This window comes from Cibotium barometz, chromosome 7 (genome assembly GCF_041138505.1).
Source record: "Cibotium barometz isolate CiBa-2024 chromosome 7, ASM4113850v1, whole genome shotgun sequence".
Classification (NCBI taxonomy): Eukaryota; Viridiplantae; Streptophyta; class Polypodiopsida; order Cyatheales; family Cibotiaceae; genus Cibotium; species Cibotium barometz.
Genome location: NC_141052.1, coordinates 40,926,222 through 40,998,310, shown reverse-complemented (window position 1 = coordinate 40,998,310; position 72,089 = coordinate 40,926,222). Strand labels below are relative to the sequence as shown.

Genomic DNA, 72,089 nt, shown 5'->3' with positions numbered 1-72,089 from the left:
AGCGATATCTCCAATGACTAAGCTCCTCTCAATTAGACAAAAGATCACGTGCTAGCTAGCCACCTGCTACTTTACGGTCATAAGAAGCCTCTACCAAATGTTGTGGTAGGGAAAAATCACCGCCTACCTCTGCAATGTTCAAGACCCGACTACAAGTCTATGCCCCCACTCAATCATCATAGAAGGTCTCGTATATAGCCTAGATCATCACAATCAAACAATGTGTAAGATGCCCTGTGTGGCAGGATGTATCAACATCTCATCATCATGGGAGGAGTATGAGCTATCATGATGACTAGGGCCCACTAGGGCTTGTGACTATGTGATGCAACCTACATGTTAAACAAGTAATATGAGTAAAACATACCGTAACTTTTTTTATCAACGTGAGGTGAAGAGTAAGCAAGTGTATAAATTCATCTGATTGAGGCCGAAGGTGTGAGCTGGAGTGCCCACACAAAAGCATCTCTTGAATTTGTGCTGAGTACAAACGTGGCCCATGGGCTAAACAAGACCCTTGCTGTCCACACCTTCGTTGGAATGTCCGCTGATCATCATCGAAGTTAGAAGAAGATGAAGGCTCGCTAGGAGGTGGTGCGAGGTATAATGGTACTCATTACAATCTATTTATATACATATCTCTCACACAAACTATAAACACAAATACAAAGTTTCGGTTAACCGAAATATTGAAATACAAAGTTTTTCACATCAATCCTTCTTAATCTTGCATGTTAGTTTTTTTGTCGCATTATTCAAAGTTTTTTTGTCGCATTATTCAAAGTTTTTTTATTTAATTGTATTACTTATTTTGTTTTAAAGTTCACTTAACTCTCACAGCTTGATCTTTTCATTGTTGAAAAATGTAGGAGGGAGGCTCGAAAGAAGAGAAGGACACATCCACTTGACTTAAGTGGTGATACATGGACACATGGGAAAGATGAGGTCAAGACAAAGAAGAGATGGATGCATCAATAGAGAGCATCAGATGACAGGATGAGGAGAGGTGTTGTCACCACCCGCCTCGGCAAGGGTGGTAAAACATGCCTCTCTCTCTCTCTCTCTCTCTCTCTCTCTCTCTCTCTATAGATATATATATACTTAGTACTAGAATAAGGGCATACTTATAAAATTAAAAAGTGTATTGTTAAAAAAAAATGTAGACTAAATATTATGCTCATGCTCCAACTCCAAATTGTATAAAATTGTTTATATTCTTTGATGTTTGTAATGTGGTATTTAATTACATAGTAACAAGTATTTCATTTGTATATCCTGATTTATTTTATAGGAGGCTAGACCATCACCTTCCCCCCAAGCATGACATGGATAGCAAGGCACCGGAGGTGATGATGAAAGGGAGGATCATAGGCGCTAGTGTAGCTTGGACAAGAAGGAGTAGCAGTTTTTTTATTACTAGCTTATTTTGGTTATATTTCCCCATCTAGAGGGTTCTGTATATAGTTAGTTGCTTCTGAGGATGATGTATCCATCCATGCAGTTTATAGGACTTGCATAAATATATTTTTTGTTTTGGTCACTCAATCATTGATGGATACTTTATACTTTATTATCATTTTTATATACACGGTCAGTGTGATCTTTGGTTTATATCCTTTTATTAATTCCTTTGTTAAAGCTATATATTCTATTATTTGTATCAATAAACTCAAATCAAAGAAATAAGTATATTCATATATGTGATTGATCTTATAAATACTAAGTAAATGCATGACAATATTATTAAGAAAAATAAGATAACCTCTTATTTGTATTAATAAACTCAGATCAAAGAAATAAGTATATTCATATATATGATTGATCTTATAAATACTAAGTAAATGCATGACAATATTATTAATATATGTGATTGATCTTATAAATACTAAGTAAATGCATGACAATATTATTAAGAAACATAAGATAACCTCCATGGAGAGAAATCTGAGAGCCGAGTACGTGAGAGCCAAGGAGGAGGTGTGTGAGTGTGTGTGAGAGATAGATGTGTGTGTGTGTGTGTTTTAAAATCAAGGAGTAAGAGGAGTCAGTGTGAAATATGAAGAGTATATTCCACTTGAGCTCTTGTATGTACGCAAGCAATGGAGATGGAGGGACGTTGGAAGTGGTCGGCACACGGGAGGGCCACAATCGTGGCTTGTCTTTTTTCCTGACAAGGAAATGTGCGGATACATTTCACACTGTCCCACCATACGTTTAGACACAATACCACCTTTCCAATCCAATAATAACGTGCTAATTATATTCATTTAACCCCACCCTTTAACCCTTTCACACTAACGGACCATCCTTATCACTTCCCTTTTCACATTTTGATGATCACACCAATTACATTGCTTCTTCAATTTATTATATACTGCGTGCTCATGGTTGCCTTCTGATGAGCGTGATAGTCGCTTTTTTAGCATTTTGTCCCTAACACGCTTGCAAAATTTTAAAATGCCCGTAAAAAATCACACTAAAATACCAAAAAGAATCTTGCTACATTTCACCAAATCCATCAATTCTGAAGGGCAAGGGTGCCCGTCAACTTCGTATGCTGCCCGGCACTATCCCCACCTATACACAATCTATCCCTTTGTACATTACTGACATCTGACTCAAGGAAAAGAAAAAGAGATGAGGAGATGCTAGAGAGAGTGACGGGTACTTTTCCTTAACATAATAAATATATCTTTAGCTTCTTTAAATAAACCATTCAGGGCTGAAACTCAAGGCATGACCTTCATTGGGAAGGGAGTAAATTAGCTTGACCTTCACAAATTCACTACATATATATGTTTTTATCTCTGAACATTTAGAGAGATGTAATGTATATGTTTCTATCTCTAAACATTTAGAGAGATTTTAAAAAATAGTGGCCTTCTTTTCCAGACCTATTTTCGAAGAGGCCTTCTCTCAGAAAGGTTTGAAGGTCAAATTTCAATGTGAAATTATAGCTAAAAATGTCTAAATGAAAGCAATCCCAAATTTCAACCGAAAATACCAGTCAAAATAAAATTGATATGCAAATCTAGCCCAGATTTAGCTCTAAAGGTACAAAAAAGATGCGAGAATTATAATAAAAAATGTATAAAATTTGTCACTTGAAACAAAATAAATGTTACTAGTCCTCGACCTACGGGTTACTACGGTATGTAAAAGGGAGGCAAAGTGGCCCCAGCAATGAAACATCAACCAGCAACAATGAAGTGTTTGAATTTTTGTGGGGGGCTCATTGTAATTAGCCAGCCGATTGTTCCACGTTCCAAGATTTCTCTTTTCTCAACCTCTCGTTGTCCCAAAGTTGTCCGTGGCTAATATGTAATAGATGTTGAGGCACTTTTTCTAACAAAACAAAATAAATGATGAGGCACTTTTTCTAACCAAACAAAATAAATGTTTTACTGAAACATTTTCTCAAACCAATTGAAAAATAAAGGTAATGGTGAAACGGGGATTCACCTCCAAAAATTAAAGGAGTGCTAGGATTTGTAACTGAAATGTATAAATAATGGCAATCCCAAAATTCTTAAAATTGCAGCCAATAATAAAATATACTACAATTGCATTGCAGGTGAGTGATCATTTTCTGGAGTCCTATCATCAGCCTGATTTCTCTGACCTTGCAAGAGGCCTGTGGAATTGACATAAACCTGGTTTTTTTAAATTATAACTACAAGATTTTAGCCATTTTCCTACCAGGTGAAATTTAATTTTCCAAGCTGAAACTATCCTACATTATTGCATGAGGCAGATTGTAGGATAAAGGTTAAACTAACTTCTACTATGCATAATATAAGGTTAATTGTTAGGGTCCTGTAGAAGGATAAAGTATAATAGGGTCCTCTTGTTCTTGCTCAGCTGGGGTTCTAACTTCTGACTATACTTGTTCAAAGGTTATGGATATTGAGCTCCTGGCCTGTCATGTTGCATCCCAGCAACAAGAGTTCTCACCATGCATTAATCTGCCAGCTTTAGAGACCTTCAACTCCTGTGATTATAATCCAAGCCTTAGCCCTGCTACTGCAGATAACCTTGATATACCATCTAATATAAGCTCCTGTGAGCGCCTCCTGCAGTCTGCAAGCCTTATGAGGTTCCCATCTTTGCCACAAACTTTACAAATGGAGCAGCAGCAGCAGAAGAAGCAGAAAGATTGCATGAACGACCTCAGGGGGGGGGCAATAATTGCAGATCAATATGGTGGTGGCCCTGCGTGTGACCCTGCTCCTGTCAGACAGAAAAAAGCTTCAAGGAAAGATGCCTCGCGAGTAGAGTGCTTGCGGCGCAAGAAGATGTCTCAATGGTTCTCCAAGCTAGAGATTCTATTACCCCCAGATGACATCCCCAAGGTAATTAGCTGTACACTAATTAAAACTTGATGAGAGTAGCAAATTAATGTGCTTTAAGTTCTTTTCCATATGTTTCCTTCATGATTTTGGGAGTGATTTACTTAGATCAAGGATTGCAATGCAAACTTTTTGATTAACAGAGCTACAGAGTGCTTAAGCCTAACTGACAAGACAGCTTTGCTTTTGGAGGTGGTTTACTTAGATGATGAAGCAAAGCAATTATGCTATCTTTTTGGTTAACAGAGCTGTTAGATCTTTGAAACCTAACTGATAACAGCTAGGCTGCTGGTCCACCCCTAGGGCTTGATAGGTAGCAGATTAGTACACCCTTAGGGCTTGATAGGTAGCAGATTAGTACAGTAATTAAAGTAGCGAGGTTGAGTCACAAAGCAATTTAAGCACTTGAACTCCGTAGTAAAGAGGTTTACTACCTTAATTACTTTAAAAAGCAAAGCACAGACATTTGGTTGCTTCAATGAGGCAAGACGTAGAGCATTAGAGCATGATTTGTACCGGATTAGTACTAATCCTACTAAAGAATGAAAGGTTGATAAGGATGAAATTAGCAGAGTAGTTAATCCAGTTATCTTATGTATGGAGGTTAAACGAGACCCTTGGGTGATATGTATTGTTGCAGTTCGACAGGTGCAGCTTGATAGATGCTACCATACGCTACATACAATCTTTGCAGAAAACCATCTCGGAACAGGAGAGGAAGGAGCGAGGCCGGAGTGGTGATGATCGTAGTGTAGAGAGGATAGTCGGCAAGAAGCATGTTGATTCAACAGCAGCAGCAGGAGCAGCAGCAATTAGCACAGAAGCGTGTGCTAATAAGATACCTAATTGTGATGAGGAGGGGGTGATCTCGATTAGCGTGAGTGATTCCGATCATGCCTTCATCAACGCCATCACATCCCACACAGACCCCGTCCTGTTCTCCACCATGCTTTCTGTGCTTCACCAACACCATCTCCACGTCTTGAACGCCAACCTCACACGAAATGCCGATAAGGTCGTCTTTTCCTTCTATGCCAAGGTATACTCCAATTCCCTTCATTTAGTTTATGGTCCCAAATGATTCAAAATAATGATTAATGGAGTAGTATCTTGTGTTTGTCAATCCATTTTCCCTTTAAAATCCATCACTTTTATATAATTTAGTTTCTTTCCCTATATTAACAATGCATTTACCATTTTAATCATTATTTGACAAAGGGTAGTTTGAGACTTCAAAGAGTCTCACCCAAATCGATAATCATCTCAGTCACGTATCATCTCTAAAGTTGTATATGATTTGATTATGTCTTTCATATCAAATCATATTTCTTATGTTATGCCTAAGCATGTGAACTATTAATCGAGATAAGAAAGAAAATGCTACCAAGAGATAAAAGGCTTGTAATATCTATTCCACAATCATGGAACAATAGCATAACCTCTACCTTTACACCATTAACTTGCGAGTTACATTTGCAGGTACCAAATAGAAAGGATTACAACCATCAACGTTTGAAAGAGCATCTCACAAGTGTGTTCACATCATTGACCAAGGCATGACTACGTCAAATAGTGTGCTACATTGTCCACTTTAAACAATTGTACATTGGTTTGCTACATACAAATATACTAGCATGTGCAAATGATGTTTTATTGTGCTAGGGTTTGCCGATCCTATTCAAGCCAAGGTAAAAGGTCGGGCATTCCTCCTTTACTTACAATCTTGAAGCACATCTCACAACATATGTCATGCCTCTCCCACATATGGGTTCAATTAGTAGTGAATAGTGTGGAGTATTTTATTTCTAGGCTACAAGGTTTTGAAATACTTTAAATCTACACACTTGTTTTTGGATGTGTGAATTTACATATGTCGTGTCTTGTATATGTGGGTTTAATTAGTAGTGTATAGTGTGGAGTGTTTGATGTCCAGGCTACAAGGTTTTAAAATATTGTACAACGGATTTACATTATGTATTGAGTGTTTATTGAACAAGCTTTGTTGAGAAGTCTCATATTATCATGTTATGCTAAAAGTGCATTATTTAATCAAATATTCCCTACTAAAATCAGCATCCCATCGAACAACATTTCATATGCCTAGATGAGTAGTATTCAATATTTGTATTACGAGGGGATTTTATGTTCATGTGAAGGCTTCTCTACCTGACATGTTCACACAAGGGGCTTTTGTCTATTCTGTATATAGGAAAAAAAAGCATTCACTAGATAATTCCTTGGATGAACATATCTAGGAAAGGTGCAAACCACACCAAATGGGACACTTTCCTAGATAGGCTAGCTAGGAAATATAATGCATGGATTTCTTTGTATAGGTAAATTTACCTATACAGAGATATCCATGCATTGCATTTCCTAGTTACCCTATCTAGGGAAGTGTTCCATTTTCTATGGTTTTCATAAAATCTCTATCATGCCTTTCCCCACCATTTGAAAAATTTTTAGGTTGAACAGGTCATCGCTCGCATGTAAAAATGCGTGTATTTTCGCGTTTATAAATTTGATTATGTATGAGGATTGAGAAATCATAAAAAACCCTATCATAGATGTTTCAAACTCGCTGATCAGCCGACCAAACGTTCTAGTCTTTGACACTTGCAGACCTCAGATCAGAACTCGAATTGGACCTTCGGAGTTCAGAACTCATGCACGTTGCAGAGGATAGCACAGTGTTGGTGGTGCGCTATTGTTGTTGATGTAGCCCTCCACTCTTCACACTGTTTGGCCTCCAAAGGTCGTGACTTGAGAGGCTTTGTTGGGCTTTGTTAACAGAGCCGAGCAACCTTTGCAATGCCTAAGGCCACCTCGCACGCACGTGAAAGCTCCTGCAGCACAGCGCTGCATTCGTTAGATTCGAGGACTCTAACGAAAAAAAAGCCTCCATTTTTACGTTAGAACAAATCAACGTGTGGGTCTGCTCCTAATCAGCCATAAAGGCAAAAAAAACCAGAAGGATTGCCAAGTGTTTATAGGAAAAAGTACTCAATGGAAAACATGAGCACAAAGGGAAAATAGATTGCACGCCATTGCTGTATATTCATTGCATAATGATAGATAGTTAGTTACATTCGTGTGTGGGAGAGATAAAGAATTGTGTTCCAAACAAAAGGCACATATGAATGGGTGCCACCTCATCTAAGGTTAAATGACTATATAAATGCATAATCCACTAGCAGTATTTCATTTTTTCATCCTACATAGACAATGGCACTTTATCAATATGCGTAATGGGATGCGCAATATCGTCACCTATTTCTATATAACCTGGTTTTTCTATTTTTTACGTCTCTAAACCACTCACCACCATGACTGGTTAGAGGCGCCAAAATCCACATACCATATATCTTGAGATCCTGACACATCTCTTGTTGTGGAATTGAGCGTCTGCATCACAAATAGTTTCTCACTTCTATCACCACCACCATGTTTACTAGATAATGCATAGTTATCTTACTGTAATTTTTCACTTTTAATGTCATTCATTTTTTTTTATAGAAATCCTTTGCCATGTGCCATGGTTTGCCACAATAATAGCACTCTATGCTATTTGCACTCTGATTTATTACCAACCACCTCAGTCTCTTTGGCTCCCCCTGCCTCTAGACTGGCCTCTTCCACCTATGTATAATTACTGCTGCTGTGCTGCAAATCATTGGATTATTGTTGTGTCCAAAATTTTGGTTTCCTTGTTGACCACCACCTTGGCCTCAAACACCACGACCTCTACCTAGATTAGAGTAGAAGGCCTCTTCTCATGTGTTCTTACTTTTTGAAGAAGAGTCCTCTCACCACATAGATACTTTTCTTTTATGGTCAGCATAGACACCAAGTCCCGAAAGTTGGGAACATTCTCTCTGACTGCAATGGAGTTCTTGAATAGCTTATTCTCTTTTCCAAGCCCATTCAAACAGACACTCACACCAAATCATCATCTTCCATAGATACATTGATAGACCCAAGGGATTCAACAATGCCCTTGATTTTTAAAGAATACTCATTGATAGACATGTTTTTCTTTTTCACACTATGCAGCTCTTGTTTTTGCTCCAGTTTCCTTGCCTTTATATTGGTTTGGAACATCTACACTAGGTTCTTCCATGCAACTACTAGAGTTTTGGAATCCTATATGTGTCCTATCATTGTGTATGTGACACTGATCGAAAGCCAATACATAACTTTCATTGCACCCTGATTCCAATCCTTGAATGCCTTTATATTTGCTAGAGTGGCATTCGCTTCAGACAATTCTAGAGGCTCCTCATTGTCTCCTTCGACATAGTCCTAAAATCCTTTATCCATCAAAAAATTGGTTATTCTAAACTCCAAGCATAGAAGTTGTTCTTTTCTAGCTTCTCACTAACAATCTGATTGATTTCCTTAGACATGTTTACATGCAACAATCAGAAACATGCAAACATACAATTTCTATATGCAACCTGTAACACATCAGTATCTTCTGTGACTGTTGTGTAGTGGTACTTTAGCACAAATTGTATGTCACCAGATCTAACCAAAGTACATGTACATACACCCAATATCAATAAAACATGTGCAAACACTATCAGCACTCCCTGCACTGCCACACTATAAATAATAACTAGACTTTGACCAGAGACAATTCTTTACCAAAACTTCTCAACACTATCGAAAATACCTTGCAGTGTCCAAACCGAGACTAAAATATGCTTAAAACATGAATCTGGCCATCAAATTTTAGTATAAAGTACTGCATACCACATAGGCACTTCCAAGCCTACAAAGACAGCTCCTCAATCGGAGTTGTGTAGCTCTCGGGAGCTATCGAGGGGGTGTTGTACAAGTGTTGTACCTAAACAAGAAGGGGAAGAGATGATGATGCTCTTACCCATGTACCACTTCCTTGTTTGCTTGTTTTTGCCTCCTTAGCCATGCATCGCTTCCTTCCTTTCTTGTTCTTTCCTCTTACTTGCCTCCTTGTATCTCACATGAATTGGAGCTCTGAGACCATCACTAAAAGTGGCGGGGCCATTATCCATGCCTTTTTCGACGCTTTAGAACTAACCTCAAAAATCCCAAAACGCCGAAATACTCATAGAAATACACATTGAAATAAACATCGAAATACACATCGAAATACGAGTCGAAATACACATGTTTTTTCACTCTTATTTCGACGACGTTTTTGGGCACATATTTCGGTGATTATTTTGATGAATGAAGGAACATTTTGACGCTTATTTTGACGGATGCAGGAAACTTTCGACACTTATTATGATCGATGCAAGAAACTTTTGATGCTTATTTCGACGGATGCAGGAACATTTCGATGCTTATTTCGACGGATGCAAGAAAATTTCGACACTTATTTTGACCGATGCAGGAAACTTTCGACGCTTATTTCGACGAATGTAGGTATAAATTATTTTTTGGCATAATGGTGCATCCAGCTACAATCTTGTAGTTGGATGCACCATTATGGAAAACTTATAGAGTACCAAAGTCAACTGTACTCTGATGTGAAGAACGAAGCGAATTTGTTGAAAAATTAGAGTGCCATAACGTTTTTGACATTACAAAGTATGTACATTGTACACAAGTGCAAACAATGGTCAAATTATATTACAAGATGTGAAATTTATATATCAAAGACCATATTACAAGTTCTGATGAATGAGCCGACAAAAAGCCAAAATGGTTTTTATACTCAATGACCAAAATTGCATAAAGTAGTTGCATACAGGCTAGACAAGCTCAAACAAAGATGTGAGCTGACCAAAATATGTATGTACAAGAGGAAAGACATGGGCAAGGCCACTCTATGTGGAGCCCTACAAAAACCATACAAGACGCTTTTGTTTTGTATACAAAACAACGATCTAACATGCAATGGCAAAGCAAGTATACAAATCATAAGGTTAAGGCTTGCCACACTTACCATATCTGCAACATTCCCCCAATTGAGGTTGATGCCTTCTCGCTCAAGCTTCTCCAATAGAAAATACGTGTTATTGGCGGCAAGCAATGTCCTCCTCTTCTCCCATTGTTGCCGGCCGACCAACCACTTGATTCTAAAAGTACCATAACATAAAAACAAGAAACATAAAAAAATATCAAATGAAACATACAAGATAAGCGTTGATACTTACAAAGTAGACATGGAATGTGTCCCAAGTGCCACTTCCAAGGTGAGAGCTTCCCACACTCTCCATTTGGGCTTTTGCCACATCCTCTTGTTGCTTGTAGCATTGGGGATTTCTTGTACACTTTTGCTTCTCCTCATTCCGATCCTCGATGCTAATGTACCAAGGCTTCTCACCCCTTGCTTTCACTCTCCTAGTCACATCGCCCCGCCATTGTTTCAGTGTCAAAAACGGTGTCGAAATCAGCGTGGAAAAAAAGCATCAAAAAATAATAATGAGTTCACACTCGGAACATGGAAATAAGCATCGAAAAAAAAGGTTCCCATGTTGATTTTGGCGACGAACTTTTCGACGTTTTTGTTTCAATGACCTTTTTCAAGATTATTTCCACGACCTTTTCGACGATCGCTACTTTTCATTCAAATTCAAAATCTTTCTAGATCTTGCACACCCTCGACATTTTAAATTTCATATCACCGACTTCCACCCTCCATAAATACTTAAGAGAGGATCCTAAGTGATTTAGAGGAGAAGACACTTTGCCCATGTACTCACTGCGAATACCAAGTGGCTCGACGTCGACGAATTTGCAATGATCATATAAAAAAATGAAAAATATTTTCGGTGGAGCGATTGGAACATCTAATTAGTGACAATGCGTGCTTCAACAATGAGGAACCAGTGGATATCCAGCCTGAACGATGGAGACCAACAAGATTAGCCATAAACAAGGTGATCCAACAATCCGAGGAACTTGAGGCCGATTCGAAGAAAATACTAGAACATGACATGGATGACATGATAAATGCCTTATATGATAGAACATAAGATCGTGGTTTGGAACAAGAAGGACTAGAACAAATCACATGACGTGTGGAATACACTTCCCAAGAAGAGAAAGAGCTACGCAGGCTTGCTCGTCTTCCACTATATCGTGGAGCACACGTGTCTATTTTACATTCTTGCCTATCCATATTGAACTTGCAATCAATTTTTGGATGGTCTGATACGAGCGTATCAAAACTTTTTACGTAAGTGATGATATCATATGCAATTAGTGAGTTATGTACCTTTATATGCATTTTCTTAGCCTATCTATTTTGTGTAACAGCTTATTGAAACATCAAATATTGCCAAAAGATAATGAGATGCTAGTGGATGGTAGTCGAGCAAAAACAATGTTGCGCTCGATTGGCATGGACTACAACACACACCATGCTTGTCCAAATGATTGTATTCTTTATCAAAAACAAGAATATAACAACGCAGTACAATGTCCACATTGTGGTACATCGAGATATAGACAATATGTGTAAGGAGAAAGTGTACCAGCAAAAGTTTTACGACACTTTTTCATCATCCATCGGATTAAAACAATGTTCAAGTGTAAATCCATCGCAGGATTGATGATTTGGCACCGTAACACTAGGTCCATGGATGGTTTTATGCGTGTGCCCACAGATTCCCCTACATGGAAGCACATTGAAGAGAAGTGGGTAGCCTTTCAGGAGGAGGCTCGCCATATTCAACTCGGACTAGCGATGGATGGAGTGAATCCATTTGGTCTATGAAGTTTATCATGGAGTACATGGCCTATTTGTCTAGCTAACTATAATTTTTCACCATGGCTAGCGATAAAAAAAGGGCATCTTTTATTGTCTTTGATAGTTCCTAGAAAGTACAAGGTGAAGAACATGAATGTGTATTTAGCCCCTTTAGTTGAGGAGCTTCATGTTCTATGGGAGAGCATTGAAGTTCATGATATTTCCAAGAGGTTTGGACAACGTGCGCTACTAACATTGAGAGGAATACTTATGTGGACTATGCATGATTGGCCTGGCTATGGAGAATGCTCTAGTAATACTGTAGCTTGTTAACATATTATGTTAAGTCATGATTGTCATCCAAACTTACCTGCTACAATATTTTTTGATGTTCTACAGGGCTTTCAGTTTCAGGGTATAAATGATGTCCATTATGTGGGCCGTAACTTGAGGCTTGGTACTCAAAGTCTATGAAGAAGATAGTATACAGGGCCACAAGAAGTATCTCCCTGATGACAAGCATCCTTTGCGTGAGGGATTTCTAGGGAGGTCTCCTCGCATATGGAAGAGCAGTGATTGCAGGATCTTATGGGAGCTGGATCCAAAGGCTACACACCTCCAAGAATGAAGCGTCTATCCATTTTCCATCAACTTCCATACTGGAATGACCTTCTAGTGAACCATCTTCTTGACCCAATGCACATTTTCAAGAATATAGCCAAGGTGCTTTGGAAAACCATCACAGAAGCAAAGAAGAGAAAGGCACAACGAGATGATTTACAAGAGGTTCAATGCATGCAACACTTATGGGCCCAAAATAGAGCAGATGGGAACGTGAAGCTACTAAAAGCACCTTGGGTCATGACAAAGGAAGAGCAACGGCATGTAAAGAAGTGCATTAGTGAGTTTCGTGCCCCTATAAGATGCATGCATTGCTTGAAGAGAGCATTTATAAAGGATGATGAGCTTAGTGGCTTGAAGAGTCATGATTGGCACAAATTCTTACAACTAGTGCTTCAAGGATTGCCTCAATGATGACATTAGAGAAAAAATTTATAAAATTAGTGCAGTGGTGCACTGGATATCAAGGAAAGAGATTAGTAGAGACACATTGGAAGCAACACAGTTAAACTCCATCAAGGCTGTTACAATGGTTGAGAAATACTTTTTACAACAAGTATTTTAACCATTCAATTGCACTTGCTAGTTCATGTGGTTAATGAAGTTGTTATGGCTCGGGTTGTCCATAGGCCGATAGATGTTTGTCTTGAAGAGATTTATGAAGACACTTAAAGGATTTGTTTGTCAAAGAGCTCGTTGTGAAGGTAGTATGGCAGCGGGATGGCTTGTTCAAGAATCACTTGTATATATAACTGAATTTGTCAGTACGTCTAATCCCATTATGCCAAGATTATGGACACAAGAAGAAGATGATCGACTAGTTGGGGAAGAGCCACAAGGGAAAGGCCTTGTGAGAACAATGGATGTAGCATTGCATGAGAAGATCAATAAATTTTGCATCTTAAACTCACATGCTATGGAGAAATGGATCGAGAGATATAACTTGGTGAAGGCTGAAAGGGACCAAGCTCGTTTGAGTTTTAGAAGGAGCCGAACAACCCGCACACTACCATACCCAATAGAAATTGGACTTCTTCTTCCATACTTTCCTTCTAATAAATGGCTCAAGCAAACCATACTGCAAGCTAAACGCAATGGTGAATCAATAAGTGATGAGGAGGAGGATCTTGCATATGGTTGTGATTTCCATGTATGTGAGTTTGAGATATCTATGCATTGTCTTTTATGTTGTGATTTCGTGAATTTATAAAATAAAAGTACATATTTATTGTGCTTGCAGTATCGTAAGTTTGGGGCGATTTGTTCACAAACGTCACTTTCGAGTAGAAGGAATAGATAAAAAGAGAACAACATTTGATTGTGGTGTGAAGGCTAATTTCATGCAAGAAAGTCGTTCAAGTGCAAGTGATGGCAATACTGAAGTAGGCATGTTGGATTATTTTGGAACAATCCAAGATATTATCAAGGTTGGATTCAAAAAGTTTGATATGTTCATTTTTTATGTGAAATGGTTCAAGTTGGTAACTCAAGGGACGTAAGTAACTGTACATAAAGACAAGTGTGGATTTCTTCAAGTGGACTGCACAAAGAATGGAAGACCAAAGGGACACATTTGTGCTACCAGAACACTGTGAGAGCAAGTCATCTTTGTGGAAGACCCGATAGATCATAAATGGTTGGTTGTGATCCAAATAAATCCACGTGGTAAACAAATATTTGAAGAGGTGAAAATAACAGTTGACGAATTACCAAATGCTGAGGAACTCTCCCCAGATCATGTGATGGTTGAGCATACACCACTAGCACCTATTGAACAATAAGAAGAACAAAAAGAAGACATAATAGTTTAGGAAGTAGGTAAGGCTCACACTGGATTAGGACGGATGAAGGTGTACTCATTGAGCAAATACATCTTGAACGAGAAACAGACACTAGAGATAATCTAGAAGAAGAAGAGATTCAAGCTAAGTATGATCATGATGCATCGACAGCTCTCATGCTAGAGCTAGAAGAGGATGACGACATGGATAAATTACCTTTTACTACTACAAGACAACCGGTTCCACCAATTGACAACAATGAAGAAGTATTTCTAGAAATAGATTTATTTGGAGCCATGGATCTCGCTGAGGACGACGAGCAAGTTGATGATGAACTTTAATTTCATTGTAAAACAGAGCACTTTCTTAATTGCACCTTAGTGATGAGGAGGAGGAGCTAGCATTTGTCCTCCTTCAAAGAGAGTGATGGAAGTTCTACCCTCCCCTCTCCAGTGATGGAAGTTCTACCCTCCTCTCTCCCTCGGCCTCTCTCTCTCTCTCTCTCTCTCTCTCTCTCTCTCTCTCTCTCTCTCTCTCTCTCTCTCTCTCATAGACACATATGCTTGCAAAGAGGTAGAAAGAGAAGGCTAAAATACACCCCAAGGTGGGAACTAGCAAATATTATATATAAATTCATTATAAAAAAAATTTTCCACTGTCATTTTGACACTTATTTCAGTGTGAGTATTTCGACGCTCATTCTGACGCACATATCGATGACACGACCAGGTGTGGAAACTAAGCTTCGAAAAATAGTGATTCTGGTGTAGTGCATAAAGAGAATGTGGGGGAGAGGGAGAGCTTGAGTTCCTTGCATGCAAACACACACACATAAAAACATGCAAGACACAAGAGAGAGATGGATGGTTGAATTTTCTTCTATCTTCTTCTCTTCTCACAACCATGTAACTAAAAGATAAGAGTACATACGTAAAGGGAAAGTAATCTCCTATTAAAACATATAATGGTCAGTGTCCATAGTGTGAACCTGATTATATATGATAGGGCTATACCTATGCCATAGATCTAGTACTCCAAAGTGGCTATCACACAACCTGTCATCCACTGGCGGCATATCAACCATAGTCTCACTAACCATGCCAGTGGTACAAGTGCAGAAGATATCACCCAGGGTGGTCATCAGTGTCTACTATAGCACTAGTTGAGCTCGATATCTTAACACTTTTTAAAATTCTAGATATTTTATGCATACTCGTGTAGTGAATGGCCCTATGATCATTCTAAAATTCACCAGCAGAGCAGCTGGCACAAGAGGTTAGAGAATGGATATTCTACCATCCGCAATGTGCTTTAGAACATCACTAGCTAAAACATATTGTGCTTGCAAAAAGGGACCTAGGTACACTCTATAGTGTACAATCTTAATATTTTATGCACAAGGACCATTCTAATATTCACTAGAAGTTGGCACAAGATGGTAGAGAATGGCCATTCTTGCAAATCATAATGTACTTTAGGATGTCCCTAGGGCCATTCTTTCAAGCACATTGTGCAAGGTAGAATGGCCCTAGGGCCTATTCTAAAGCACATCGTGCTTGTAATAATGTCCCTAGAGCCATTCTAACATGCACAATCCTAATATTTTATGGCAAATCTTATAGAGAATGGCCCTACAAGAACATTCTAATATTGATCAGTAGTTGGAACAAAAGGGTAGAGAATGGTCCTAGGGCCATTCTACCATCTACAATGTGCTTTAGAATGGCCCTAGGGCTATTCTTTCAATAACAATATGCATTGTAGAATGGACCTAGGGGCATACTCCTGAATGGCATGTTGGGGATAGAGAATGCCCCTAAGACTTTTTTCTACCATGCACCAATAGTTGATACAAGATGTTATAGAATGGCCCTAGGTCCATTCTCCCAAGCACATTCTTTATATATTATGCATGCATGGGGTAGAGAACCTTTGCACTATGCACCAATAGCTAGCACAAGATGTATAGGATGGCCCTAGGGAAATTTTTACATTCACATATTGGCATTAGAGGGTAGATAATGGCCTTCGGACCATTCTAACATGCACTAGGGGTTATAGAATAGCCCTAGGGCCATTATTCTATGCACTATGAGCTTTAGAATTGACCGAATGGACCATTCTAACTTGCACTATGAGCTTTAGAATTGACCGAATGGACCATTCTAACTTGCACCAATAGTTGGAACAAGGTTACAGAATGGTCCTAGGGCCATTCTTCAATGCACAATGTGCTAAAGAATGGCCTTATGGCTAATACACCACCCTTAAGGTGCTTTAGAATGGCCCTAGGGGTATTCTTTCTAGCACATTGTGCATAGTAGAATGGCCCTAGAATGGTCACCACGGCCATTCTACCATGCTTTAGAATGGCCCTAGGGGCATTCTTTCTAGCACATTATGCATAGTAGAATGGCCTTAGAATGGTCCCCACGACCATTCTACCATGCATAATCTTGATATTCTATGCCTGTAAAGTGTAGAAAATGTTCATGGGACCATTCTAGCATGCACCAATAGTTGGCACACAAGGGGTTATAGATTGGCCCTAGAGCCTTTCTAACGTGCACCATGGTTCTTTCATGCATAGTGGGCTTTGGAATGGCCTGCCATTCTAACATGCACCAATTGTTGGCACAACGGGGTATAGAACGGCCCTAGGGCCATTCTTCATTGCACAATGTGATATAGAACAGCCCTAGGGCTAGGGCTAGCCTACCACTGTAATGTGCCATTGTTTATAGCATATTGTGCATGGTAGAATGGCCCTAGGGACATGCTAAATCACATTATTCTTGCAAGAATAGCCCTCCCATGCACAATCTTGATAATTTATGCATGCATGAGTAGAGTATAGCCCTAGGAAAATTCTAACATTCACCTATCAAAATGTCCGTAGGGCCACTCCGCCAAATGGACATGCAAGGGGTACAGAATGGCCTTAGGGCCATTCTTTCAAATAGGCATGTTGGGGATAGATAATGTACTTTTTAATATGTTTCGATTTTGATTTGATATTATTAGTAGTAGGGGTATGATGTAGCATTGCATGGGCTTCATCGTTGTATATCTTTAACGATACTTGGACTGCTTGGTTTGTAGCCCTAGGCACTCAAATAGGTCTATTAAATTCATGTGTTGCAAGATATGTGAGAAAGGATGATCCTCTTGGTACCCCCATCTTCCCTATTTCAATTGGTAAGATATTTGAGATAAATAGTGTAGCATTTATGGTCCATGCATCAGCTATACAAGGTGAGGTCTTGGGCTATTTGTGCACACTCCTCTCAATACAAGAGGTATAACTGTTCTCCACTACATAGGAGATAAGTATTGTTACAATGAATGGAAGGAGTTGTGCAAGGTGTATCCCAAGGCTTTGAAGTACTCATTTCAAGAGGATCCCAAGGTAGATTGTCGAGATGATATGGTGTATATTATTGGTGATGTAGAGTATGGAAATGTGGTAGGATATATAAATAGCTCTCATGGCATGAGCATGAGACAAAATGTATGTTACACTCTTGTCCCAGAATTACCACCTTAATGTATAGCAAACATTAATGTTAATTCAGATGAGTATGGCTACATATGTGTTGAAACCCTATGCGACATTCATGTCAAGGAGCTATTTGCTGACTACAAGTTTCTCTAACACTATGTACATTTAACATTAATAATTCAAAGATTATTCTTGTATGTTTTCATATTGGAATATATATATATATATTTATAATATTGTGTGTTTTATTATGGTTTCAAATGCAAATTGTTTATTTCAAAGATACTACTTTGAAAAAAAGTAGAGAAGTGAGAAAAATCTTTGTTGATCATTTCTACATGCTGTAGAGAATGGCCCTAGGACCATTCTAGAATTCACCAATTATTGGTGCAAGAGGGTGGAGAACAGTAGGGCCATTCTATCATCCACAATGTGATTTGGAATGGCCCTAGGGCCATTCTATAGCACATTGTGCTTACAAGAATGGCCCTAACGCAATTCTACCATTCACAATGTTGATGTTTTATGCAGGCACATGTAGAGATTGGCCATTCTAAAATTCACCCAACAATTAACACAAGAGAGTATAGAATGGCCCTAGGGCCATTCTTCGAAGCATAATGTGCTTTATAATGGCTGCTAAGGCCACTCTACCATGCACAATGTGTTTGAAAGAATGGACCTAGGGCCATTCTAAAGAACATCATGGATGTTAGAATGGCCTTAGGGCCATTCTTTTACGTACATTATGTATGGTAGAATGGCCCTAGGGCCATTGTAAAGCACATTATTCTTGCAAGAATGACCCTAGCACCGTTCAAAAATTCACCAGCTATTGGCACAAGAGGGTAGAGAATGGCCCTAGTGCCATTCAACAATCCACAATCTGATTTGGAATGGCCCACAAGACCATTCTAGAGCACATAATGGATGGTAGAATGGCCCTAGTGCCATTATTTCAAGCACATTGTGCATGTTAGAATGGTCCTAAGCGATTCTAAAACACATTGTGCTTGCAATAATGGACCTAGGGCCATTCTACCATGTGCATTCTTAATGTTTTATACATGCACATGTAGAGAATGGACCTAGGACCATTCATCTTGATGTTTTATGTGGTGTTTAGATTTTTTTATGATAATGAAGTGTCACTAGTGTTTTAATGTTACAAATGATATGACATTATAAATATTTGAATTGAACAAGAACATCTATTATTCACAATGAAAGATCATTTCTAAGAAGCTTCAACGATATTCCTACAAGTGAAAATGCTATTGAAGTTGTGGAGGAGCTAGTTATTTACAGGCAGTAATGAGAGTCATACAATGCAAGATATGTCTACTAATAAATCAATGTTGACTGTGGTGTTAGATTCAAATGGATTACTATTGATGTGTTGTATTTAACCATTGACGTTACATCAATCCACTATGTATGGTCCAAATAGATATTTTATACTCCGATATGGATGTATATTATTTTTGCAAACTCTTTTTGAAAGATGTAATGTTGAGATTTGGTCGACGATTATTCAAATGGTGAGAGCTTTGCAAAAGAAAAGCAGAAAAATACTTCCTTTTTTGCCATTTGGGGTCAATAGGGTTATTACACTTATGAGAAGAAGAAACTGTTTAGGCCAGACACTCCAGGTGTCAAGGCAATTTTAAGCCATTGGAGAGAATGTCTAAAGCCTTTGAATGTGATCCTAGGAGGACCATTCTTGTTGATGACTCTCCATATAAACGATGTGTTACTACCTCTAGTATATGCATCTTCCCAACCAAGTTTGATATAGATAAGAAGAATGACAACATTCTTCTAGGGGAATTACTACCTTACTTGATGCGGCTTGATGATGTTGAGAATGTACGTAGTGTGATTGACTCTACCCATTATAGTGAACTCCCATGTTGTCGAATGACCATGAATGTTTTAACCTTGTTAGTGGTGTTGTTGATTGTTGGAAAGAGTATAATGTGAAATGGTCGCAAAAATAAGATTGTGTAGTTCATCTCAACACACAGGAGATGAAATACAAAATATCATGCTAAAAGAACGTTCACACTTTTCAAGCATAAAGGCACCACAATTGATTTCACTAGCTAAAAGGTTGGGTTGCAAAGACGGAACTAGCATGAAGGCTTAGTTTGAGAAGGCATTTATTAATAAAATTTCTAAACGATCATGGTCTCTTGAATATCAACAAGTAACACAAAGGTACCACTCTATTTAAAATTTTCACCATCGCAATAGACAATGGTTATAATGAATCTGTATCCTAACTCAAGCAATTTATTCGGTGTTCCCAAAATGATAATGGCTTGCATAGGATCAAGAACTTTGAACCAAGATAGTACTTAGAAGTTTAGTATATCTAAATAAATGTATAGGCATGAACTCTCACTGACAGTGTTTGTAAGGTGTTTTTACAATGGAGGAAATCATTATGTTACATTACCCTTGATATGTTAAGAAATTTTCCAATGTATTTATATTCTCTCTTAATACTTTGTTAAATTTTATGTTCACAACAATCTTAAACCCTTCTAGCAAGAGTTCTCTTAAACTTTAGTGCATGTTTTGTTGTATTTTGTTGGAGTGGATCATAAGATGGAGTGCATCCTAGTATAAGGGGGCTCCCTTTGATTTGAATAAAAGAAGAAAGTGTCTTAATTAATGTACTTCTCAACAACCTTAAATCTTTATGGTAGGAGTCATCTTAAACTAATTGTACTCTTTTATGGTATTTTGAAGGAGTGGATCTTAGGTCAAAGTCCATCCTACTCTAAGGGGGCTCGTTTGATTAGAATATAAGAAGATTCTGAAAGTATCTTAATGAGTTTATTAAAGTATGTTATGTTTACCGACAACCTTAAACCTTTGTGGCAAGAGTGTTCTTAAACTGTGGTATTTTATTGGACTGGAATCTAAGTCGGTGTGCATCTTAGTCTAAGGGGACTCCTTTGATTTCAATATAAGAGCTGTTTACAAAAGGTTCAATGTAAATATAGAGTCATGTAACACCCATTTTGAGCACTGTTCATGATTGAGAGGCAAAGTATCTAATGGATGTTTACTTGCCAAGAAACACAAAGGTGCTTGATGGAGATTTGTACATATACGTAAGAACTATATGTCCATCATGATTCTCTGTAATTGTGTGCTCGTTTGAGGCCATGTACAACTTTGAACACATTCTAACATTTTGGGTGAGTGATGATCATGTTCTATATGTCGTTTTCTAGGATTATAGAATGGCCCTAGGGCCATTCTACACACCTTGTCTTCACTAGAACGCAATGCCCATGACAGGATGGCCTCATGGCCATCCTTGAACCCCTTGCACTTTACAAGAAAAACAATGTGCATGGTAGAGTGGCCCTAGGGCCATTCCATAACCTTTTGCTACATTGGATATAGAATGGCCCTAGAGCCATGCCATGTCCTTTATGCTACATTCAAGAAAGAGTGTGCATGGTAGAAGGGCCGTAGGGTCATTCAATAATCTGGCATGCATGGTAGACATAGAATGGCCCTAGTAGGGACATTCTTAACATACTATTATTATACTTATCTCACCTTTGATTTTTCAAGTGCTTGTTTCAAACGAAATCTTGTTTTAGTAATGTTCCCCTTACTGGCCTAAGAGACAAGTTCTATAAAAACATTATTGATTTAAACATTTTTTTAATACACGACTCTATAGATTGAGTGGCCTTATTTGTTGGGAAAGAAGAAAAACCTTTAAAAACTCAAAAAATGAGCCAATCTGAGAATGGGATTTTTTCCATTTTTATCTAATATGGTGTTTACAGGTTCCATTACAACCTAATGGAAGCACATGGAGTGGTAGCAAATGCATGGCGATACATGCAATAAAAATTTCCAATAGACATATCAAAAAGAGTAATTGTCAGTATACCATTCTAATATATACATTTTTCTAAAACTTTTATATCATACTTATATGTACTAAGACTTATGTCATAATTTCTTTGTGGTTTTTACAACTTCATGTTATACAGACACATACATATGGTGGGTGAGAGAAAAGGCAAGTAGATTAATGCTCGATAATTGTATAGACATTCCTGAAGATCTAGATTCACCACGATAAGCAATCACACCTAAGAAGAAAAAGAACACGTTGAAAAAGAAAGGATTGCCCCCAATGTCTTCATTGAGATCTCCATTGAAATTTGGGAGATCCTCAAAGAAGAAAGTGTGAGCCTTAGAGAAGAAGGGAAAGGCTTCTTAGAAACACAAACAACCTAAGGAGAAGCCTAGGGAAAAAGAGACCAAGCTAAAGGAGATTAAGGATTCTAAGTCTAGCAAGGATCCAAGCCTAAGGAGAAACAACCATCGAAGTCCCAACAAACCAAGGAATCCGGGAAGACCAAAGATTCCATGGACATCGACCAGACAAAGCAAGAGCTTAAGGAGTAGAAAGGTTTTTTGTTCTCATGTTTGTATCTAACCAACTTGTATAGATACCATCAGAATAAATATATATATGAGATTAATATCTGATATTGAGTTCAGTTTATTGTTTAACATTGGTTATCTTGTCTTATATCTTAAATATTATTAATAATATTTAATAAGTATTTTATAAAATAAATCCATAAGATAAGATAAATGAGGGTGTGAAATTATCTTGTATTAAGAACTAAACTTCAAGATTACAAGGGAAAGACATTTCATACAAGTGAAATTATTTTGCATCTTCTTTGCGCCATAATACCATCTACCTTAAATTTGAAATTTGATGGTATGCCATCTAATAGAAATTCCAACGTGCCACATCATCAGTGATCACCAAATTTGGGGACTTCTTGAATATACCGAATTGCCCATAATGCTATATATCATTGGAAAGGTCTCAAAGAGTAGATTCCAAATGTCCAAACTTCGCTCACTTTTGAGTTGATTTGCAAAAACTTCACCATGAGATGGTATGCCATCTAATTGAAATTTGTAGAGAGAGAATTTGGACTCTAATCCACCTTCTTAAGGAGTGTGCCTCGGGTTGGAATATTGTGTTGATATTATTTAATGATGAATAAAGGAGATGATGATGCAGAAAGATGATGAGAAAGAGGTGCAACCTAATGCATTAGGTTGTAAACTAGGGAATTTGAAATGCATTTACTCAAATGTATGACTTATTTTGGGATAAAATTAATTTTTAAAAATTTATTTTCTTAAGTACTGACATTTGGTATCTGAGAGTATGTTTTGAAGTTGAAATCCCCAGAAATGGCTACACCAGATTCCATTAAGTGGTGATAACTCCCCTAAAATAGCCAAAGCTAGTGAAGAGTAGATATGACACCATGGTTGGGATGATGTTTGTTGTTTGGGATGATAACCATCATCTCAGAGCTTGGTGAGAATGGGCAAGAATCATACAAGTTGATAGAGACATAGTTTGCAAAGGTGATTTGTAAGGTGGTGTGATTTCTACATGCGGAGGATGTTGAGATATCGAGCTCATCTGGTGAGGCAGTGGACACTGATGACCCGCCTAGGGGATAGGCCCCACACTTACACCACTGGCATGGTTGGTGATATCATGGGTGATATGCGGCTAGTGGGGGGGATGAAAGGCTGTGTGATAGCCATTCTAGAGACTGGCATAGTTATAGCGCCAGCTCATTTAGTTGGGTTCACACTATAGAGAACCCTAGTATGTATTTGGTTGAGTACCTTTTCATATGGTGTGTACTCTTATCTTTATATATGGTGTGTTGAGTGTTGTGAAGAAGAAGAAGAAGATTTTCAACCTCTCACCTTGTGTGTTCTCTTTTAGGGTTTTGTGAGTGTGTGTGTGCTTGCAAGAGCTCAAGCTCTCTTCTCCCCTGCATCTTTTCATGGTATCAGAGCTTGGTTCATGCTAAGGGCTGAGCTGCAAGCAAGAGAAGCATAGGAAGTGGTACAAGGGTAAGAGCTTCATCTACTCTTCCCTATTTGTGTTGGCGACTACACCCTTGTCTTGGGAGCTCTACGGGAGTCACCGACAAACAATCTCTGATTGAGGAGCTTTCTTCGTCGCGGGAGTAAAGCTATAGGGCAACTATAGTGTCCTATTGGATAGTATTTTTCGGGCTGAAAATGAGTTTTGTTGGGCGCATTAGGACCTCCATTTTTCGAAAAGCAGGCGATTTCGAGCACTGCGGCGGGTAAGTCATCGATTCTCTACATAACTCTATTTTAAGAACTGCAGGAAGACATATTGGTTGTGCAAACATTGTGTGTGCTGCAAGGAGGTCAACAGTTGCCATTGGGTGTATGTATGCACATTGAGGTCACTGGTTGTGACATTTGAGTGTAGTACAGTACCACTGTAGAAAATACAACAGTTTGTGCAGGACAAACCAGAGTGCTGTTTCTGGTAAATTTGTGTGTCTGGCAAGATGTCAAATGACCGCATAAACCAGATTGTTGTTGAGAAGCTTGATAAGAAAAACTTCCATGCTTGGAGGTTCAAGTTGACAAATTTCCTGATGGGAAAGGGTTACTAGGACTACATAGAAAGTGAGCATGAAGAGGCACCGGAGATACCGGGGAGATCAATCCGACTACTGTAGATGTGAAAGAGTTCAAGGATTGGAACCAAGGAGCCAGAAAAGTTATGTATTGGCTCTCTATGAGTATATAGGACACCATGATTGGGAACATACAGGATGCCAAGTCTCCCAAGGAGGCGTGGGACACCTTGGTAAAACTCTATGAAACGAATACCAAGGCATGAAAGATACAATTGAAGAATGAACTTCATACTATGGAGAAAAAGAGTATGTCTGTGAATGACTATGCATTGAAGATTAAGGGTATTGTAGAATCCCTTGCATCTATTGGCGTTTCAGTATGATGATGATAAGGTGGAAGTCTGTCTATGTGGTCTTGGGCCACAATACAAGGCGTTCAAGACGTCTATTCAGACTCGGGAAAACATTCCCAATTTCACAGATTTGGTGTCTATGTTGATTATAGAAGAGAAGAGCTTGACCAACAGCCTCCACAAAACAAAAACAGTTCGAAGCAACAGGCCTTCTACACAAGTTTAGGAAGAGGACGAGGTAGAGGAGGCCATGGACGCGGCCAAGGAGGTGGCCGAATAGGTAATCAGAACTATGGCCCCGCAGCAGCAACAACAACAGTCTCAGAATTCACAACAACAACAACATGTAGGTGGAAGAGGCCAATTTAGAGGTAGGGGGAGTCAAAGAGGTCGTGGAAATTGGCAAAGGCAGTATAATGATACACGTGGATGCTTTTATTGTGGTAAGCTTGGACATGTATAGGCAGATTGTTATAAGAAGCAGGCTGACATGCAAAATGGAAAATTGTAGCAAAACAACTATGCATCCTCGAGCAGAAACAATGAGGATAATGAAAGGTTGTTTGTTATGCAGCATGTCGTTAATGCCATGTCTGAAAATGTTGAAACAGCACATAAAAATGTATGGTACGTTGATTCAGGTGCTTTGAACCACATGACAAGTCATGGGGAGTGGTTCAAGGAGATGAAAAACCTTGAAAGACCAGGTTTTGTGGAAATAGGGAATGACACTACTCATCCAATTGCCCATGTTGGAGATGTGCCATTGTCTATATAGGATGGCAATGTAAGGTACCTTGAAGATGTACTTCATGTTCCAAATTCATGTTCCAAATATAACAAAGAATCTGGTTTCAGTTGGCCAGATGATTGAGCAAGGTTTGCAGGTTCGGTTTAACCTTGATGGTTGTTATGTTGTTGAAGACTTTAAAGACAACTGCAGGTTGGTTGCAAAAGGCAACAGAGTGGGCAGAATGTTTACATTGAATGTAAACATGCCTGCAGTGAGTGCTGCAATGTTTGCAAATGGTTCAGGAATTGTTGCAGACACAGACATTTGGCATAAAAGAATTGGACATGTGAATGTGCACAGAGAATGAAGTCTATGCTGACTAAAGGAATTGTGACAGGGCTGCCAAAGTTTAAAAAAAGTTGAAGGTATGCAGAAAATATGTGAAGCATGCCAATTTGGAAAGCAAACAAAGCATGTATTTCCACGTGATAGAAATGTGAGCAGAAATGCACTAGATGTTGTGCATTCAGATGTATGGGGTCCTACGAAGACCATGTCTATGGGAGGCTGCAGGCATTATGTGACATTTTTTGATGACCACACAAGGAAAGTGTGGGTATACTTCATAAAGGAGAAGGGTGAGGTGTTCACTCATTTTCAGAATTTCAGAGTTATGGTTGAAAAGCAAACAGGGAAATATGTAAAGTGCCTAAGGGCAAATGGAGGGGGAGAGTACTTCTCCAATGAGTTCTCTGAATTTTTGAAGAAGATTAATGGTATTCAGAGATAGTTTACATGCAGATACACTCCACAGCAAAATGGAGTTGCTGTGGAAAAAAAGGCACATTGCTGAGATTGCACGAGCATTGATGGGAGAGAAGAATATTCCGCATAGCTATTGGTGGACTGAGACTGTTTATGCAGCAGTTTACATCATGAACAGGATTCCAACTGCAACCATACATGATGTTACTCCAGAGGAGAGGTTTACTTGCAGAAAACCTGATTTGTCTCATCTTAAAGTCTTTGGATGCATTGCATATGTGCATGTGCCAGATGAGCTGAGAACTAAGCTGGATCCAAAAGTTGAAAAATGTGTGTTTATTGGATACTCCTTTGAGCAAGAGGGATACAGGTGTTATAATCCTGCTACATGTGAGTTGAGGGTAAGCAGGGATGTTTTTTATGATGAGATGAGCAACTGGTATGCTGTTGAAAAAGAAGCTGTTGGGACTGATGAGTGGAAACGTGGTTGCACAGAATACGAGTCAGCAATCATAGTTTTTGAGTGGACCAGGAGAGTCCTCATCTAGTGGTTCAGTTGTTGATAGACCATGGAGTGGCAGGCTGCGTCATAATACTAGTCCTACAAATGTGATTAGTACATCACATAAAGGCAAAGAGAAAGTGGTTGAGCCCTTTAGTATGCCTGACATTTCTGTAGGGCATTCTCATGTTGATGGAGAGTCTAGTGGCTCAGAGATGAGCCTTGATGAGGATCTTGGGATACCAGCTATGAGAACACCTGGTGTAAAGAAGGCTATGGAAGCCATGAATGCAAAGCTACGAAGATCTGGGAGAGTGAAGAATCCTGTGCAGAGGTTTACCTATGATGGTTATGTTGCACATTACTATGCATACATGGCAAAAGTTGTACAGGTTGTAGAGCCCACATGCGTTGATGAGGCTGTTGGAAATGTGTGTTGGGAGAAAGCTATGGATGAGCAGATGGATGCACTATATGGAAATGAGACTTGGGATTTAGTGCAATTTCCTGAAGGCAGGAAAGCCATTGGATGCAAGTGGGTGTACAAAATAAAATATAATAGTGATGGAAGCATAAGCAGGTACAAGGCTAGATTGGTAGCCAAAGGATATGCGCAGACATATGGCATTGATTGTGAGGAGACTTTCAGCCCAGTTACCAAGATGGCAACAGTGAGAGTTGTGATAGCAGTGGCTGCGTCAAAGCAATGGTCTTTACATCAGATGGATGTAAAGAATGCATTCTTGCATGGGAATTTGCAAGAAGAGGTGTAGATGTTGCAGCCACCTGGTTATGAGGATGTGAGTCACCCGGAGCATGTTTACAGGTTGAAGAAGGCCTTGCCTTGTATGGCTTAAAACAAGCACCAAGTTCATGGTCTGACAAGATTTCTAAATATCTTGTCACTATTGGCTTTTCATGTAGCCAATGCAGATTTCTCGTTGTATGTGAGACACAGTGATAGAGGGGTTGTGCTTGTTGTCATCTATGTAGATGACCTGATCATTACGGGGGACCATGATGCAGAGATCTTTGATGTAAAGATCTTGCTTAGACACAAGTTTGAGATGAAGGATCTGGGGGAGCTCAGATATTTCTTGGGCATTGAGGTGATTAGGTCACCACATGGTATTGGATTACTCCAGAGACAGTATGGCTCAGATATTTCTTGGGCATTGAGGTGATTAGGTCACCACATGGTATTGGATTACTCCAAAGACAGTATGGCTTGGACATGTTGTCCAAGTATGGTATGATAGGCTGTAAGCCTACCTCAGTGTCATTGGATCAGAATGGCAATTTGAGTGTAGATTCAGGAGAGATTTTTGGGGGATCCTACTATGTATAGGCACATAGTAGGAAGCTTGATCTACATGACGATCACCAGGCCATATTTAAGCTATGTTGTTGGGTTGGTGAGTCAGTTTATGCAGGTTCCTCGAAAGCCGCATTTGGATGCATTGAGACGCATACTGAGGTATGTGTGGTCTACTTTACATTGTGGACTATTTTATGAAACTGGGACAGAGATATGTGTACAGATGCTGATTTGGCTGGTAGTATCTCAGATAGGAGATCTACTAGTGGCTTCATGTTTTCTTTGGGGAGTGCTGCTGTGACTTGGAGCAGCAAGAAGGAGCCTACGGTTGCTCTATCCAGTACAGAGGCCGAGTACAGAGGTGCTGCTATGGCAGCATGTGAGGTAGCTTGGTTGAGAAAGCTACTTGCAGATTTGGGTCTATCAGTGGATAGACAAGTTTTCATTTTCTTTGACAACATTAGCAGTATACAGTTGGCCAGGAACCCAGTCTTTCATGCTCGCACGAAGCATATAGAGGTCCACTACCATTTTGTCAGAGAGAAGGTTTTGGCAGGAGACGTTGACCTTGTTTATGTTAGCACACAGGATCAGGTCACTGACATCTTCACCAAAGCATTGGGTACAGAGAAGCTCCGCAAATTCAGGGCTTCGCTTGGTGTACATGAGATGGAGTTGAGCTCGAGGGGGAGTGTTGAGATATCGAGCTCATCTAGTGAGGTGGTGGACACTGATGACCCGCCTGGGGGATAGGCCCCACACTAACACCACTGGCATGATTGGTGAGATCATGGGTGTGATATGCGGCTAGTGGGGGATGAGAGGCTGTGTGACAGCCATTCTAGAGAGTGGCATAGTTATAGCGCCAGCTCATTTAGTTGGGTTCACACTATAGAGGACCCTAGTATGTATTTGGTTGAGTACCTTTTCATATGGTGTGTACTCTTATCTTTATATATGGTGTGTTGAGTGTTGTGAAAAAGAAGAAAAAGATTTTCAGCCTCTCACCTTGTGTGTTCTCTTTTAGGGTTTTGTGAGTGTGTGTGCTTGCAAGAGCTCAAGCTCTCTTCTCCCCTGCATCTTTTCAGAGAGGAGACAAAGTTTCTAATGGTTCTCCACAATAATAAACAAGTAAGTGGACTTTGATCTTGTTATTCATGTGTTAAAAAAGAACAAAGAATGTATATGTGATCATTGCACTAAAAACTTTTTCTTATGCATGCAATCTCGCAAGGGTGACTATCATTAATGTGCCGTTGATGCAGCATGTAGGGCTAGCTAATCCATATCGGTTGTTGTTGAAGTTTTGCGAAAGAGGATTGTGCGTGGGTAGATAAAGCTCTAATGCTTAGGGGGGGTAATAGATTTAAACGGCTAAACCTTCCCATGGCACTCCTCTCTTAATTGGTTTTCAAGGTACATCCTCGCCTCAAAAATACCCTACAATGTGGTATTTCGATTTACATAGATAATGTTTCTTAAATAGAAATGTACTGCAGTTTGAATTTGATGCCAAATATACTAAAAGAAGATAAGTGGCTTGCTTAAGCGAGGCAGTAGAGAGAGTACAGTTAAATGGAGACATGGCTAAAAAGAATTACAGAGACATGCACAAGGAGATAGAGGCGGCGTTTACGAAGAGAGGACATGAGCTGGCGCGTAAATAGCCAACCCCAAGTGCGGCAAAGAATTCTTCAAGAAGGTGATCTCATACTAGGGTTGGGGTGACAAGGCTAGTCGATTCACTACTCTGAAGCTACCAAATATCACTTGTGCACATGTTCCAAACGAGGAGTACGACCAATGCACATTTTCTCTCCATGTATTAAACTTTTTTTATGTGTAGCAAGACACGTAAAGTTTGTTCACAATACAGGAAATGTAGGCCCGTGGATATATTGGCGGATGGAGAGTTCCCAACAATGAGAGCCTGATTTCTTCTTCGGATAGAGCATTCTTCACATGGATACATCACCATGTGTATACTTTCAAGTTCATCTAAGAAATGCATTTGCCAACCTGTCTATGTTTGTACCTTGATATTCGCCTCTTTTTTTTAAAGCTTGAATATATATATATATATATATATATATACCAATTGTATAAGCCATACTTCAAATTGTGTATCATTTAATAAGTATTGTCAATACTAAGTCACATGCAATAGATTTTTATATTATGTCTAAATTACTAGCTTAAAAACATACAAAGGCATAATAACAAAAATGTCACCCTAACACTAAGGTTGATTAAAGTGACAATGCTTCAATAGAAGTGTAAATCAATGCCTAGGCAAATTACTTTTTAAAACAAATCAAGATAAGGACAATTCCTTGATTCGTCGATTTTGATTATCAAAATGTATACTAAATGCCATTTTTAAAACTAAAATATTTGAAAGCTCATGTCTTAAATAAGGACTACAAATTTCCATGAAATGTTTTTACAAATTTGAGCTAGTAAGAATGCCATTTTTTTCGAGCACAGTTAAAGAGTACTACATAATATCCACTTGGCAATATGTAGTACTAAAAGAGCACTACAAAGTAGACCATTTTTTTCCAGCATAGTTAAAGAGTACTATATTATATTATTCACTTGGCAATATGTAGTACTAAAAAGTAGACCATTTTCTAGCACAATTTAAGAATATCTATATTATCCACTTGGTAGGGTAGGGAGGCCAATAGTGTGATGTCCCTCAAAATTCTTTGATTCTCATACCTCCTCCCCCTATCATGCCTGAAAGTATTGAATTGACATTTCAATCATTCGGGTACTTTATCTCATTCACTGGTTAATTTTCACATCTTTTGTGGGCCCTTTCTTCTACTTTTGTTGATATGTGTGTTTAAATTGGCCCATTTGACAGAGAGGGATCCAACCAAGAAATTACTCACATCTAAGTTTGTCATGATTTTGTGAATTCAAATATGTCCTTAAATTTGAAACGGGTGATAACACATCCTTTCTGTAACCAAATACTCAATTCTTGATACAATAGCACACTCCTCTACCCTAGTGCTTTTTTTGTATGCATTTTGAAGTTGATAATACATAATATTTTTGACCTCTCTCATGCACGACATTGTGAGAATTGGATCATCCAAAGGTGGTTTTATCAAATGTGTCAATGACACCAAAGGCTATGACTAGATGATTTTGTTTGAATATTTATAATTCTACATTTTCTTGATGTTACATTCAATATCGCAAGTGTTTTTTTTAATGATGGACCAAAAGTTGTTTGCCTTTTTGTGTATTATATGTATATGTATGTGTGTGTGTGTATGTACATACATACATACATACATACATTCATACATATATATATATATATATATATATATATATATATATATATATATATATATATATACATATACATATACATATGCATATATGTATATTTATATATATACACATATATATTCATATATGTGTGTGTGTGTGTGTGTGTGTGTGTGTGTGTGTGTGCATATATATATATATATATGTGTGTGTGTGCGTATATATATGTGTGTGTGTGTATGTGTGTGTGTGATGGTAATTTCTAACTTCTTAACTATGTGGAAAGTGATAATGCTCCTAAGAAAGTGTGAGAGGAAAAAAACCCATCTTTTAGTGTATTTTTCATGGCTCATTTTGGAATTTCTTCAAATGAATGGCTAAGATTTTAAGAATTTTAGTTTAAAAGTTGATAGATATGTAAAATTTGGAAGGAAAAAACGGATGAAGGTGAATACCTCTCCACACTGAGTCTCGAGACTCTCCTTATTTTGGGAGGTCAGTGAAAATGTCTCTTTCTAACATTGGTACCAAGCATAGCATGCAAGAGAGTCCAGCACTGGGACCACTACTCTGTCCATCCCAAATTCCACTAGCCTAGGACCACTGCTCTGTCCATCCAAAATTCCACTAGCCTAGGACCACTAGTCCAGTGTCGGAAATAAACTTTTTTTCTAACGAGTGAAAAAAGGACGACCTTCAAGTTCAACCGGTTTTTACTGAAAAATACATAGATTAATCGGTTTTATAACTAAAACTTCAAAATTTTAATTTTAAATGGATGGCCATGCAAAATTATAACCGGTTTTTCCTCAATTTGAGCAGTGAATTTTTTTTTTACAATGCATTTGTACCTCCAACGTGAAAAGTTATATTTAAAGTACAATAAAAATATCCAGTATTCGATACTATCAATGATTGAACCTCGAACCAGAAAGAATAATAATAATACTGATTTTAGAAGGCGAATTTTTAATAATAATAATAATAATATAAAGCTTCTATCCGAAGCCTTGATTTCAAAATAAAGAAGCGCTTACCTGTTGTATGATTAATGATTAATCATGTTGTAGTTAATCATTAAAGAGCATTTAGGGTAATATGGTGTGTGTGTATATATATGTATAGATCGTAGTGTAAGGTTCTGAGGAGTCTTTTTGAAGATGGCGTTCTATAGTTGCCTGGAGGCTATGGATACTGAGCTCCCAGTACTGAGTCTCCCAGCACTAGAAGCCCTCAACTCTAATTATCATCCAAGCATGGACAATAGCCTCTTCAATACGCAGCAGCCTCTTCTCAGTGAGCCCCTCCTACATTTTTCCAACCCTGTGAGCTTTCCATCGCTGCCAACATCTCTGCAGTCAGAAGGCTTTATGTCTGCGCCGCAGCAGCAGCAACAACAACAATATTGCTCTCTCCTGCCCTGGGAGGAGACCTACAAGGAGCTCAGTACAGTGAGAGCTGCAGCCCAAGGTTGTGGGCATGGCCCCCCTCTGCAAAAGATAGCTTCCATGAAAGATGGTAATGCTCTAGTAGAAAGATTGCGACGCAAGAAGATCTCCAAATGGTTCTCCAAGCTGGAAATCCTGTTGCCCCAAGATGACATTCCCAAGGTTAATAATCAAGCTTGCCTTTCAATCCTTGATTTGTTTTGCTTCTGGGCTAAAAAAGCAGCTATATAATACCAAGGAACAGTGTGAGTGAAAAAGCAGCCCTTTAGTGTTGAGAAAAACCGATTGTAACTTTGCCTGGGCTTGAATTCAGAGGTTCAAATTTAATTGGAAATTAGAAAATTCCATTATTATTCAGGCCTCTTAGAAAACAGGGTTGCAAAAGAAAGCCACTAATTTGATTTTTTTTTCTAAATTTTAGTTTATGGCCTTCAAATTGAAGGTTAGGGTAGCTTTCAAATTTTAGCCCTGATTTGGGCTAACAGGCACGAAGTCGTAGCCGAGGATAGGGGGAGCAGAAATATTAAGCGTCTGAGATCGGTTGGTAGAAGATTAGTGACATTCAGCATTTGATATTGATTAGTAGAAGATTAGTGTGATTTGAGCATGAGAATTAGCAGCTTCACAAGGTGCAGCCCTCATTTGAGCTTGATTAGTAGCAATTAGCATTTGTGCTTCATAAGCAGAAGGTTGACAGGGTGCAGCTCTTTGATGGTATCGTTGCAGTTTGACAGGTGCAGCCTGATAGATGCTACCATACGCTACATAAAATCTCTGGAGAAATCCATCGCTGAAGCTTCATTGGAAAAGAAGGGAAGTGCGGCGAGTGGTGATCAGATTGTAGAGACTTATGTAGGTGAGCAGCAGAAGCTTGAAGCTGGTGAATTTGCTGGTTTAACAGCAGCGGCGACAACAGAAGCAGGTGTTAATTCTGATGAGGCAAGAGTGATCTCGATCAGCGTGACTGATTCCGACCATGCCTTCATCAACGCCATCACATGCCACACAGACCCCGTCTTGTTCTCCACCATGCTTTCTGTGCTTCACCAACACCATCTCCACGTCTTGGACGCCAACCTCACACGAAATGCTGATAAGGTCGTCTTTTCCTTCTATGCCAAGGTACAAATCTAGTTCTCTTCATTTCCATGATTTTAAACGGTAATAGAGAACAATTTGGCATTATCAATTTCAAGTTGGGCACGCGTTAGGCTATAGCATGGCATATAGTGGGGTATAATATGTGAGGTTCTATAGCATATAGTGGCTATAATATGCCAGGTTCTATAGCATATAGTGGCTATAATATGCCAGGTTCAATACCATTCAGCTACTTTGGGGGTGTCACCTTGTAAGGGCAGGACCTATACACGTGTGTGCGAGTGTAGATTAGGATAATCTCTCTCTCTATCTGTGTGTATGAGGTTTTAAGTCTATACATGTGTGTGTGCGAGTGTAGATTAGGATAATCTGTCTCTCTCTATATGTGTGTGTGTGTATGAGATTCTAGGTCTGAGCATCAATAGGATACAATAGTGGTCCACACTATTTTTTATCGTAGCGTAGGCAGGGTTCACAGCTCTCTGTGTGGGCTAAGACTTTTTCGTGCACCTTAAATCCATCCATGGGACACTAATGTTTAGCATATGAAGGTTCACAATCCTCTTGTGGACTAAGGTTTTTAGTGCATTTTGATTCTAGTGGTCTATATTTGGAAACTATACATAGCATACTTATGTTTTCTTTTCTAGAGTGAAAATGCATTTATTAAACGATTGACAAGATTTTCTTTTGTCAAATGTTTTACTCAATGTTTGGCTCAACTCTAACCATTTGATTGATGTCAATGGCTAATATAGTTACTACATTCAAGAATTACAATATTAAGCAATCAACAAGAAAGAGGTAGCATTCTAAAGCTATAGTTTTTACATCAGTATCTTAGTATGGCTTACCATTTGCAGATCCCAAGTGCACTGGGAGACTACAATTATCAATGTTTAAAAGATCATCTCTCAAGTGTATTCACATCATTAAGCAAGTCATGCCCTTAAACATTATGCTATGTTGTATATTGAAAATACATTAGTATCTAATGGCTTACCATTTCCAAATCCCAAGTGCACTGGGAGACTACAATCATGAAAGTTTAAAAGATAAATCTCCCAAGTGTGTTCACACTATTAAGGTGCAAGGCCTAACCTTAAACATTGTGCTATGTTGTATATTGAAAATACATTAAAGGAGAATTGTATCCCCATTTGTTCTATATAGACTACTAGCGTGTGCAAAGGATGTTTTGTTATGGTAGAGTGGTTACCCAACTTGTTTAAGCTATGTCAAAAAGTTAGGCAATATCTTCTTCTATTACTCTCAATCTTGAAGTATATCTCAAATATGAAGTCTAATTCGTGTTACTTATTTGATGTAATTTAAAAGTTTTGATGAAGAGCAAAGACATCTATGCCTTAAATGTATGTAATTGTGTCAATTTACATGAGTCTCTTGTTATCTTTTCTACGAGTAAGATACTGCGCACCAAGTTTTTACCATTTCAAAGTACATCTTTCTCCAATACAATGTATATCAAACATTATCTAGTCTTTATAAAAATATGTGTATCGCACAAAAATGTATATTCCTTCCAAGGGTACGATATTTTTCACTCTCTAGGTTAAATATTAAAACTCCTTGGCTGTTCACCTTCTGAATTCGAAGCAAAGGTGCTCTTTCTTATGGTGCTCAAATATAGGGGGTTTATGAGAGGAGATTAGCTCTTTATTATCTTTTAATTTACAGTTCTCATGCCTATATAGGCTCTAAATTAATGCAAGAGAATGCTCTCATTTTTTAAATTTTAGCTTGTCATTATGTTAATCTTTTATCTAATCTCATGTGTTTTATTATAATCACTTTTTAGCTCATTATTATGCTTTCACATTGTAGTTAATCACTTGCTTTAGGGCACCATGGTACCCAACATGGTATCAGAGCATATGTTCTTATCCTTGCATTAATGCAAGTTTATAAATTAGCTTAATTATGATTAGTGTTAATCTTTTTTTAAATCGTTTTTAGTCATTTTTCCTTCTCCTCCTCTTACCCCACTGTCCATGGAGCTTTGATTGCTCTGTCCTCTGTCAGCCATTGCATGAGCCATATGTTGGGGCTCTTTCCAATTCATAAGCATCCTCTCCATAGCATCAATGGTGACAAAAGAGCAATCATAATAGCTATTACTATAATTCGATCTTGAAGCTATTGATTTGTGAAGGCCATCATAGCAATGCTCTATTAGAGCTCTGTTTTCAGCTCTCAAAATAGTGAGCTACTTACTAATTAGTAATTAATATTTGATTAATCTCTGAAGTTTGAAGTAATCCGTAGTAGTAAAACATGCCCTTCTTCCTTTGAGCCATCCAATGCTAAGTATACTAATCCAAGGAAGAAAGTGTAGAGATCCAAAACCAAACCCAAACCTCGTTATTACACTCATGCAAAGGAGTTGGGTTTTTTTATTTTCTTTCCATTTACATGCATGTGTATAGTGAAGGGGGATTTTAAGCAACTCTTGAATCTTATTGTGAGTTTAGGCAGCACTACCCTTGGGTTGATAACCAAACCCAAACTTCATTATTACACTCATGCAAAGGAGTTAGGTTTTCTCATTTTCTTTCCATTTACATGCATGTGTATAGTGAAGGGGGATTTTAAGTAACTCTTGAATCTTATTGTGAGTTTAGGCACTACCCTTGGGCTCATAACCTAAGTGGTAAGACCTTCCTAAACCATGGAAAACTCATTCAAGCTTGATAAGCTTCCACATCTACTAACTTTGTGATTGGTAAGTTTGTGAGAATAGCAATGATGCTACTAAACTCATCCTGGGACCAAGAGCACAACAATGACCACATCCTCCCCTATTATTTTTGTAATCTCTGCAAGTTGAGTGAGGATCCTCTTCATATAATTGCGATGAGTTGGGAATGACTGACCTAGATTCATTTTAAGCTCAAGAAACTTTAAAAGTATGCTAATTTTTTAGTTCTTTTATTGTGCCCCAAACAATGTCAAGAGTGTTCCATGCATCATGAGACGTATCCTTTCCATCTATATGATGGTGGATGTATGTGCTTTCTCATATTTTCTAATCCATATTACTTTTTCATCTTTGCTGATAAGTATCATTTCCTAACTCCTCATAACCCCTTCCTCATTAGGGTAAATTTTATCTTGATTTGCCAACAAGTGAAAACCACTGCCTTCAACCTACTTGATGAAGACAACAAGGTCAAACAAAGGCAAGGATGTGAACGAGCTTTCTTCAACAAAGGAGGTTTCAAAAAGTTAAGATCAAAAGCACCTTTTAAAGGATCTTATCAAAAGACGAAAGTCATGTAATTTTTATGGAAAACCCAATTATGAAGAGAAAGATTGTTTCTTTAGAAACAAATTAATTTGAGAAGGTCGAGGATTCAGGTGAATAAGAAGTAGAGAAGATAGAATCATAGGCCTAAGCCGAGGTCAATTTTGTTAGAGATGAGTGGACTTTCTAGACCAACTCGAACCTGCCCTACCTATTGTCACTCCTCTATTCCAAGCTTGTTGTAAGCATAACTAAATCTTAGGATATTTAATCATAACAAGCATTGTAAAACCTAGCTGAAGTAAGATCTATGGGTACCAACATGTTCATAACAACCAACATTATAAGCAATAACTAGGATTAGCATTGCCATCATCAAAGCCATAATATTTTGTTGAAGGAGAGTATTGAGAATGGGCATCAAAATATCCATGTATGTGGCATTGGGGGTATGGGTATATGGTTCAAAGGTCTAAAGACATTTTTGGTAGGTGGTATAATGGTCCAGTTAGGCATACAAGTAAGCTGAAACAACTTGTGGGAATCTATTTAGTGAAGGATCTAGCTTACACCCAAATCTAGGCAAAAATGCACTTTATGTGTGCTTTAATGTAGGGAGGTTATGGGAGGAGATTAGCTCTTAATCATGTTTTAATCCATTATTCTCATGCCTATTTATAGGCTCTCATCTAATGTAGGAGAATTCTCTCATTTTCTATATTTGAAATTGTCATCTGTTTTACTTTAATTCCTTTTTAGCTAGTCTATATGCTTTCACATTGTGATTAATCAATTGCACATTGTGGTTAATCAATTGCTTCAGGCCACCATGATTCCAATAATGACTAGAGAAGATTACCTTCTTGTGATTTGGAGGGGTTGAGAATGTTGAGATTCAAGCTCGATGTCAGTGTGTGCCAGCTATGCTATGTGCTGGCATGTTAGGTAGCAGCATGTGTGAGACATAAATGACCGCGTTTAGCTGGTCATAGTGTGTGGACATTAGCTATCTCCACCCAGTTGTCTATGGGGCCATTTTGGCACCATGCATGGCATGATCCACCAGATCCCTTAGAAAACTGGCATGCTTTCCTCTTTGCAATCTTAGAGGCTTTTGAGGTTTTATACTACATAGTGAAATTATAGTAGCAAAAAAAATCTTATGCCATAGCTTTTTTGGCATTCTACTCTCTTATGGCCCAACTGCAGAATGCTAGGAGCATGGTATCCTTGGCTTCTAGGTCCTCTTCAGCTCATGACAACATGGTTCTCCTTCACTTTCATAGAAGTTTGGGCTTCATAGGAGATTTCAAGCTTGACTAGCTCAATCTTGTATTTATCAGCCCTTTCTTGGATGTTCTTTACCACCTTTCAATGCTTTTAGATGCCTTCTATTGGGCTGTTGTGGCTTTGCTCATGGCTTCATCTAGCCGTTCCTTGATTCATCTTATTTCCTACTCCTACCTAAAGCCATTGTAACCTTCAAGGTCATAATTTCTTTTTCTATGAACTTGTTGGTTTCCTACAAATTAGGAGTAATAGCTCCTTGTGGTGCTCTTCTACTTTGATATCTCTCTCCTTCAAGGCATCGGCATCTTTGAGTCTTTGGATCTCCCTGGGAATTTCTGCTACACATGTTTTCAAATAATTTAGTGCTTTCACTACCAGCTTAGCCTTTAGGATTAATAGATTCCTTCTAGTCCTTTTATGCTTTACTCTTCTGATTTGATATCTCTCCTTCAAGGCATCCTTGAGACTCTTGATCTCGTTGGGGCTTTCTACTTGTTTGTGTGTCAAGAAACTTCTCGCTCTCTTGAAAGGAACCATAGTGATAGTGGTTACACCTCTTGGCGTGAATTGTAGAAGTCCCAATTAGAGAGGCACAAGAGGCCAAGAGGTGTGTCAATCTCTCTTATTTAAGTATTTTCTCTATGCTTAACGCTCTAAGTAATCCTTGTTAGAGAGGCACAAGATGCCAAGAGCCATGTCAATCTCTCTTATTTGAGCCTTTTCTCTATGCTTTAAGGCTCTAAGTAATCCTTTCGAAAGGAAATGTTTAGTCGTTGCTAAGATACAACAATTCAGTACAAGTCTTACAATGACTTCTATTGGGCCTAAGTCCCTCGATACAAGACCTTTCTAATCCTGCACGACAGATTTTTCCTCCATCTTCTTCTTTGGGTTGTTCATCCAAAGAATTCTTTGATGCACCTCTTTGGCTTCATCTATCAATTTGTCTACATCTTCAAGGTAGTTCTTGAAGCTTTCAGATATCTGGATAGGTTGATCATCTGTATCCTCAACAGAGGAATAGGAGTCATCATCAGAAGAAACAACTAAAATAGCTGGCCTAGCAACCTTGCTAGGAACAGTCCTCTCACTAGAAGAATTTGCATCCATGGGCGGCTTTTGTATAGAGCTTATAAGTTGTAAGATATTATGTTCTCAATTCCCTTATGGACTGTCTTTATATACTGTTTTGGATGGACTCCAAAACCATTGACATAAAAAAACCATGTGCTGTAAATCTGTTGCCACTAAACCATTTTGGAATAGGACCCTAGTACCTATATTGAGATGACCATTATTGTGCACATACAAGACAACTTTAGATTAAATTTGTTGAGCTATATTATAACTTTGAGCATTTGGCATATGTGTTTAACTAAGGAAAGTTCGGTTGCAACAATTGACGGGGAGTGTTCGAGGGACAACTCACGTGGCAAAAACCTGCCCAGGTCTTGACCAGCCTGGGTATGGTGAAAAATGGTGTGCTTCCGGTACGATGGGCGAGGGCCGACGAAGCGGTCTCTGAGTGAAGTACCAGGACACCTAAGGAGGATCCTAGAGGGTTCAGACTAGGCGATGCACGGGCTCGCGGTGATTAGGACACCCATTCGTATGTCGAGGAAGATATATATATGTATGTTGAGGAAATGATTATTATAATCTGTTACTAGATCTCGTTACTGACCAGCTGGTCCCAACGGATACAACTTCCACTGCACCATGGGGCAATCGAGCACTTATGTCAAGAGGCAAAACAACTTGTTCATCTGCCTACATTGGGACCCAACAACTATTCTTTTTCATCCACTCCTCATAATAGAAGCGTATGTGTAGTGTGGCACGAGCTTTGAGATACCGAAATGAGACACTAGATTCTACTATATTGCACTTGAATGTGTCATCCTTATGTATCCCTTCTACAATCCTCCACTGGTCTCCAAGCAAGGCTACCATGTCATCACCTAATACCTTCTTGCACACAAACATGGTAGGTGTTTGTGAGAAAAAAATTTGATTGAACATCTTGGCAAAAAGATGTATTGGACATACCGAACTAAGACTCATAGATTGAGAGGGCTTTGCAAACTTCAAAGACCCTTGCATATCCCAAAGCATCTTTGATTTCATGACCATTACAGTCCAAGCATCTAGAATTGGCCATTCTATAGAAGATAGGGGTGGAGATGTGATTATCTGTAGCTTACCAAACCCACCGTCCTGCTTTGGCACCATATAGAAGTGCCAATAAAAGAAGACCTTTTCCTTAAGAAGTTCTACACTTGTTTTACAAGAAGACATTGCCTCACCACCAATGTCTACTATGCAATGCTTGAAATGTTCTGGTAAGGCTTTCCAATGGTTGCTTCTCTACCATGTTGGAAGGAAAAATATCTGCAAACAAGAAATAAGTTCACTTAGATTGAAACATCTCTGTCAGAAAATCTCACATGCCCCTTTCTACCTGCGATACTTACAATTGTATGGAAATCAAGTTTGTTGGCAAAGATGGAATCTCGTGCTATGTGAACATGTTGTACCGTGTCCACTAGTTTTCCATTGCTTGCCTTCTTGAAGCCTTGTAAACGACCTTTCCAGTGGTGCTCCAATACATTTCGCTTTGTCGAACTCAATGAGACCCTATTGTTGCAGCAAGCTGTAGATAAACCCAAGCGCTCTTATGAAATGCCTCTCCCACCCAAGCACCATCATCGTCCTTTTATTATGCAAGGATATCTCCTCAATCTCATCTTTTGGTCTTCTTGATGTGGCCATATCTTCAAGGAAGCTAGAGTAGAAAGGTTAGGGTTAGAGTAAAAAGGAAAGAGATGTGCAGACTAGGGTTTTACGACGGGAGACTTGAAGATGAAAGAGATGGAGCTCCGAGAAGGGAGGGAGATTAAGATGGAGGAGAAAGTTTAGGGTTTTGGGCTTTGATGGTTTCATTAGGGTTGGGCAAATGAGATAGAGATGGAAGAGAAAGGGAGGAAGAGTTTAATTTGGACGTTCAAAAGGGAAAGCGGACTTGAAAATAAAAATTTTTATTACAAGGAAATTTGAGATGGGTTTTTGGGGGAAAATGTGAGTTTTGGGGGGATCTCGAAAATTTTAAAGTTTTAAGGATTTTTTGAGCCACAAAAATGGTGGGACCATACCTACCCTAAACCCCCTACTTTTTTAACGGGACAAGTGTAATTATTAGTATTGAAAGCCTAGTCCCCTTCCGTATAGCCTAGTCTCCCTCCCTATATTCAAAGGAGACCAAATGTGCACAATCCTCTATTCCTATTGGTCTGTTGCTAATTACTTTCATTAGTAAAAGGCCCAAAATATGTCCAAATGCCCCCTAATGGTTGGCAAGAAATCTTGCAGTTGAATTGGCAAGATAACATTGCTTCGAATCAGTATCTAGAACAATCAAACTCCAGTGTGCACTACAAAAGTCAATAAACAATAAACACTATTACGAGCAAAATAGGTAAACTGACGAGGGTTACCTAAAACGATTCCCTCCCAAAATGTGTGAAATCTCAAAAATGGCTTAAAAACATAGTTTTTTGAAAACACATATAGAATTCCATGTATAAATTTAAAAAATACATGAGTTTTGCTATTTTTTTCAAGATTGAGAATACGTGTGACCTTTGTAAATTTATAATCTGCTGTTATTTGTGACATAAAAATAAACTTAACTTACAAAATGACATAGGAGTCTACATAACTTAAAGAAATATCAATCTTTTTCAAATAAAAATTTATTTTATAAATTTCATGAATGTAAGACACTTTTTTTAATGGACTTTCTTGGGACAAATTCTACCACTATGCATAAATATGCACATTATTTGATAAGCACTCAAAAAATATTAGAATACATAACAATATAAGCTCCATAATTTATGAAAAAATTTACAAACATCCTTAAGTCTATTTCTAGACCCAAATAGTAAAGCCTTTAGTATATACTTACCTTGACAGTTTGCATGACATAATTATTTGCTCTATTATTTATAAGCAGATAGTGGGCATGATATACAACCAATGCTAAGAGTTAAAAGAGGTCAACTTAAAGGTGTGAAAAGGTAGACTTGTATTCATATATATATGTAGAAGATGGTAACTATGGAGGCTTTAAGTAAACCTAAGCATGTTAAAAGAGTAAAAAATTGAAATATTTTTTCGGCAGGACAATCTTAGAGGGCAAAAATCATATAGCCTATGGGTGTAAATTTTGACCCACATAGGCATTTGTTTTCATGAAGGAAATTTTTTTTGTTATGCAATATGGATAAGGGTGGCGGGAAGAAATTTTAGCCTATATCATGTACATATGTGGTGGTGGGTAAAAATTCATAGTATGCATATGTTGATGTTTGATCCAGATAGCCATTATCATGAATGTAGGTGATGGTATATCTAAGAGTAGTGTAGGAATGAGCTCTAGTTATAATTATTTAGAGTACATGGCAAAGGATGTTGAAAGATGGTATGTCTAAGGGTAGTGTATAATGAACTCTAGTTATAATTATTTGGAGGACATGCAAAGGATGCTGAGAGATACAATCTTCGCTCGTGACATTGTCTTTGTGTACAAAGAGAAAAGAGAGGAGCCTAGGGCTTCTGGAATGGTGGTGGAGAAGAGCTTGGAGCTTTCACGATAATGGTAGATTCAAGGTCCCCTATGCTGGAGAGCATACTACTGCACATAGGCATGGCAGAGTCCAGGCTCACATGCACCCCCCTCCTCGACATAGATGGTCACACCACGTGTATTTGCTTATAGTTCTTCAGCTTTAAAATTGAATTGTAGAACAAAAATCAAGATTGGCGAATCAATAGACTCGTGGTATTCCGAATCAATGGAGCCTTGCACATTTGGATTAAAACCAATGGATTACAGGTCATCATGAATTATCTCATCTAGCTCTTCTGTTATCATGATTTTTTGGCATCTACTATGTAGCAATATTATTTATGATACAAAGGTTACATGGTTACATAGACAAGCATTTTTTTTAATGATCTCCTCTCAAATTTGTAGTCAAAGGTTGCAACCATATGTATTTTTCAGGTCCTTAGCCACCGTAAACCTATGTTCTACCTATATCACCTTATCCTAGGTATATTTTTTCTTTAATTCTATGATTTATAAGTTTTTAAAAAAAATTTTGAGATTTTATTGGCTACTATCTACTATTTGGAATGGGCTTTTACAGATTTATTGGTGATAAAAATAAAAATAATTCTCATTAAAAATGTAAAAATATTTCAAAGTTAAGAAAAATAACCACCTAAAAGTTTATGTTTTGCATCACAGTTGATGCAAAACATCAACTTTACCACAAAACTTGATGTTTTACATCAAGTTTCACTTGGTCTAAAGAAGAAAGTTGGAGGATCGGAGGTGGATTTTTACAAACGGCATGTTTTAGCGTTTTCGTCTGCGCGCGATAGCATACTCATACGACCTATTCCAAAATTTTTGAGTATCAACATGACTATGTTTCGATGTGCGAAAGCGATTTGCTACATCAGTAAATCGCTTTGTGACGTCTGCGCACATCGCATCCAAACATAGTCATGTTGGTACTCAACATTTATGGAATAGGTCGTCTGAGCATGCATTAGTAAACAGAATCGCTAAAACAGTCCGTTTGTGAAAATCGACCTCCGATTCTCCAACTTTCTTCTCCGGAGCATCTGAAACTTGATGTAAAACATCAAGTTTTGTGGTAGAGTTGATGTTTTGCATCAACTTTGATGCAAAACATCGAGTTGTGTGGAGGCAAAGTTGATGTTTTGCATTAACTCGATGCAAAACATCAACTTTTAGGCTAAAAGTTGATGTTTTGCATCAAGTTGATGTGCAAAACATCAACTTTTCTACACAGCTCAATGTTTTGCATCGAGTTGATGCAAAACATCAAGTTTTATGAAAAAGTTTATGTTTTACATCAATTTGATGTGAAACATCAACTTTTTCATAAAACTTGATGTTTTGCATCAAAGTTGATGCAAAACATCAAGTTTTGTGGGAAGTTGATGTTTTGCATAACGTTGATACGAATCTAACAAGGTGCTCGAATGGGAGCCTTAGAATTATGCTCTACATGTGTCTCTGTGCCTTTTACACTTCACGTAGAACGGATCTATGCTGCTCGTATCTTCGATTCCTCATCGACCAAAGACTGGATATATTTTTTCCCGGTGCAGCTCTTTGACCTATTTTAGGATCTTTCAACAAGGAGGCCCTCGTGTTCCTCTTTTTCCATGCCATCTATAACAAAATCGGATGGATGGCTTAAATGACTAACCAATAAAACATTTTGGATAAAAATTAAGACAAACTTCCAACACATTCAATCCCCCATATTATGTTGTATTGAATTCACAATCAATAAAACAAAAATGTGCAAAATCTGTTCAAATGACTAACAAGGAAAACACTTTGGGTGAAAATCACTACAACGTGATAAGTAGACATTCAACACATTCAATCCCCCACATCGCGTTGTACTGGATTTACGATAAAGGGAACTCCAACACGTAAAATTGGCTCAAATAACTAATAGATAACTTTTTGGATAAAAATCACTACAACATGATAGACAAACATCCAACACATTTAATCCCCCACATCGTGTTGTACTGAATTCACAACAAATAAAAAGACATCAAGCGAAATCGGCTCAAATGACTAACAAGGAAAACATTTTGAATAAAAATCATTACAATGACTAACAAGGAAAACATTTGGGAAAAAAATCATTACAATGCAATAGAAAAACATGCAACAAATTATATCCCCCACATCGCTTTGTATTGAATTCAAAATAAAGAAAATAGGTTCAAGATAAAAATTGATGTTCATGGTGCCATGAAACCCTCCACATGATTTAGAGATGTGCATCTAAGTTTGTTTATTTGCACATTTGTTTGGATCCTATGAAGTAGTGAATAGAACTAAGATCACTTACCAATGCAAGTGCTCATCTGAAGATTCGATGACTCAGTTACTAAGTGAGTCATGGCATCTCAAGAGAACTCACCATAACGATATCATTGAGGTTAAAATCACTTTATCAGATGCATACGTTTAGGTAAGATTGCACTTATGTTGATTGTTGATAGTTTTTATTCACAAGTACTTATGTTTATTGTTGTTTGTTTTTAATGACATGTACTTCATTGCAAGACAAATTTTATGCATTCACTTCAGTTATAGGAGATGGAAACTTCTATGAGGAGGGGAGTGGCTCAACACGTGGACCAAAACATGCAAGTTGGCATGCATTCAACACTCATTGACATGGTTATTCTTTGGGAGGGTCATGACCCTTTTAGCATTATGTAGAGAGTCATTGGTCCCTTAGTTTTCTAAGGCAGGAAATCTAGCTAATGTCCAATGATCCCCCTTGTAACTTGGATGGTAGAAAGGTTGAGAGTCGAAGTGAACATACAAGCAATGTATTTCCCCACACATCCTTGAGATTGTGCAATCAATGTAATTCTTATTCTTCCAAATGATTACAAGAAACCTTTTCTCTAAAAGTGTTGTGGTTTTTTAGTTTTTATACATTTTAATAAAGTCTTGTGGTTTTTTAATTCTATTGTATCTCAAGTCCATGTATAAGAAAATAATGATATAAGTATAAGTAAGTACAAACATAAATATAAGTATACATATATATTTAGGTGAAAATAATAATATAATTAACTATGCTAGAAATAAAAATATGATTTATGATTTATTATATTTTAATGAAGTGTCATCAATCTTTAAGTCTATAGATGTAATTATAAAAATAAATATAACTTTAAATATATATTTAAGTGTAAATATTAATATAAGTAACTATGTAAATAATATAATAATAATAATATAATGTAATGTGAAATAGAAGTATGATTTATGATTTATTATATTTTAATGAAGTGTCATCAATCTTGAAGTCTATAGATGTAATTATAAAAATAAATATAACTTTAAGTATATATTTAAGTGCAAATGTTAATATAAGTAACTATGTAAATAATATAATAATATTAATATAATGTAATGTGAAATAAAAATTTGATTTATGATTTATTATATTTTAATAAAATGTTGTTAATTTGTAAGTCTATAGATATAAGTATATGTAAGTATAAAAATAAATCTAACTTTAAGTGTATATTCAAGTGAAAATAATAATATAAATAACTATGTAAATAATATAATATAATATAACATGAAATAGACGTATGATTTTATCATTTGTTATATTTTAATAAATTGTCGTTAATTTTTAAGTCTATAAATATAAGGTATAAAAATAAATATAAGTTTATAGCTATTTATAAGTACAATAATAAACATAAATATAAATTTATTAAAAATAGCATAAATTTAATTGTAAGTATAAATATAAGTTAGATTAAACTCATTCATACTATCTATTCTCTAGCTCTCCATTTATGTGCTAGCTCTGCACTACTCATCATGTGCTAGCTCTCCATTTATGTGCTAGCTCTGCACTACTCATCATGGCCGCCTCGCCTGCTTTCACCGCATGGACTAGAAGCACTTGCTATGCTCACCTTGGGGACTAGATCTACCCAAGATGCATTCTAGACCGTATCGTCTTGAGGTCACAAATGGCTTTTGCATGGTGCTTGTAAGAATCCAGCCTCATGAATCTCCAAGTCACGACCCACCACTAGCTTCATTGAGTGCCATCACCATTGAAGGGGTGGAGTACCTCCTCATGCAGGATGTGTCGGAGATCTTGGAGTTGAGGGAGGAGAAACTCTACAGCATACTTGTGTGCGAGATGCCAATGCTTGGGGAGGTTCACCTAAAAATATGTAAGTGTAGCACGTGAGTTCATCAAGAGGGGTATATTAATTCAAAAAGTTACAGAATTACATTTACAAGAGGGGTTTTTTTAACCAGTTTTTTAAAAAAACCATAAGTTTATGAAGAAAAAGGGGTCATTTTATTCATAAAAGTATGTAAGTGTAAGGGGTTTTGTTAATACCCCTTGAACGCACGTGATACATAAAATTTCTTAGAGGTAAAACCCCTCAAGTGCCAATGATCAGCTCTTGGACTTTGATCTCCAAGAAGCTCTATCACAGGTCGATGAGATTGGGAGATATGATGAAAGCAATGTAGATGATATCTCTTCTATCATCGCCATCCAAAAGTAGACTGAGGATGCGGCTCCTCAATATGAGATTTTTTATGAAGTATTTGAGCACCAGCAAGAAGAACTCTTTGGACCTCGAACACACCATGCCACACCTATCATCGAGTCGAACAATGGCAGAACCATTCCAAGAGCAGACCTAGAGGCACCCTTGTAGAAGGACCTTGAAGAAGCAAAGAAGGTAACTTCTTTTTACTAGATGATCCCCAAATTTGATGTGTGGGGCCTCTAAGCCATGCAAAGGTCCTGGCATGCCCATTTGGGGCACATAAGGCATCAATCCAAAGGCTTGCATGAGAAATCCTCATTTTTGCAAAACCAAGATTTCTCATGCAAGCCTTTGGGCTGATGCCTTATATGCCTAAGATGGGAATTCCATTACATGTAGGGCCCCTATGTGCCTTGGAGGCCCCACTTATCAAATTTGGTTCCATTTTGAAAAAACAAATATGCCTCTCCCATGCATTACATGTTTTATGCTAACATTAGTTCTTATTGGTGAGTAAGAAATTGTGTTATCTTGATGAGTTTGTGTCAAGGCAAAGTGGAAGAACTCAGGGCCAAATAAGGGTTCATGAAAACTTGCCAATGATGTGATAGTGTTCCACAAGAGTTTCTCTCCAAGGTATGTAGGGGAGAGATAAATGAAGGATGAGAAATGAGGGTAACTTCCATACTTATAGATAAAATTTGTAAAATTATTTTTTAAGGAATTGGCCTAATACATAATTTAACCAAATTTTTTAATTTTTAAAAATTCTTTCCTTGATCAGAATGAGCTCAAACTCTATGTGTGCATGGATGTATCATATACCATCTCATAAAAAAATCAGCCCCATGAGAGGCATGTAGGGCCCTTGTTTGAAGGCTCGTGTGTTAAAAACAAGCAAGCCTCCACATGGGAACCTTTGTACAGGGACCTTACAAGACTCTAATGGGGCTGATATCTTATCAGGGCTATGTAAGCTACATGATCTATATACATAATAAATTTCAACCCATTCTGATCACTACACACCATGCATCAATGTTTTCTCGAAAAGAAATATTATCATATAAAATAGCACCTGCGCATAAACACTGACATTAGGACAAAATATTGGAAATAAAAATAACTTAATAGTAATTCCAAATCTAGTATATCGCATCAAGTACAACTATTTGAGTAAAAATCAACGAAAACATAAAAACACAAAATGATACATGGGCATTATCGTAGTTCTTCAAACCACGTCATGGTTAAGGTTGAATGCGTCATTATTGTATGAATCCTACGAACAAGATAGAGATCTGAGGGCTTGAGTATGATGCACCAGGCATGGATGGCCTAACAACTGATCATCATGCATGAGATCCACCACGTAAGTTTCAGCTGCCTCTCTTGAAGAGCAAGCAATGCTTGGGTTGACCATCACTCCAAATTACATGCTTGATCTCTTAAAAACTACCCATAATGATTTCCCCTTTGTAGATCTTGTAATATTTCTCACACCAACCTCCAAAAATATGCCTTGGGTATAATCAACTCGGAACTCTTTTGGAACCTCCTAATTTCACAAAGAGCAGCAGTGCCTGGTCTCCATGTTCTCTTTTTATGTGTAGTTGGAGCAAGGGGAGAAGCTTTCCCATTTGGAGGAGCTTGACTTTCATCATTGTCGGTGATAGTATGTTCACTAGATCCGGGTGAATGAATTGGTGCCTTGGTACGTGCCATACTCACAAGCTCGAAGAAATGGAGAAATATAGAGAAATAAAAGAAGTGCCTTCATTTGCAAAAATGGGACTTACTATAAGTTATGGACACTAACTTTTAAAATATATCAACACTATGAACACTTTGAAAAAGTTATCCAAATCTAACTTAAGCAAACACCTATTTCTTTAAAACATTTGATTTCTCCAGTACTCTCATAAACATAAAATGTTATTATTATTCCTCAATTATAACTCTGAATCACTTCCCTCACCACTTTGCATTCGCTTGGGGGGTTCACTATGTGTAAACCCTCTATATCACGTGTGTTCAAGGCCTATTTTAAAAACCCCTTATCAGTGAATTTTTCATGAATAAATCACACCCTTTTTCTATTCAATCTGTAAATACCCCCTTTAAATGGTACCCTTCTGTATGTAAAACATGTGTTAAAAAGGGATCTTTAAAATCCCCTCTATTGAACCCACGTGCTACACTTACATATTTATGAGTGATCCCCCTCTATTGAACCCACGTGCTACACTTACATATTTATGAGTGACTCCCCCCCCCCAAGCCAGAGTGCGCTCGATGTTTCCATTTTCTACCAACTCTTCCTAGGTTGTCAACCATTCTGTATGATGTTCTCTAGCCATGCTATTTTCATATCTTGATTGTCAACCATTCTTTATGATGTTCTCTAGCCATGCTATTTTCATATCTTAATTTCCTCACTTCATATATTTCCCTGCAAATAGCTTCTATATCATTGGATTTGGACTTTATTAATTTGTCCTCATACCTTATCTCTATTCTCCTATACCACCATTGAAGTAACTGCCTCATAGGATTGGAATCATTGATTCCACCTCCATGTGATGTTTTTTTTTGGACTTTGCATCAAGCTTGCTAGTGAGATCGCTCCATGCCTTGTGTGGACCATATCGTCAAACTTCCTTGTTTAGCAAAGTATGAACCATGAGTCTCAAGTATGTGCTCCATTGAAAAACATATGATCCACAATTAAACTCAAAATATTACATTCACATTTTAATTGTAACAAAATGGTGGTGCTCTTACCATATAGTGTGTAATACAATTTGAAGTCCATGCCTACATCATTGAATTATGGAAGTTTACTACCACCTCTTTAAATGCATTGGCATCATCCGCATTGAATGTCATATTTCGTAAATGTGGTGTCAATTTATTGAGTGCAATCCACACATTTGCCTTTTCTATACATATCTGTCCCCCATTGCTCCAATTAGAGATAGCCATGTGTATTTTTTTCCATGCTTCATACTTCCCCAATCATTTTACAAGCAACTTACCATCTTCATCTCATGGTGGCGATAGAAATTCTTAGACTTTTCTCCTCAAAACAAGGTTTTCATGGCAAATTTCCACTCTTTCCTAACTTTTTCTCATCCTTTTTTATTTCTACTTGTCCCCGGTGCAATCCAACATCAGATAAGACTTGTTCTACCTTCTTGCATGTTGCATTAGCATTTGAAATAGGCTGTATCTTATAGGAAAAACACACGTACTCAAACGCCAACTTCTCTATTATCCTTACTATGAAATGTAAGGTGCATAAATGGACCCTCATCTCAAGGGTATTTCCAAAATAGGATCCCACTTAAGATTTAATGGCACCAACATTCCATTTCTTTGAACATGTTTGTTGTCATCCGTTGAAGCACCATGTTGTCTTGTCCATGCAATCTAATGTTTCTTTCCATTCTTGCCTTTCAAAAGAAGATGAAAATAAGAAAAATAAATAGTACTGTATGTTCGTAGAAGCGTGTCACATTAATAAGGTGATCCGATTTGAATCTTTAAAAAAATTATTTTTTTTGTGCAGAATTTGGTGATTCTGACATCGCAGACGCGTCCGGAATGGCCCAAAACCCCAAAAACGGCACTGGAAACGCTGGAATCGGACATCCGGAGACCCGAAAACAGCCAAAAAAGGCTCCAAAAGTGAGATTTGCAACAAAACGCGATTTCAGCTGTTTGAAATTCCTAAACCCTTCTCCTCACGTTTTCCTGCAAATTCATGAGGCAGCCTGCTGGAACATGCCTTCAGTCATCTCAACCAGCCCAATTCAAAAGTCTTCCTGCTTGTGGGTATTTATCCTAATATCTAAGCTACATCACATCCCAAAAGTATGTGTTATACTATTAAACAAGAAGATAAGGATATAGAGAGTCTTACTGACCTGGAAGCTATCTGTGGGTGTACTGTGCTGTTGATGAGTACCATGTGCTGTGCTGTTGATGAGTACCCTGTGCTGGGGATGAACCTGTGCTGCTGGTCAGGATGCTGATGGTGCAGAGTAGGGAGATAGGGAGGCAAGAGAGCTGAGAGGAGAGGGCCAAGACAGGAGAGATTAAACAGGAGGAAAAAGATTAGTGCAAAATACAAACAAGGCAGCTACTAAATACCACACGTGTGGAATGGAGTCGTTTTTTCACACGTGTGGATGGGACCCAGATCTCTTGGAGTTTGAAACTTGGCACATGTGAATAGGACACTTTTTGCCTTGGAACTTGTGCCAATCATGATTTCATAATCAGTTCCATAACCACTCTTCCCTCCCCATCTTTCATCCTTGCCAGCATCCTCCCATCATCCTTTTCCTTCCCTCTTTGATCCCTTCCTACCCAACACACTCCATCCAGACTGCAACCTGCCTGAAGACTACTACCACTGCCAGATCTCCAGGTTACCTAGGCTGCAGCTCAAGTTTGGGAGAGAGCAGAAGATTCACCCTCCAACAGCATGGAAAAGGAAAAGAAAGGTCAGAGTTCTATATTCTTTTCAATGTTTTTTGATATATATTTCTTCCATCCATAGAATTCTTGATGTCCAGATATCTAGGCAACCCATATCCCAAATTTCCACATCCTAGTTTTATATTTGCAACAAAACGCGATTTCGGCTGTTTGAAATTCCTAAAGCCTTCTCCTCGCATTTTCCTGCAAATTCATGAGGCAGCCTGCTGGAACATGCCTTCAGTCATTTCAACCAGCCCAATTCAAAAGTCTTCCTGCTTGTGATATTTATCCTAATATCTAAGCTACATCACATCCCAAAAGTATGTGTGTTATACTATTAAACAAGAAGATAAGGATATAGAGAGTCTTACTGACCTGGAAGCTATCTATTTGATTGGAGATGGATATCAATAGAACCTAGAAGTTTGCAACAAAATGCGAGGAGAGTGCTTAATATTTTCCAAATAGCCCTATATCGCGTTTTCCTGCAAATTTCTATATTTCTTTTGGTTTTCATTTCTTTCTCATTGTTTTGCTTTCTTTGGCCCTGGGGAATTCTTCCTAGTATCATCTACTGTCCAGGAATCTGTGAGGTGATCCTAGCATTTGATTGGAGATGGATATCAATAGAAATAGAAAATTTGCACAACAAAATGCGAGGAGAGTACTTGACATTTTCCAAATGGCCCTACATCGCGTTTTCTTGCAAATTCTTGTGTCCCTTTTGGTTTTCACTTCTTCCTCATTGTTTTGCTTTCTTTGGCCCTGGGGATTTCTTCCTTGATGATGAGAAAAGTTTTTCCTTTGGAACATTTGATTCTCAGGTCCCTCCTTGATGATGAGAAAAGTTTTTGCTTTGGAACAGTTGATTCTCAGGCCCCTCCTTTCAAGAGGAAGTTGGACTTTTCTGTTGCTATACTTAGACCATAGCAATCACCAGGTGAGTCATGTGTGCTCATGAAGGGAGTTGTTTGGTGATATCCTATACATTCCCTGATTGCATATGTCAGCATATAGAATTCATGATATATAAATTTTGGTTCAGGCAAAAGGAAGAGACTGGAGCAGAAAGCTGAGTCTTCCCTCTCAAAACAAAAGGAATCAGAAGAGCACAAATCTCCATATTTGCTCCTATTTGACTTTCTTCACAAATGCAAGGCTCAGAGGAACTTCCACATATACCACAGTATTTTCAACAGGGAGTTCACTATGAGCTCTGTACTGGAGCATCACAGAGATTTTCTTTTAGATCATTGGGATATCTTCAAACAACTGACAGAGGCAGGAAGAATTGTGAAAGGTGAAAAGGTTTTTGTGCATATAAATCATATTGTCTCCATTGACAGGCTGAGGTACCATGTGAATAGAAGATTGGATAGCCTGCCTGAGGAATATAAATTCAACTGTAGCTAGCACACGAGAAAGTGTAGAGTGCTTGAGGAAACCATGGCATTCCTTATGTACATTGTCTTTAGTCAATACTCTCTAGAAGAGCAAGGGCAAGAGACTGAAGAAGAAGACACATCTGAAGCAGAGGAAAAAGAGGATGTTCCTGTGGCAACAGAAATGGCAGAGCAGGAAGAAGATATCACTCTCCAGGATGAGGGGCTGCAAGTGGCTGCTCTTGACCTTGTTCAACTGAGGATTGAAACTCTTAGGGTAGCACAGCCAGTTGAAGATTTTGATGTTCAGAGCAGCAACTATGCAGTGCCCATGCTTCCAGGTGTCTTGATTGGTGGTAAAGATTATGTCTTCCTCCATGATATAGAGTGTATGTTCAATTTGAGGGAGGACTATGCCATTTCCCTTATTGCCCAGGCTTCAAGGCTTGACAAGGAGGTTGGCATAGAGGAGAAGGTATGATCTTGTTACTTCAAATCAAATACTTTATCTTGTGTTTAAATGTTTTGTAGTTGTGTATTGTCTCACTCCAATCTTTTGATATGTGGCAGCTACAAATTGAGGATGACACATTCCTCCAGAGAACAAGTGGAAGCAAGCCGGCTGGGTTTGGCAAAATGTCAAGCCTAGCTCATTATATTCATGATCTAGGCAGTGCTAAGATCTTGATTTACCATAGGCAGTTGAGCAACAATGGAGAAGCCATTGTTTACTTCTTTAAATGTTTGTCTAGGGTTTTAGGTGGACATGAACTTTCATGGCAAAAGGAAAAGATCATTTTGATAGAGAGGTTGTCTGCCATAGATATATTTGGGGATTATGTGAATAAGCAGGCCTCTAGGGCCTCTTAAATTTTGTCTTACACTTCTTATGCATTAGCATGTGGTGTTAAGGAGCCCAAATGTCTGGAGGGCTATGAAAAACACAAGCTCATAAGATTTTGAGAGCCACCCATGATTGCATTAGGCGACACAATCCAAGAAGAAGAACACGTGGAGATAGCTGAAGACAAGGATACCCCTCCCAGACAAGCAACAGAGGCAAGCATTGATAAACAGACAGTCGACATCAAGCCAACAAGGAAGAAAAAGAGTCCAATCAAGATCAAAAAGAGAGTTCCGATTGCCAGGCCCTGGGAGTAATAGGATTTAGTCATCAAATATAGCACAAACATTATGTTGAAGTTGAACTGATTTGTACAAAGTCTTTGATCCTCTACCTTTCCCTTTTGCATTTATCCGATCACCGTATGACACTTCAGTACTCTTCCCACACTCAGTATCTTCTAAAAGCGTTTGACACTCAGTTCCTTATTGGTAAGGATCAATAGTGTGTCTAGCATAATTAAGTAGTATTGATTGAATTTTTTGTGTGTAGCTCATGGATGTATTGATGCTTGTTAATATAGATCACATGTTTCACAAAAGAAATACTTTTGATGGAGTCTCAAAATATATAAGCATAACACCAAGAGTCACTTGTTCCACAAAATAAAAATCTATTGATTGAGTTTGAAAACATGTGGACATAACACCAATAAGTTACAAACTGCTATTCATGTTTACTTGTCCATTTATGGTTTCTAAATATCTTCGAATCCCTCCATTGTCTATGTCTCTCTGCTGCCATTGAATTGTCCAAAGTTTGTCTTCGTCTTTGCTTTTGGGCTAGAATAAAAGCAAGCTTGACTTTGGAGCTAGCAACTTTTCTTTTGGCATGCAGCCTCTGTAGTATGCCTCGATAAAACCATTGGAAGACTTCCTTCAGACTATTTGCCTTTTGACTCCCTCCGTAGTGTTGTGTGTGTCTGAAAAATGCATTACGTGCCATGTAGTGAGACTTCTCCATGCCTTGGGTAGACCAAATTGCTAGGCATCCATACTTTTTGACAAAATAGGGAAGGTGGTTGTAGATGATATGCTGTTTTCACAGAGACATAAGAATGCATAGTAAGTTATAAAAAAAAAGAGGATCACACTTAAAAAGTGCATTTTATTACAACTTGGCCTTGAGAAGCCTTATACAAGGTGTGTTGGTCATTTTTGGCTAGGGTGATGGAAAATTTGGGATTTGGAGTTAGGATGGCCACATGCATCTATACCCTTACTTTCGGAGGACAATCCAAGTTGATGTTGAATGGGAGGGTGGTGGGAGGGTTTGAGGTGAGCAGGTCATTAAGACAGGGATGTCCCATTGCTCCCCTATTATTTGCTATTGCTTCTCATCCTTTGGGTAGTGGCATTGGAACATGCTTATGCTGAAAGGAGGGTAACTGGAATGAAGCTAAGCAATGGTGAGCAACTGATTATACAATGCTTTGCAGATGACTCTCTACTCTTTTTGAAAGCTGATAATGACAATGTGAGATAGGCTTTATGCATTATTCAAGATTTTGCAAATGCCTCTGCGTCCAAATGCAATTTACTTAAGTCCAAAATAATAAGTCTTTCTAAGGATAATAACTTTGATCTAGAAAGATGGGGTTTTGAAGTTATTAGGAGGGGACATATTGTCAGACATCTTGGGGTTCCTTTTAGGGTTGAAGTAACTAACAAACAATTGACTCATTAGGCCCTAGATGGATTCTGCTTGAAGCTTAAAAAAGGGAAGGCATCAGAATCCCATTTCATGACAAGGTGGACATATGTTATTAATACTGTGCTGAATACTTACATTATGTTTTTAAGTCCTGTGTTGGAATTTGGGAGGTGTTACTAGTAGAAAATTGTGAGACCCATAAGGGACTTTCTATGGAAGAGAATGGAAGTTCAAGCAAAAAGGTTTCAGCGTGTGGCTTGCATGGGACAGATTAAGCTTACCAAAGGCTGGAGGAGGTATTGGTATTTTGCATTTTTCTTCTCAGACTATAGCAAGGATGGCTTTACTTCTCCCCAAGTGTCTTCAATAAAAGGAGGTATGGACTAAGATGTTGAGGCTGGTGGATGACTTATGTATTTACTTTAAGTGTAGGCAAGGACTAGGATGGAAGGATAAACTCTTTTCTTATGCCCATCTTAAGATTACAGGTTCCCCCTTTTGTAGGATGCTTTGTAGCAAATGTAAAGAGACTTTCGGGCTGATGGCTTGGGATGGATGCTACAAAGCTTCAAGAAACTCTCTCTTAAACCTGGGGATTTGGTGGACCCATAAATTCAACCCTCCTTTAGCTCTTCAAGATTCCATAATAGCTAAGAACCTAAATAACAAAGGGCTAAGGTGGCTATCTGACTGCTGGGATGTGACCTCTATGGGGTGGAAGGAACCTGAATAGCTACAAGAGGAATTTGGAGTGTCTTCTAGGGAAGGGCAGTTAGTTAGATAGGTGATGGAGGAGGTACAAAAGGGTTGAACTTCCATAGCTTTTGATGAATCCTGATGGATAAAAGATTGGGTCTGGTACAATGGAGTAAAGCTAGATAGAGAGACAACAGAGGACTTGTATAAGGAATTAAGAAAAAGTGAGGAAAATGTGAATTACTATAGTAAAATCTGGAAGATAAGCTCGAGTTCCAATAGCTAGAGAAAGACATGGAAAGCAATATGGGAGATTGAGATCCCTACAAAATCCCAAGTATTTCTTTGGAGAGTATGCATGGGGACTCTACCCATTGGGATTAAGCTGCTTCAGAGAAACTTTACCAGTGGTTGTTGTCCCAGGTGCAAGACTATCCTTGAGGATGGGAAACATGTCTTTTGGGACTGCCCTACTACTATCAGAGGTAATTGGAGCATAATTGGGAAATGGGTTTGTTGCAATACAGGGATACAAGGCCAATGGGGGGACTGGATTTTAGGGAGATGGTCAACTAATGGAGGACATGCTGATTTAATCTTTAATATAATTAGGTTTTGTTAGCTTTGGGAGATATGGAATACCAGGAACTGTATAGTCTTTCAAAAAGTAATTGATACAGGTATAGATGTGACAGAGTTGATGCATAAATGTGTATACATGTGCTAGTCTATTTACTATGTAAATAAGCTGAATAAGGGAGAGATGATACAGATGATTTAGGCTCTATAGAGAGCCATCACTTGATTTCTATTCCTGCTAGGGAGACTTTCATTCATACTAGGCTGATCTTAACAAGTTGTTCTATATGTTTTCAGGAAATTATAGGGATAAACTTGAAGTCACTGAAGTTTGGACCAAAGACTAGAAGATGGTACCACAAAGTGAAACAAATTGAGGCACACACGTATGTGGCCTTTATAGAGAACCCGACTGGAACTAGACTAGTAGTTAAAATTTGGACAAAGAAGGGGGAAGTTCTAGAGAAGCAGTCTCCTAAGGGATGTACCACTAAAGTTATGATTGAAGCTTGCATTCAGCTTAGTTATCAGATTTCATGGGAACAGTCTTCTTTTACACTTGAGGATGATAGATGGTCTTGGGTCTGCGACTTGCTAAACATGGCTTGAACGATGTAAAATCCGATTTGATGTAACGATGTAGAGCTTTTTTGATAATAAATATATATATCTATTGGTCCAAAAAAGAAGAAGAAGAAGCGATTCTCTTAGGCAGGAATGGTTACTAAGGCTATTAAAAATGAGAGGAGTTACTCCTTTTTTTTTTGTGAGATTGTTGATGTAAACAACCTGAGATAGAGGTTTTCACATGCAACTCCACCCCGGGGGCCTATGAAAGCAAAGAAATCGCCTTGGATCTCCTGCCTAGGCTTGGGCATGGTATCTATTATTCTACTCTCTGGGCCTCGATGGCCTCAAGGGCCATTCCCATGGCCTGCACTAATCTGCTACCCTGGGATCCTCACAAACTAAATAATATTGTCATGATATTAAATAACGCATTTTCAGCACAATATGATTCTTATTCAATAAACATGGAATACATGTAAATCCACACTTTCAAAAACAAGTGTTTATATGCTCTACTAAATAGCATTAATTAAACCCACATATTTGAGAAATAGCATTAATTAAGCCCACATATTTGAGATATGCACTTCAATACTGTAAATTAAGGAGGAATCCCAACCTTTTGCAGCCTTGGCTTCAATAGGATGGGCAAAGCATCCTTTGCACATGCTAGGAGTTTGTAGACAACAAATCAATGTATAGTTTTCCTCTTTTGCTTCCTTCAGTACACAATGTAGCATACCATATAATGTCATGCCTTGCTCAACGATGTGAACACACTTGAGATATTCTCTTTCAAACTTTGATCGTTGTAATCCTCTCTTCTTGACACCTGCAAATGCAAACTCACAATGTAATGGTATTAACACATTATTATATCATTTCATTATTATGGAATAGTTAGTACAAGCCTTTGATCTCTTGATAACATTCTATTTCTCACTTTTTTTTTAATTATCCAAATGAATTAGACGTGAAATCAATCCTTTGACATAAAGGACTTAAAAAAGATTTGCAACTTCATAAATTGTATGCGATGCTTATTAAATTGGCTCAAGAAACATTTGTTGAGCTTTTCACAAATTTTCTACCCAACCTGAGAAAAAAGGATAAAGTAACGTGCATTAAATATAACAATTTGAGTTAGACTCTTAAGTAGTCTTAAACTACTCTGAAGTTTTCAACTGATAAAATATATCGTCAATCAGGAAAAAAAGCAAATTAAACTATGGATGCAACATAAGGGTTTTTTTTTTTTCAAGTAAAGAAAAAGGATTGATGAGCATTTTATCATTGTTATGATTCACTTGACAGGTGAGGATTAATGAAATAGATAAGTAAACAACCCAAGAATCACTTTGTAATTTAGTCTTTCAAAACGTTGAGTTACATATAATTAAAACTTGATTAGCCAGAAACAAATCATGGTCTCATTGATGCAAGATGATGACCATGAAAGCATTTGGAATGGACATGAAAGAAAGGAGCAGAGCTGTACCTTGGCATAGAAGGAACAGACGACCTTATGAGCATGTCGTGTGAGGTTGGCGTCCAAGACGCGGAGATGGTGTTGGTGAAGCACAGAAAGCATGGCGGAGAACAAGACGGGGTCTGTGTGGGATGTGATGGCGTTGATGAAGGCATGGTCGGAATCAGTCACGCTGATCGAGATCACCGCTTCTTCATTACAATGGGCCATATTATTGACACGAACTTCTGTTGACGTTGTGGGCGCCGCTGCTGTTGAATCAAGCTGCACATCGCCGCACTCTTCAATCTTCAACTTCTTGCCTACCCTCTCTACAATATGTTGGTCACCTGCACTCCCCCGCTCCTTCTTCTCTTGTGAAGCTGCTTCCGAGATGGTTTTCTGCAGAGATTGTATGTAGCGTATCGTAGCATCTATCAAGCTGCACCTGTCCAACTACAAAAATATATATTATCTTAGCGTCACAGAACTGTACCTGATCGTGATTTTGTCAATTGCATGCAAGGGAAACGAGTACCTTGTCGTACACCATACATAAGATAACTAGACTAAGTCCTCTGCTAATATACTTACCCACTTTTAATGCTTGGGTAAGATTAATGCTAATCTGCTACTAATCAAGCTCAAATGCTCCAGTGGCCAACCAAACGTTGTCTGTGTTCTACGAGATCGACTTATTGACTGCTTGCTGTGCTGGCGGATCTCAGTACACCACTTTAGTGCTGTGATTGCTTTCTGAATCAACCTCCCTATTTTAATTACTCTACTAATCAAGCTCTGAAGGTAAACTAGCTAGCTGCCTTGCTAGATATTAGGTTTAAAAGATTTAACAGCTCGGTTTACCAAAAAGGTAGCAATGTTCTACTTGATCTAAGTATTAAACCACCCTTAAAGGCAAAGCTGCCTTGTTATTTAGGATTAAATGATCTGACAACTCTGTTAACCATAAAACTAGTGTGCATTCCTGTACTTCATCTAAGAAAGCCATTTCAGAAAAACAACTCAAAGCACACTAATTTGATACTTTAATCAGGTTTTTAGTGGTGTTTTTCTAATTTTTTGCTCTTTTTTTTGTTAATGATGAGTACCTTGGGGATGTCATCTGGGGGCAGTAGAATCTCCAGCTTGGAGAACCATTGCGACATCTTCTTGCGCCGCAAGCTCTCTGCTCGTGAGGCATTTTCCGTAGAAGCTTTCTTCTGTCTGACGAGAGCAGGGCCACCACCATATTGATCTGCAATTACTGGTCCCTCCCTAAGGTCCTCCTTGCAATCTTTCTGCGTCTTTTGCTGTTCATAAGAAGGGCACCCCACGAACTGCGGGAGACTCTGATGATAGCTTATATTAGATGGTATATTAAGGTTATACACATTATTATTAAGGTCACAGCCTATATTAGATGGTATATGAAGGTTATAATATGCATTAGCAAGGTTAAGGCTTGGGTTATAATCACAGGAATTGAAGGTCTCTGAAGCTGGCTGATTAATGCATGGTGGGAGCTTTTGTTGCTGGGATTCAACATGACAGGCTAAGAGCTCAATATCCATAACCTTTGAACAAGTATGGTCAGAGTTTGGAACCTCAGCTCAGCAAGAACAAAAGGACCTTAATACTTCATCCTCCCAGAGGACCCTCTTCTATTATTATGTAGAGTGGAAGTTCTTCACTTTACACATGCAATAATGCAATAATGTAGATACTTTCTGCTTGGAAAATTTTCAGCTCCATTTGAAATTTAGAATTCCACATTTTCTTTATTTTTGAGTACCAATAGGTTATGATATTAAAAATATATATATATATAATTTTACGAAAAAAGATATTCTATTGATGGAGGACAGCTGGGCAGTGTGAATGCTGGTGGTCCTGTGTGTGTGTGTGGACGGCGGGCGGCACGCGGGGCGTCAGGACAGAAAAAGACGGCCACGACTGATTGTTGTTTGGAAAGGCAATCGTATTCACATTACGCCATAGGTACTTACTCTGAGTCGTTGTATTCACATTAGGCAGTATGTATAGGTACCGACCGGTGTCAGAGTTAAACCTTTTTTAAACCATTCTAGAAAAATTAACCGTCAATCCCAACCACGGTTTTTTTTAAATAATAAAGCACGGCTATGTTAAAGGACAACCATTCTTATTTTTTTCCCGTAGTATGAATTCCTAGTTTCTCTCCTTTCTCTATGGGTAGCTCTCTCCTTTCTCTATGGGTAGCTCTCTCTCTATTCCCTCCATTCAAGTGAGAAAAAAGAATTAAAGATGAAAAGTGTGTTGGTTTTTGTGGTGCCATAGAGTTGGAACCAAAAAACCATATTACCTGTCACACTAAGAGTTTAGAGCAAAGCTACAGAGATCAGTATTTTATATTCTTTTAAATTTATCATGTTGAATGACTTACTAGCATGTTGAATGTTGAATGACTCACTGGCATCCTGTAAACTAAGTTTTACACCAAGTTCCATTCGTGTAGGAATCAGTTTATAACTTTCGGAATCCTCATTGGTGCCTATCACTAGCATGTTATCTACATAGAAAATGACACAAGCAAATCCTATTTATCCTTTTTTTTAATATATAAAATGCTTTTCGTAGGACTATTTTCAAATCCCTATCCAGTCAAATAGGCATGAATATTCTAGTACCGAGATCTCTTTATTAAGCTTGCATATAACCGTCTGTTCTTATCACCAAGTTGGGCATAACTAGCCGATTGACTAACATAAACTTCTTCTTGCAAGTCACCATTCAGTCGGCGTAGATCTTCATGAAAGCCGTTTCTTGCTTGTGCAGGGATTTACTTCGATGACTCAAACTTTCATGTGACTTTGGTGACCCATGTAGGAGCCTAAGGAGGACAAGCACTGGTAACCCACCTCACAAAACCGCACATGTTCCTAGAGACATTGCAGGTCTGTCTTCCTTCCTCTCTTCTCAGATCCAAATCCTCATCCCAAAAACCTAGGGGACAACCATCTCAAAGGGACGGACACAGAAGTCCAGATCCCAATAACCTATACAGGCACAGGAGCCTAAGTAAGCACAAGCACAAGTGACCCACCTCACAAAACCGCACATGTTCCTAGAGACATTGCAAGCCTCTCTTCCTTCCTCTCTTCTCAGATCCAAATCCCCATTGGCATCTTACTCCAAGGTAGCCCAAGCTTATGGAAGGATTTAAAGGATTAGATGGACAGACACCTTGGAGTAGGGATGCAAGAGTCTGTAGAACTTCCTAAAAGTAGGGGATCTCTATAGTTTTCCCTCTCTAAGATTTTCACTCTAGGATTCTCTTTCTAGCCACTAAAACTCTCGAAACATCATCAATCTCGTCCATATAGGGGCCCCAAAAATATTTTTTTATATAATTCAAAATAATTGTCTCAAAATAACTTTTAATCACATTTAACGCACTTTCATTGCATTTCTGAAGTTCCCTCTAAATTCCATATCAACAATCATTAAAAGACAATCTCATTTAATACACTTTCGTTGCGTTTTTGAAGTTCCCACAAATTCTAAATCAACAGTCATTAAAAGACAAGGAAAACTTACGTTTTTTTATTTTTTCACTTTTAAATGCATAAAAAATAAAAAGTTTAATTTAAATTTAAATTTTTTGGATAGGCTAGCAATTTAAAATTTATGTTTTATAGCAAACCCACCTAAAAACTGTTTTGTTCATTGATTACTATCACATCTCTTCTCTGTCCGACTCAACAACTAAAAGATTCTCTCTCGACCATTAGAGCTTGGGGAAAAAAGTGAGGCAACAATGGTAATATTGTGGTTCCTTACAACGAGTTCAACAATATATTTGTTGATCTACAACGTCTTCAAAAAGTTATGATCTTATTCAATGGATTACCTAATAATTGTAAGTAACATTTATCTCTTGCAAAGTAGTTGAAAAAGTCTATGAAAAATCAAAGCTTATTTAATTTTTATTTGTCATGTAAGGTGACAAAGTTAGCTTTGTGTTGAAAATGGATGAGTGTCAGATTGTAAAAGGAAAGAGGATAGAGAGAATGAGTATCACACGAATGAGGCTATGGCATATGCAAAAAGTTCAGAGTTATCGTCTTTTCTCAGTGAAGACACATTTGAGGGAAATACTGAGATCAACCAAACTCCTGAGATAGGGAGAGGATTTACAAGCTAGACTTTCCCTCATATAGTGTCCAATCTGAGAAAGAGATATGGTGGCTTGAGGCATTTGAAGTACCAAAAGAAACACATGAATTTCTCGCTTGGATGTTTGATAGGATACCCTGGATTACCACTGTCATCAAAGCACAAATTCAGAGAGAAAAACTTGAGGTAGAGGGCAAGGGCACTTATACAGTAGATTGGCATTTTGGGGGTGACCTGAAGACAATAAAGTGCTTGCTTGGGTGTCCATAAGGTGCCAACACACCAAATCCTTGTCTGTGGTGCATGAGAATGGTGAGGGAAAACAAACAAAAGTCGGGAAAGAAGAGGACGCTTGAGAATCAAGATATTGAGCATGGCCCCATGGATGATGTTGCTGGCAACTGGGTTGGAGGTGTCTTGTCTGCCAACATGCTAGTTGTGCCAACAAACAGGCATTTGAGAGACCCAGAATGGAATCCTATAATTCCATTTAAACTTAAGAATGTCCACTTCTATACACTGCCTGCATTCATGCGTGTGTTTGACCGTTTGTTCAAGTGCCACATAGATTATGCATTTAAAATACAAGGCAAAGAACGACAAGAAGAAGCTCTTCATAAAGTAGAGCAACTACTCAACTCAATTGCATTAGGGGAAGGTTGAGGTCTATGGGGGCCCTTTAAGCTGCCATGAGATTAAGGAGATGATTAGTGTGAAGGCCAATAGGAAAAATACATGTGTACAAAAACGTTGGGTTGATTAAGACCCTAAATTTTGTGGTCAAAGGTAGAATCTTACCTTTTTCAGATCTGCCAGCAAAGAAAATCTTCAATATCTTTTTTTAAAATATTTTTTTAAAGGAAAAGTTTCAAAAAGTTACCCCACTCACTTCCCTCTTCCCTCCAAAAGTAGGGGCGTGTTTCTCTCTCCTCCCTTTTAGACTAACCCACTTTCCCCATCTACCACTCACTACACCCTCACTTGCAGCCCTATCTTCATCCTCAACTTAAGGAAAGCTCTTTGCTACCACCTACTCAAAGAAAGCTCTGTTATCAGCCTCTTTCTCTCTCTAGAGAAAGCTCTGTTATCAGACTCTCTCTCGCTCTCTCTCTCTCTGTGCAAGCAGGCACCTAATGCAATCTCTCATTAGCTTTCTTTTGAGGAAAGCTCTTTGCTACCAGCTACTCAGAGGAAGCTCTGTTATCAGCCCTTCTCTCTCTCTCTAGAGGAAGCTCTGTTATCAGACTCTCTCTCTCTCTCTCTCTCTCTCTCTCTCTCTCTCTCTCTGTGCATGCAAGCACCTAATGCAATCTCTCATTTGCTTTCTTTTGAAGGTTTAGCTTTCTGTGTGTGTGTGTGCATGTGTGTGTGTGTGTGTGTGTGTGTGTGTGTGTGTGTGTGTGTGTGTGTGTGTGTATTGTGTGTGTGTGTGTATGGATTTGCAGCAAACTTCTTTGAAGCTTTAGCTAGCTCTCTCTCTCTCTCTCTCTCTCTGAGCAGGTATTTGCTTTTTTACCATATTCTTAACATTCACTTTCTTTTCATTTGGGCCATCTATGGGTGTGTACGCAGGCCATCATCCACTATTGAGTCCATGGCTATTTCCACAGTACAGGATGATGAAGGTTATTGGATTCCTACCGTTTTTAAGAGGTTCATGTGGATAACAATGCAGCCCAGTTTGAGGGGTGCACACAAGGTTCCTCGAAGGCACATGGCTTCCACAAGCCATCACTAGAAAGGAAGGATCTTAGAATTCAAAGTTTGCAACAAGGATGGAAAGCGGCTTGCAAAGGTGCAACATGTTTATACCTCAAGCCAAATACATCTTGAAGATGAGAACTCACCACGGTTCCCAACTAACTGTAAGTTTTAGTACTTGTTTAATGTTTCTTTGCTTTAGAGAAATGCTTGCATGAAGACTATGTGAATATCAAGAACTCCAATGTATTCTATTGTATGCACATGTTTTCCCTTCAACATGTGTGGAATGGCAGCCTCTAGAATGTTTTACAGGGACCTTCGAAGCATGTCATGTTGATCTAGGTAGGCTTATGTATGCTGGGGAAACAAGTTCTGAACTTGCAAATAGAGGAGTATTTTTCATTGCTGCAACATATGTTGTGTCACAGAGGGGAAGGTTTGGAGCACTTGAGCCAATTTCTCTTCCTGCACTAAATAGCCCGGAATGGCCCATTCCAGACCCCACCACAATGGAGAGCTTTCAGCGCAGGATTTTCCATGACATTCAGTCAAGCCTAAAGGCTACGTATGGATCCCACAGGATAAGTGTATCTCTTTTCATGCCTTTACATGTGTTTATTGCTATTTTCAAAGCAGGCAAGTTCCATCGCACCCCAACAATGTGGATAAGCAAAGATGGGGCCTTTGAAGCTCTAGATACATTTCTAAAAGGCGATTGGACCACCAAGGTGGCAGAACATAAGGGCGATGTAATAAAGTGCTCAGCGGTAATGTCAATGGTAAGATGCAGGTATCAGATAGGCAAGCAAAATCTAACTATGGTGTACCCTATTAGAAGGTGGAAATGCTCGCATGGTGAATGGGAGGCTTTGGACTCTGATCTCTATGCTAGGGAGGAGGTAGAACTTCATATTGAAGTTCACCCAGGAGAGGAGCTTAATGATGATTGGAATTTTGCTCAGCTGAGAGATCGTATTGTCATGTCCTTTAATGTAAGGAACCAATTCAAGTTTGTTGTTTCTAATCGACCCATGCGTCAAAGATCAGAGAAACATACACTCTGTGTGTCATTGGAGCCCCCTAGGGTCCTTAGCTTGAAAGACTGTTAAGTTGCAGACTTAGGTAACATTTTGAGTGATCTTGGGCGATAATTTGTAGCGGTGTACTTTTGAATACAAAATTATTGATTGCACCATAGTCCCAATGTCCTCTGTATTTCACTGCAATTTGGATTTTAATTTTGTTAATTTTAAAATTTTTAAGTATGTTCTATAAATTTATTAAATGTTATAGTGGAATGCTTTATAAGAATAGGTTTTGCTCCATAAAGCTCATTTCATTCTTAAGATCTTGCAGTTTCTATTTCCCTTCAATATCCCGCCATGGCTTCAAGCTCTAACTCGCTACGCGCAAAACTTGAGAAAATTGGGCTCTCAGCAGGTGCAGGTGAGAACATCGCCATTTTTGAGGGGGTGATTGATATGCAGAAAACTATAGACCTTCATGCAGAGCTTTTCAAGAGCAGGTCCAGTACATGAATGATGTAGTGGCACAATATGTCGTGCAATTGCCTGAATCCACCACTAAATGGGTTCCAGTGGACTTAATCAGGCATCTGTACCATGGTGACAAGTCGTTCCGATTCAGGCTCAACCGATTTTTGAAAGGGCTTACATCTAGCAATTATAGGGTCGAAGATGATGACACCGTTTATGAATTGCAAGTTGGTAATGTAGGCACCACCTTCCTTTCATGGGATATGACGTTAGCACTGTTTCTGCAAGAAGCCAGGGATACAGAAAAAAAGAAGGGAAAGGCAGTGAGTAAAGAAGTAGCTCTTGTGAAGGAATCCAAAGGCGAGCTGGAAGAGGTTTTCTCAGAAGAAGCTGAAGCGTCCATGGCCTTGGTGCTTCTCCAACAAGGGTCAACTGAGGATGAAGAGCCTCATCGTGACCTCGAAGGGGATGAAATTGTGGAAGAGATCCCTGAGTTGGATGTAACCACTTTGAATCCCATCATCATGGATAACAAGGAATTTCTTTTCCTTGATGACATTTGTAAATCCTTGGGGTTAAGGGAGGATGAGGCCTTAAGCATATTAGCAATTGGGTCTGGTTTCTGCAAAGAAGACACACTTGAGCAATAGGCTGCAGGTGTACAGATTGATTTTGATGACCATGATCTTACCAAAGCGCTAGCATTCCAAGGTTATGATACAGAACGTACAATTGAGGAAACTGTTTCCAATGCTCTTGTTGCTATAGAAAATGTAGCAGCAGAGTATGAAAGTGTCCCTCAAGAAGCATTTCAACCACATAAGCGCTTGCATGTAGATACATCAGTTGAGCAGCGTGGAAGCAGTATAGACATATGCAGCCCACGCATTAGCCAATGTGATGATGACATTGAGGTGGGGTTAAATCAAAGTTGTGCCTTCATATTTATAAGTGAGTTATTACTAACACCTAATTTTTTTCTCTTGTAGAAAGCTTATATTTTTGACAAGTTTGCTGCACGTGGAGGTGGAGTTCGTGTGCAATCCGATGGACGAGACACCTCCCCGATTCATTACCTTCCTAGCCTCTCTCCATCATTTATTCGAGTAATCCATTTAGAGTACTCTGAGGAGGCACAAGCAGAGCTCATCAAGTGTAAAGCTCTAAGTGGGGTTCTCACCGAAGATGGGCTAGCAAATAATGCAAACAAATGTATACTTATTAGCAGGGAGGCAGCTATGTATACATTTGCAGGCAACTACACCGGCCACGTGCTAAGCCATTGTGCCACTTCAATCTCCAAAGGTGTAACCAATCCTATTATTATAGCTAATAGCCTAGGTGAGAAAGCCACGCAGAGTGACGAAGCTAAAGAAGCTCTCAGAAATCTTCTCAGGAACTTGTAATTTTCTTTCTACGAAATCAATACAAAATGTATACTTTTTTAATTGTAATGTTTCTAAGAAGTCTGAACCATTTCTCTTGTTTATTTGTTGTGTCAGCACTGTGCCCTCTAAACTTTTGGCAGGCATGTGAATGTGTAGGAAATTTCATTGATAATGATCAAATATTTGTTCTTTGAATGTCACTTAACATCCAGCTGAAATCTGGCAGTACAAAATCTGAACAATTTTAAAAAAATCAAATTTTTTTATGTTTTTTTATGTTTGTAAGCATATTTTTCATCAAAAAAGTGCACATAATGCTGGAAAGAGTCCAAAAATTTAAAAAAAAAGGCTGTGCGCTACGGCGCGAATTTCTGCCTTTCAAACTGCAGGCCAAGCTTGAATTCGCGCCGTAGCGCACAGCCTTGTTTTGATCATTTTTTCACACATTAGTGCATTGTGTGCACTTTTTTTTTATGATTACTCTGCCTAGAAACATCAAAAAAAAAAAAAAGAAAACTGTTGCTTTTTTAAAAAATGTTCTATCTAATGCCAGACTTCACCAGGTGATTTTGAGCCCCAAATAACTTTTTGTTTGTCCCTGAGCTTTTCTAAGGCCTTTTTGAGCTTTAAGCCTTTTTTTTGGACCTAAAATAAATTCAATATAATTTTGTTTCTGCACTATGTAAGGATCCTTTGTTCAATGCCAACAACAATACCACGTATAACAAGATAATGTTTCGCAATCACCTTATCAATAATATAAATTTTGTTCCTGTTTAACTAAGGCTCTTAATACATGATCAACAGTTTTACCCATTCAAACAACAGTACAAGAAATGAAATGTCTGCTTTTATAACACAGTTGAAACAAATGAATACGTTGGTTAACGAGTCATTGACAATATCTTATAGATTCAAAAAAATGTATTACAATGTCGAGATTACAAAAGGCACAAAGACCGCCGCCTAAAAGCTTAATCCTATCCTATAAAGCCTTCCTTATGGAGCGCTTTATCCTGATGTAAACGTAGTGCAAGTGCCATGTCAACAGGCTTTAGGGTCACCCTTTTGGCATGAGCATGGCACAGCACCGAATCTTGAAACAGAGAGACCAAAAATTGTTTCCGACGCCTCTTGGAGGGCCTCCAGTGCCGTACTCTGTACCCGAGTGACCCTGTCACTGTACTTGTCGATGACTTCTTTTACAACTCTTGCAAAAGGGGCCTTCGCCATGATGGGGTCTGTGCTCTTTTGGTACTTTCTGATTTCTCGCAGAGCCACGGTCCCTGGTTTCCATCTTTTCTTGTTGGCTACAGGGGGTGGTGGTGGATGCGACCTCTCTTCCCATGGTTGTCTATCATTTCTAAATTTTTTTCGCCTTTCTTGCTCGGCTGGATCTAGATTTAGTCTTCTTTTACTTGCTTCTGCCTTCTTCTTTTCTTGTTCTTGTTTTAATCTGCGTGCTTCTTGAATTCTTTGTTCCCGTCTTTCCCTCTCCCTTTGCACCTCCTGCTCCAGTCTTTCCCTCTCCCTTTGCTCCTCCTGCTCCAGTCTTTCCCTCTCCCTTTGCTCCTCTACTTGTCGTCGATCCTCCTCTTCCATCTCCACCTCTTGCTGCCTGTTTGCACGTTCCTTCTTTCTCTTAACACGAATCTTTATTCTTTGTTTTTTAGGTGGAGACGGGGGCTGACGCCTCTCAAGTTCCTCATGTAGTGTTTGTGCTAAGAGCCTATCCTGCTCTTCACGATGGCTTATTTCCTCTGCTTCATAGAAGTCAGCAGCCTGTTGATATTGCTCTTGCTCAATACACAGAAGTGCTTCCTGGTCTTCCTCAAATGCGACCCTTAGCTCCTCTTCTAGCTGCTGAGGGAATAGGGCTTGCTGTTGCTCTCTTCTTCTATGCTCCTCCTCATCAATCTGGCATTGTTGCTCTTCCAGCACACGCTCCTGCTGCTCAGCCTCTGAGAGAGGTCGGGGGAATGGTGTACGCGTGGCTCTAAATGAGCCGGTGTCTCCAGGCTGCTTGGAGACATCCTCAATATTGTCCAGTCCTGAAAACACATCCGGCTGTACATCTTCCTGTCGGGTCTCTACCTCTCTGTCCATGCTTGTATGCTTCTTTTTGATACGTTTTTGCACTTGTTGAAAAGCCTGTGCTGCGGCGACTGCGTGTATCAAGTTGTGTGCACCAGACGGTACATTTGGGTTCTCAGTTTTGCGTGCAGTGTGCTTAGTTCTAGCCATCCATTGACTTACACGAGTGAATAAACGTGAAAATGTAATTTTAAAACTCACTTTTACAGGTTTATATAGTTTTTGAAAAAAACTTATTAATAAAAAAAATCTCGACATTAATAAAAAAGCTTTAACTTAAAAAAGGCTACAATTTTTTAATATGGAACCCATTTTTGACCCATACGCCTCTGCGCAGCGAACCACTCACGCATCCCATGCACGGCACTTGATGCTCGCCATGCAATTGCTCGTTGCAGATTGACATTTTTTACAACCCTTCATAGTAATGACACCTGCCCTTTTGGTTTTTGTCGGCGTCGACCTCCCAAACTGCGATAAAACCAATTAAACATCTCATGCAAGGCATTACTTTTTTCCTTACCACCTCCACCATGTCGCGTGTTCTTAAAGTATGCTGCCTTAGCTTGATAATGAGAGCGCTCCATTCCTTGGGTGCTCCAAATTGCCATTGGACCATATTCATCGAGAAAAAACTGTGCGTGGGCAAATATAATGTGCTGCAACAAAGATCATATCAGAATTTTACTATTTGGCGATTAATATCAGTAAATAGATAGAAAGGTAAATACCATATAGTGGGTGATATGTGTTTCTCCCCATGCATCAACCATTTGCTGAGTAAATGTATGTATTGCAGTCTTTAAGTTTGCAATCTCCTCAGCAACAAGTGGAGCCTTTTCTAGCAATTGAATCATTTTGTCAAGTGTCTCCCACAGCCTTGCCCGCTTGAGACCAAGCTCTGCATTATTCCCACAATAAGTGGTACATTCACAAATGGCCTTCCATAATTCATATTTTGTGTGACTATTGTACCCCTCGTAATTTGAGAGAAGGTGTCTTGCTTTGGACCCACCCATGCATATTTTGTTTGGATTATCCTGACCCGGTCCTGACTTTTTAGTATCCTTAGTTAACTTTACAGCACCACCATGAAGCCCCACGCTTGAAAGGACATCTTCCAGCTTACTGATGCATTCGTTGCGAAGATGTTCAGGCTCCATATTCCATGCATAATTGATATGTAACTTCAGTAATTTGTCCATTATGCGTAACCTAGCATGAAGCGTACAAATATGAACACGGGAAAGTGGAATCTCTAATATAGGGCTCCATGAGATATCTTCTTGATCACGATTAGGCGGACAATTGGTATTACAATTCATGATGCCATTAACCCACTGCATAGGTTTCTTTGGATCTTTGTTTTGCGTTGTACTCATTGAAGTTGGTTGTACATTTTTCTTGCCCTTTGCATGAGATTTGGTCGTCTTGGTGGCTGCAACCTTGCCTGAAGCTTTGCCGCGATCAATATACTGTGATTTTGAATGGCAGCAATAAATACATGGAAAAAAAGTATTTGCTCGCATCCCAGCATACACTTCAATGTCTTTAAATCACCTGCCATGTGCCACTCAACTGTAAATGTTCCTACATCTTCCACATGCAAAGTTTCTCCTTTTGATTGCAATGATATGACATTTGGGATGCCTATTCGGGTAAGGTACATCATTCGTCTCCTGTGGAAGCTTAAATGCTGACAACCACCATATATTCTTTTCTGATTGCACTCCATAGTAATCTTTTCCCTGAGATTGACTTCCCTTGTTGGAATTTGAGGCTTGTGCACTACAGTCAAGAAGATTATCATCCTGTTCCAGATTTCCTTTGATAGCCTT

General features: G+C 38.5%; 3 protein-coding genes across 6 annotated transcripts; 2 read left to right on the top strand and 1 right to left on the bottom strand.

Moving 5' to 3' along the window:
* The first annotated feature begins 3,820 nt into the window (after positions 1 to 3,820).
* Positions 3,821 to 6,313, top strand: LOC147637015 (uncharacterized). Its single transcript, XM_086800623.1, has 3 exons — positions 3,821 to 4,352; positions 4,990 to 5,388; positions 5,829 to 6,313. Exons 1-3 carry the CDS (start codon positions 3,900 to 3,902, stop codon positions 5,907 to 5,909), a joined length of 933 nt encoding a protein of 310 aa, XP_086656749.1. The 5' UTR covers positions 3,821 to 3,899; the 3' UTR covers positions 5,910 to 6,313.
* Positions 6,314 to 32,401: 26,088 nt separating this feature from the next.
* On the top strand, positions 32,402 to 34,955 carry LOC147637014 (uncharacterized). 2 transcript variants are annotated; one of them, XM_086800620.1, is made up of 3 exons: positions 32,402 to 33,003; positions 33,568 to 33,963; positions 34,806 to 34,955. In XM_086800620.1, the coding sequence occupies exons 1-3, from the start codon at positions 32,554 to 32,556 to the stop codon at positions 34,893 to 34,895; spliced, it is 936 nt and encodes a 311-aa protein (XP_086656746.1). In that variant the 5' UTR covers positions 32,402 to 32,553; the 3' UTR covers positions 34,896 to 34,955. The 2 variants fall into 2 exon arrangements, with proteins under 2 accessions (XP_086656746.1, XP_086656747.1); XM_086800621.1 differs by having other exon boundaries at positions 34,701 to 34,806.
* A 20,152-nt stretch (positions 34,956 to 55,107) lies between these two features.
* On the bottom strand, positions 55,108 to 61,072 carry LOC147637013 (uncharacterized). 3 transcript variants are annotated; one of them, XR_015266309.1, is made up of 4 exons: positions 60,524 to 61,072; positions 59,445 to 59,870; positions 58,566 to 58,778; positions 55,108 to 55,483 (listed from the first exon to the last, which is right to left on the bottom strand). XR_015266309.1 is itself a non-coding variant. In XM_086800619.1 (3 exons), the coding sequence occupies exons 1-3, from the start codon at positions 60,983 to 60,985 to the stop codon at positions 58,698 to 58,700; spliced, it is 969 nt and encodes a 322-aa protein (XP_086656745.1). In that variant the 5' UTR covers positions 60,986 to 61,072; the 3' UTR covers positions 58,520 to 58,697. The 3 variants fall into 3 exon arrangements, 1 of the variants encoding a protein (XP_086656745.1); XR_015266310.1 differs by having other exon boundaries at positions 55,108 to 55,370; XM_086800619.1 differs by lacking the exon at positions 55,108 to 55,483 and having other exon boundaries at positions 58,520 to 58,778.
* Positions 61,073 to 72,089: the final 11,017 nt, after the last annotated feature.

Excerpts from the sequence above, each read along its gene's own strand:
- LOC147637014 (XM_086800620.1), top strand. The coding sequence starts at position 32,554 with ATGGCGTTCTATAGTTGCCTGGAGGCTATGGATACTGAGCTCCCAGTA. Across the intron at positions 33,004-33,567 it reads CCCAAGATGACATTCCCAAG|TTTGACAGGTGCAGCCTGAT; the intron begins GTTAATAATCAA and ends GTATCGTTGCAG. Across the intron at positions 33,964-34,805 it reads TCTTTTCCTTCTATGCCAAG|ATCCCAAGTGCACTGGGAGA; the intron begins GTACAAATCTAG and ends TACCATTTGCAG.
- LOC147637013 (XM_086800619.1), bottom strand. The coding sequence starts at position 60,985 with ATGGATATTGAGCTCTTAGCCTGTCATGTTGAATCCCAGCAACAAAAG. Across the intron at positions 59,871-60,523 it reads CCCCAGATGACATCCCCAAG|TTGGACAGGTGCAGCTTGAT; the intron begins GTACTCATCATT and ends ATATTTTTGTAG. Across the intron at positions 58,779-59,444 it reads TCTGTTCCTTCTATGCCAAG|GTGTCAAGAAGAGAGGATTA; the intron begins GTACAGCTCTGC and ends TTGCATTTGCAG.
- LOC147637015 (XM_086800623.1), top strand. The coding sequence starts at position 3,900 with ATGGATATTGAGCTCCTGGCCTGTCATGTTGCATCCCAGCAACAAGAG. Across the intron at positions 4,353-4,989 it reads CCCCAGATGACATCCCCAAG|TTCGACAGGTGCAGCTTGAT; the intron begins GTAATTAGCTGT and ends GTATTGTTGCAG. Across the intron at positions 5,389-5,828 it reads TCTTTTCCTTCTATGCCAAG|GTACCAAATAGAAAGGATTA; the intron begins GTATACTCCAAT and ends TTACATTTGCAG.